At 48.4% G+C, this 71,075-nt stretch overlaps 4 protein-coding genes across 8 annotated transcripts; 2 read left to right on the forward strand and 2 right to left on the reverse strand.

Moving 5' to 3' along the window:
• Nucleotides 1-5,330: 5,330 nt before the first annotated feature.
• LOC100275131 (uncharacterized) lies at nt 5,331-6,293 on the forward strand. The gene is made up of 2 exons (NM_001176327.1): nt 5,331-5,824; nt 5,929-6,293. Exons 1-2 carry the CDS (start codon nt 5,387-5,389, stop codon nt 6,031-6,033), a joined length of 543 nt encoding a protein of 180 aa, NP_001169798.1. The 5' UTR covers nt 5,331-5,386; the 3' UTR covers nt 6,034-6,293.
• An 829-nt stretch (nt 6,294-7,122) lies between these two features.
• On the reverse strand, nt 7,123-13,401 carry LOC542148 (adenine phosphoribosyltransferase 1). Of its 5 annotated transcripts, none has more exons than XM_035965029.1 (7): nt 12,763-13,118; nt 12,482-12,592; nt 10,843-10,935; nt 10,196-10,345; nt 9,004-9,062; nt 7,755-7,825; nt 7,123-7,606 (listed from the first exon to the last, which is right to left on the reverse strand). In XM_035965029.1, exons 1-6 carry the CDS (start codon nt 12,935-12,937, stop codon nt 7,769-7,771), a joined length of 645 nt encoding a protein of 214 aa, XP_035820922.1. In that variant the 5' UTR covers nt 12,938-13,118; the 3' UTR covers nt 7,123-7,606; nt 7,755-7,768. The 5 variants fall into 5 exon arrangements, with proteins under 5 accessions (XP_035820922.1, NP_001338641.1, XP_023157336.2 ...); NM_001351712.1 differs by having other exon boundaries at nt 7,127-7,528; nt 12,763-13,181; XM_023301568.2 differs by having other exon boundaries at nt 7,143-7,528; nt 7,746-7,825; nt 12,763-13,401.
• Nucleotides 13,402-20,816: 7,415 nt separating this feature from the next.
• On the forward strand, nt 20,817-21,432 carry LOC103642059 (vicilin-like seed storage protein At2g18540). The gene is made up of 2 exons (XM_020549277.1): nt 20,817-20,971; nt 21,056-21,432. The coding sequence occupies exons 1-2, from the start codon at nt 20,843-20,845 to the stop codon at nt 21,350-21,352; spliced, it is 426 nt and encodes a 141-aa protein (XP_020404866.1). The 5' UTR covers nt 20,817-20,842; the 3' UTR covers nt 21,353-21,432.
• Nucleotides 21,433-22,720: 1,288 nt separating this feature from the next.
• Nucleotides 22,721-36,500, reverse strand: LOC109944147 (uncharacterized). The gene is made up of 10 exons (XM_023301772.2): nt 36,317-36,500; nt 34,921-36,223; nt 25,287-25,343; nt 25,131-25,203; nt 24,888-25,054; nt 24,310-24,816; nt 24,046-24,232; nt 23,756-23,964; nt 23,371-23,665; nt 22,721-23,301 (listed from the first exon to the last, which is right to left on the reverse strand). Exons 1-7 carry the CDS (start codon nt 36,498-36,500, stop codon nt 24,184-24,186), a joined length of 2,340 nt encoding a protein of 779 aa, XP_023157540.2. The 3' UTR covers nt 22,721-23,301; nt 23,371-23,665; nt 23,756-23,964; nt 24,046-24,183.
• Nucleotides 36,501-71,075: the final 34,575 nt, after the last annotated feature.

Here is a 71,075-nt window from a genome sequence, read left to right on the forward strand (position 1 = left end):
CCAGCCGGCTTCCAAGGGCGCCAGCCCAACCCGAGGCCTCGGCTGATCGACTTTGGCGTCGGCTCTGCTGACGGACAACACGACTAGGCTCCGGCCAATCAGGTTCCCATTCTCGAGCCAACTCCGCCTCTGTTCATACTGATATCGCTACCCCTGGCCTCGGCTCATCGAAGGGCGACCGAGGGGTCTCTTTAACTAAGCTAGAGGAGCCCCAGACAACAAGGCCGAACGGGCCGAGGGATTCCTACGCCTCCGGGATACGGATACCTCACTCGTCACCTTGACACGGGGCGACTCATGCTTGGCAAAGCGGTTCAGATAATCAACAGGCGAGACTTAGTGCTCGAAAATGAGGAAAAAACACGGCTCCGTGCCGAAATTACATACATGTTCAGGCCCCGACAGCCACAATGAACAAAAAACACTGGCATTCGAGATGCCATTACGAACGGAACTCCGGTTCCCCCTCCGCAGGTACGAACAACCCCACTCCGAGGGGGAAGGCCTGCGGAGCAACGGAAGGCCGACGAATGGCGCGCCGTCACCTGCTCCAGCAGCGGCGACGACGACGACTTCTGCTCCGAGGGGCCAAGCAGCGGCAATGCTGACCTCAGGCTAGATGCCGCCGCCAGGAGGCCCTCGCCCATGCCAAAACTCGTAAGGCAAGGACGGGCAGAAGGCCGTAGAGTTGGAGGTCAGTCCGTGGCCGGCCCCGGCTATCTCGCCGGCAGCAGAAACCTCTTCAAGCTGCCGTGGCGGATGCCGGCACCGCGAGCGGCCCCGAAGCCACTCGCGCCCGAAAGCCAGGCACGCTGCAGCTGCCAGCGCCACGGACGACGACCGCCCTTCCCTCCGATCACTGAGTGAAGGAGCGGGTCGCCGCCCACGCAGGGGCCGACCCCAACTCGGCACTCTCCCCTCCCCAGCCTTGGTGATGAAAATCCTTGAGGCTGAGTGAGGGGCAGAGGCCGCAGCCCGGCTCGCTTTCCCCCACCATCAAGCCGGAGGTCGCCATCTCGGGTGACCGCCGGTGGAGGGGTGCGACCGGGCTGCGTGATGAAAATCCTTGAAGCCGAACGATGGCTGAGAGGTACCAACTCCCATGGAGTTGCGTTCCTCCAATGAGGAGGCGCAAAGGCGGCGAATACCCCCCATCCGGGGGCTTGGAAGATGGAAAGACACGGCGCATAAGGGAGGAAGAAGACATGGTTGCCTTCTGAAAGGAGTCTCCCTCCTTTTAAAGGCAACTCTCCCTACGTGCGCCCCCAGACGCCGCGGGCTAAGTCTTCTCCAACACGCTCCAAGGCCCTCCCCTGCGACTCGGGGGCTGGGTCCCGCATGTCATGCAAACCGGCTCAGGGCAGAAGAAGCCAAACCGCCGCGCGTGGTGCGCACGACCGCCCAGCGGTTACAAGCGACCCCCCACTTTTGCCCAGACCAACGGGCGGAAGGGGCGGGCAGCCGTGCAGGCGGCATGCAACCGCGCCAGGTGGACGCGCTTCTCCGACTTCTGACACGCCAGCTTGGAAGCCCAGGCCCACGCGTCAAGCAATCGGCGCGCCAGTTGCTGCATGCAAGCAACCGCACCGCCACTCGTGCCACCGTCGCGCCTCTCGGTTGTGGAGCCTATGCCGCGACTCGAGGCGACCCAACAGCGCCAGCCTGGCGCGTCGGTCAAAGCGATCGGAAGTGGGCCGGCAGTAATGGCGGTGGCAGGCGGGCGGGCGCAGCAGTCACGTCGTCAGCCAGGCTCACGTCTCATCCTGGGACAACAAGAGAGCCTCCTCTCACGGCGTGAAGACGGTGCACCCGTGACCCGTTCCTCAAACGGATCGCGCACGCGCAACGGCCGCCCCGCCAACTACACGCCCCGTCGCATTAACTCCGCGGTGGGACACGCGGCGCCTCTGGCGGGAGAAGCGCGCGACGCTTCGCCTTCGCCGTAATAACCGCGTCAAAAAGAGGTACGCCACGTCATTCGATTTCGTATCCTTTTCCTTTTTCCTCTTTCTCCATCTCTTGCAACAGGGACCGGGAAAGGGGGATACCCCGAAAAGGACCCTTCTCCGCGAAGGAACCGGGCTCCGAGCCCCCCCTACTGATCAGGGGTTCGAAGGCTGGCCCTCCGAAGGGTTCAACAGTCGCCTCAGATCGCGTGGGCCCGACACCCACTACTGGTCAGGGGTTCGAAGGCCAGCCCCCCGAAGGGTTCCATGGCCGCCTCAGGCTACTCGGGCTCCGCGCCCATTACTGATCAGGGGTTCGAAGGCTGGCCCCCGAAGGGTTCACAGTCGCCTCAGACACCGAGCGAGGGATGACCAGGGGTACGTTCGATACATAACCGAGGCTCAGGCTGCGCTCCCGAGGTACCCTAGGACATTTCCGAGACCAGCGGGAACGATCTTGTAACGGAATCCCATCGGAGGGAGGCATCGAGCCCTCGGACCCCATCGCCAGGGGACCGGGTCCGGCAAATCACCCGCAGGTACTTTTGGGCGTGCCTCTAGGCCCCTAGCCAACCCCCAACGAACGGGGCACGGACGTCCACTCGGATTACCCGCTTGCAGCTCGCCGGAGACACCATGTTCGGTGCCCATCGAGGGTAACATGGCGCACTCCCCCCCTCCTCCTTGCGGAAAGGCGACGTAGGGGCGTATGTAAAAAGCCGAGTCTGTCCCTGATCGTCCTCTCGCCCTGTGCAGAGGCTCGGGGGCTGCTCTCGCAAAAACCGGCTCCGGCCGAACCGTTGACAGCGTCAACATACCAGCCCGAGAGCTTGGGCCCCGACCGTGCACCCGGGCTACGGCCAGTTCGCATGAGGGAACGACCAGACCAGCCGAAGCATTACGCAAGGTATTAAGACCTCGAAGGAGTGTAACCACTCCTCCGAGGCCTCGGGGGCTACACCCGGCGGGTGCGCTCGCGCGCACCCACCGGAACGAAATGCAACCGAGAAAGGCAGGTCCCCTTGCAAAAAAGTGCGACGAAAGCCTCCAAGCGAGTGCTAACACTCCCTTCGAGGCTCGGGGGCTACTGTCGGGGACCATAATTAGGGGTACCCTCAAGACGCCTAATTCTCAGCTCGTAACCCCCATCAGCATAAAGCTGCAAAGGCCTGATGGGTACGATTAAGTCAGGGATCGGTCCACACGAGTGACTCGATCACGCTTCACCCGAGCCTAGCCTCGGCCAAAGGCAGCCGACCTCGAGAGACTTCCGTCTCGCCCGAGGCCCCCCTTTTTACGGCGGACACATCACCGGCTCGCCCGAGGCCTTGGCTTCGCTCAGAAGCAACCCTGACTAAATCGCCACACCGACTGACCAAGTTGCAGGAGCATTTAACGCAAAGGTGGCCTGACACCTTTATCCTGACACGCGCCCCCCCCCCCGGCAGAGCCAAAGTGACCGCCGTCACTCCACCGCTCCTCTGACCGGTCTGACAGAAGGACAGTGCCGCCTGCGCCACTCCGACTGCGGTGCCACTCGACAGAGTGAGTCTGACAGGCAGTCAGGCCTTGCCAAAGGCGCTACGGCGAACTCCGCTCCGCCCGACCCCAGGGCTCGGACTCGGGCTAAGACCCGGAAGACGGCGAACTCCGCTCCGCCCGACCCCAGGGCTCGGACTCGGGCTAAGACTCGGAAGACGGCGAACTCCGCTCCGCCCGACCCCAGGGCTCGGACTCGGGCTAAGACCCGGAAGACGGCGAACTCCGCTCCGCCCGACCCCAGGGCTCGGACTCGGGCTAAGACCCGGAAGACGGCGAACTCCGCTCCGCCCGACCCCAGGGCTCGGACTCGGGCTAAGACCCGGAAGACGGCGAACTCCGCTCCGCCCGACCCCAGGGCTCGGACTCGGGCTAAGACCCGGAAGACGACGAAACTCTACCTCGCCCGACCCCCGGGCTCGGACTCCGCCCTGCCCTCGGCCGAACGACTTCCGCCTCGCCCGACCCCATGGCTCGGGCTCGGCCTCGGCAACAGAGGACAGTCTCAACCTCGGCTTCGGAGGAGCCCCCACGTCACCCTGCCTAGGGCACAGACCCGCCACGTCAACAGGAAGCGCCATCATCATCCTACCCCGAATCGACTCGGGTCACGGAGAACAAGACCGGCGTCCCATCCGGCCAACTCCGCCGGATGGGCAATGATGGCGCTCCACAAGCTCTGTGACGACGGCGGCCCCCAGCTCTCTTACGGAAGCAGGGCGACGTCAGCAAGGATTCGACCGCTCCAACAGCTGTCCCTCCGCCAGGCTCCGTCGCACCTCCGACAGCCACGACATCATGCCAGCAAGGTGCCAAGACCTCTCCGGCTGCCACATTGGCATGTACCTAGGGCGCTAGCTCTCTCTCCGCTAGACACGTAGCACTCTGCTACACCCCCCATTGTACACCTGGATCCTCTCCTTACGACTATAAAAGGAAGGACCAGGGCCTTCTTAGAGAAGGTTGGCCGCGCGGGACCGAGGACGGGACAGGCGCTCTCTTGGGGCCGCTCGCTTCCCTCACCCGCGTGGACGCTTGTAACCCCCCTACTGCAAGCACACCTGACCTGGGCGTGGGACGAACACGAAGGCCGCGGGACTTCCACCTCTCTCACGCTCGACTCCGGCCACCTCGCCTCTCCCCCCTTCGCGCTCGCCCACGCGCTCGACCCATCTGGGCTGGGGCACGCAGCACACTCACTCGTCGGCTTAGGGACCCCCCTGTCTCGAAACGCCGACAGATAGAAAATATGGAAAAACGAGAATAGCTAGCGACGAGCAAATAGATAGGAGATTTCACGTATTCTAAGAAACTGAGTGTATTACGTGTGGGACCAAGTATTAGTGGTGAGATAAATTATTATTTTTATTCTTCTCCCACCTCCACAGTCACTTTTCGCTGCTAGGCTTACACCAAATTCCTAGGACAGCTGTTGTTTAAGAAGAATAAAATCTTCCTTTTTCGAAAAGAAAATAGATGGTTGCTTTTTAGTCGTACCAACAAGCTTTTATGGGTGCAGGTTGACAAGCACGTGATTTCGTTTGTTTAAAAAAAATGGACAAGCACGTGCATGTTATATTGGCACGGTATACTTGCACGCGAGAAATTCATTTGCTGTACCTTGGACGCACATGGCCCTCCCCTCTTGCCGAGTTCAGAGGCCTGCTCCTCTCTGCGAAGAGACGACCCACTCGTCAGAGACACCCAGTGATCCATATGGCAACGGTCAAGTGCCCGCCATCCGCCAATGCCAAGCGACTCCAACGGATACTTTCGCAGCTAACAGCTTTTCTATTTTCCCCTTCCCAGTTCCGACACCCGCGCTCATAACCCTCTGTTCCCACGCCCCCTCTGCCCCACTCCCAAAATCTTGACGCCTGACGTCCCCACAAGTGATCGGCATGAGTAACACAGCTGAGGAAAACACTGGCGGCGGCGGCGGCGGCAGCACCCCGACGCGCGTTGTGGTAGTCGAGCGCGTGGTGACGGTGGAGTACCTGGAGCCGTCCATGTCGCGGGAGCTGCTGGGCAAGTTCCCGGACCCATCCGCCTTCGACTTCGACTACTCGCAGAGCGGAATCTGGTCGCCGCTCAACAAGGTCCCGCGCGGCGGCGCGTGCGAGCCCGAGACGGCCGACGCCACCAACTCCTCGACCGACTTCCTCATCGCCAACCCGAAGCGCAGGGCGAGGGCCGGCGGCCGGCCCAAGGACTCGGCCGGCGGCGGGAGGTCCAGGTGGAGGCGCAGACGGCTGCGGCGAGACGGGTCCTTCCTGGACCTCCACGAGACTGGCAGGGCCAGGCTCGACTTCTCGCCGCCGGCACCTTCCCCCGCGAAGGTAGTAGCCGCCCACTTGCCTTCATTAAGCTTTGCTGAAATAGTCGTGAGCAATTGAGCATCACGCGGGTTTCCACTGATTGGTTGGACTTGGGGGCGGTTCAGGAGGGGTGGAGGTGGGTGCTCAAGGCGGCCATCAGGAAGTTCAAGGCGCGGCAGCGGCGGTCCCGGCAGGCTCCCCTGCTCCAGATGGTCCTCCCCATGCTGTGATGATCGATCGATCGATCTCGCGCGCTCACACGAATTGTGCTTGCCTTTTGTTTCCACTTGTTCCATCACAGTTCTATTCATTGCATCCGGACGCTGGTCCATGCCTCGCCTGTATTATAGTTGAGTTCAGATTTGCTTCAAGTTGTATTGTAACCGTGTAATGCAGCTAATGCTCTTGCTGGAGAAATATATTGGTGTACATCTTTTCATTCGATTTCAATCCCTTCAGGCTCCAAGTGAGAGGAGGATATTCATGGAACAATGCAGGGATCACTGGATCAGGGTGCTAGGAACTTCTGTGACAGGCTTCCACCATTTCCACGTGTCGTTGATAAACATGCAAGTGTCAAAACTGATCTTAGCATAAGCATATGGTACATAAACATATAGCAAATGTACATAGGATCTTAAGCAAAATCTAACACATGATCACGACTCATACAGATACAGAAGAATTAAGTAGATGGGTGCCAGACCAACGTTAGACATCGCCATCAGTGGTTTTTGTGTCGCTCCCACCTGGCGCTTATCCAGCCGCCCGGAATTATAAAAAAAAAATGAGACAAGTGGGATCCAAACACAGGATGCAAGGATCTAAGCCCCACGCCTTAACCACTACAGCTCTTGCTACTTTGTGTTATATAAAAGGTAGATGATAATAATTTGAAAATTAAAAAATCGTGTTTGAATAAAGAAATAATTGGATCTATATCATTAAAAGATTACAACTTTATATATATATCATAGACTCCACCTATCATTGACTCATGGGAAATGTTTACAAATATGATATATAAAAACTATAGTAATGTATAATCAACTAATATATAGAAACCATAGTGTCATCTAACTATTAGTCGTAGACATAGTAGATAAGTGTGGTTCGACGGCATAGGGTTTGGGAACCATCTGCAAGTGCAGGGGCGACACTTTGTTAGGCTAGTCTGGTGTACAAGCACCAAGGTAGATGCAAATTTTATCAAAGAGTTGATTCTGGGAGCTTGAATATAGTAATATATTGGAAAAAAGACATGTCCTCCTTACGCTGGCATTACGTATGATTGCTCTTTCTTCATGATTGAACGGCCGTTTAGGCAAAACGAGCTTAGTAAAGTTTACCAAAGAGTTGATTCTGCAAAGGGGAAAAAAAGGAAGACGATTCTGGTAGAAAACTGAGCAGCAACATAAGATCCTTTTTCCTAGCTTCTCTGGCTAACACTGATGTTCCTGGCTGCAGGAAGCCGGGAATAAGCTACAAACTCTCTTCAGCCATGGCTACTAAGAAACACTAGACATGACGTGCTACAAAAGTACAGTGACTACGTTTCACCCAGTCCATCACCCTCTCCATGAAGATAGGAGTACATAGCATCATCTGGCCGTGGCCTCAACACAGATTACTGCGGAGTTTCTCGGTGCCCCCATACCACCTTGCTTGCGCGTGCAAATGAGTGAAGCTGTGAGCTTCTTTGGACGGGAAGCTAGAAAGCTTTTTCTGAAATGGTCACGAGGCAGAAATTAGTGTCAGTAGCCATGCATGCTTTAAGGCTGGACGCTACCGCTGCTACTGCTCCTGTTTCACCAGGAAATCAAATTTGACTCAATGTGCAAAGCTCGATTCTGCGAACATGCATAGCTTTGTAATTTCATGATATGTTCGAAATGAATGTTGAGAGAAGTTTCAAGTATAAAAGGAGCTTGAGAGCATTTACTTGTCTGACCATTTTACTGCGTCCTATTTGCGGGACTCCACCAGGATGTAAACCGGTTTCCCGTTGAGCTTATAGAAATCCTGCACATTGAAAAAAAAAATGGAACCTCAGTAGATATGAGGGAATAGTATATACACTCCTTGATATGCCTCTCTTTCATAAGAAAAGGTTGGATTAAAAAAAAATAGTCATCCTCGCATCTAAAATATCCTTACTGAATAGGCAGACTTGAGTGGACTATGGCACTAGCGTAGTTTCCCAACCCTCTCTCTATCATCATATCTGGAAATATCAAGTCCTGCTACATATGCTAGATTCCAAAGAGTTCAACCTAGCCATATCCCTTTTGTTGTGGCTAATGGTTATCAGCTATCTCATCCATAGGAAAAAATACATGGTCGCGTGGTATTTAAAGTTATAAATTAAGGTAGGCTATTCTTATCACCTACGTAAAAGGACATAACCAGTGCCAGACGCTTCCATATGTGTGATTTAGGAAAGAAAAAACCCAAATGACATTTGGAGAAGAAATAAACTGAGGCAAACCTTCATCCGCAAATGTGAAGAGGCTGCTTTGAACCCCACGTCCCGGTGAGCTCTCACCATTGCACACTAGGCATATAATTCTTATAACAAAAAATAATTTACCCTAACCACATGCACCTATCTGTCACTGAAGTTACATACAAAAGATATCCACAAGTTTTTTTACCTTAAGGAGGGTGTTAAGAAGCAAAATGTTTTTGGAGTTTTATTGTTTTAAGATAAAATCATGTTATTGGAGAATACAGTGGTTGTTTGCCTACTTGTAAAAAACTCTGAGCATGTATTTTTGAAGTATTTGAAACTTTGCTCCAACCCAAAGTTTTGGTGAATAACTAGCTTCTTGCACATGCATACCAATACCATGGTTTGAGATACTTTACCTCAAAACACCATGGTTTTTAAAATACTTTGTTTTCAAACACACGCTGAGGTTGCTCTCGGTTTTACTCGTAGGAGGAAAAGATATCGGCTAGATGATACCATTTCATTTATTAAAAATCTGCAGTCACATGTACAGGAATAGTTACAGGCAGACTAGTTTTTTTTTACACTGGCCTTGTTCTATTGCGTCTTTCCTCCCTCAGACCGAGATGGAATACTTCCTCAATTTCCTTTAGCTAACTGAAGTGCATGTAAGGAGCATATTGGTGCACCTTGAGAAAAAAGAAATATACATTTGGTAGCTTTTTTGAACGAACTTAGATTTTGGTACCTTAAACTTGGGAAGCCCAATGAGGCATGCACACTCAACCACGTTAGCTCCTGCGCGCTCTGGAAAAGCAAAGAATTTCAGCAGTCATGGAGCTAGTATGAAACTGGAAGCTCAATTGCATGCAACAGTCCACACAAAACAACATTTTTTTTAATTTGGTAAAAATAAGAGGAATGGAACATAGTTGAAAACTTCTAACATAGTGGTATCCCTTGTTTGCTTGTTATATGAGACATGAGTGCTCAGTTCCTATCAACAAACTTTTGGCTTGTAACATCAAATAAATGAGGTTGTGCATCCAGTCTCATTGAAATCATGCCAATAGTTATTAGCTACCCCATATAGGGCATATCATTCAGACAACACTTTGTCCTATGATGAATAAACAGCTTGTCCCGCTTAAGGACAAATTTCGTTTGTAGTCAAAAGAACATGATGCCCTCCACAAGATACACGTCACACCTTTTTTACGCAACAATCTCTGAACTACTACGCAAGTGTATAACCTTAATCAACCTTTTTACCTTATAAATCTGTACTCTTCATCATGACTTCTTTTTTTCCTTTAAGTTTCTCGTTCTAAGATCGAGAACACTGGTGAAAAGATATTGTTTCCTCGTAACAAGAAACCTGGAGTGATAGGTTTAAGTTTCATGTCGGAAAAAAAATGTTTCCCTTCTTTCGAGAGAGAACACATGCATTGTCACATGATCAAATTAGCAGCTGATGGTTGATTGAAGAGCACAGAGTGCTTGATTTCTGTGCACTAATGGTTTGTTCTAATACTCACTGATATACTCCACAGTGCACAAAGCCAAACCATAAACAAGTAAGAACAGCATCTACGTGTGAACAAGTGGGGAAAGTTCCTAAAGTACAGGGATTATGTCAGAAGAAATATAAGTGCAATAGCAGTATTTTTTTTAGGTCTCCCGTTATTAATAGTACTACCACTACCAGACAATAAACATCAACCAGGAATATAATATATGTGTCACACCTATCCGGGTTTTTATGCTGATTTTATTACATATTTAGAGCACGAATGCTAATAAACAACCATACAAAGTTGAAGGTTTGCATTCACATATATATCATATTCAAAACTAAACGAACGGTATATATGTATAGCTAGGGTCAGCTTCCAATAAATATATATCATACTAAACATGGCATGTAATAAGGTACTAACCGAGAAGTCTTATTGCAGCAGAAAGAGTTCCACCAGTTGCAACCAAATCATCGACAACCACTACGCGCTCCCCGGGTTCAATAGCTCCAACATGCATCTCCAAACAATCCATCCCATACTCAAGTACATAACTTTCAGAAAATACCTCACCTGTAATGTTATAAAAGCAACAGCTATTCACTACTATATGTTGAAACTGTAACGAAACTGCACACTAACAAATAGTCTCTAGCTAGTTTTTTTTAATTAAATGGGTCTAGCTAGCTAGTTACGGTTTTCTTTCGAAGAAATTACAGTAAATATGCATTTATATATTGATACTTCCACAAAGTAACAGTCCAATGGCATGCTTTTTACCATGTGGCATATATTGGTATCATTGGGTTTCACGGTGAAATTAAAAGCGACATATCCATATATATCGTAATTGCTTTCGCCAATGTGGTAGCTATATATGGCATGATAGTATGGTGTACAGTCTGTAGCATTTGTTGTCATGTTCATTTTCGGAGTTAAAAAGTTTACGGGCGCAAATACGACATTCAAGATACCGAAGCCCTCCACTTCCTCAGCACTGTCGAGACCAAAATTATGTGGGGTCTAATTTATAGATGTTTTGTTTGTATTTACTTCTCCACCCACATCACCTGGAAGCTTCTTAGGTTTACGTAGTGGTATGAACTTTGCTCCTATGGCTAGCGCAATGGCTGGCCCAAAGATGAATCCTCTAGCTTCAATGCCTAGCAAAATATGAAGAATTAATTAGTTACATGATGATGATTAAGTTTGAGAAGAGAATATGAAGTTACATTTGAGCATGCTCGGTAAAAAACACTCAGACGACGTTCCTCATGTGATCAAAAGGGTAACTTCTAAAGTACTCCCTCCGTTTCTTTTTATTTGTCGCTGGATAGTGCGACAAATAAAAAGAAACGGAGGGAGTAACGACAAGGCGAAAACGGTAATAATGACTGTAATAGAAGAGAAGTCAAAATTCAAAGGATGAAAATAGAGGTCGTCCTAGCCAGTTGTGTCCAAGAAGATGAAGTAAATCCTCCTAGCGAATCGCTACAGTCCACACTCCACACCACACAAACACAAGCGATGCTCTACTTTGGCAGCTGTCAAGGCCAACAGGAGGTCACTGTGCACATGCAGAGTCCCGCACGGGACCAGACCAGACCAGACCATGCGCAGCGCAGATCCCAGGACTAGCTAGGACTAGGAGTGGAGGACAAAAAAAATACAAGGAAAGCGTGACCACATCTCGGCGTCCGAGGACGGGGCCGAGCCGACACCGCATGTGCACGACCGCAGCCGTTCGAAGAGGATCGCGGCGGCGCCCGCCAGTCCGCCACCACCAGCGCCGCCGCGCCGGTCCCCGCCCCGCCCCGGCACACACGAGGCGTGTCGCATCACTCGCACAGTCGCTACTCATGAGATCGCGCCGAGCTGAAGTGGATCGACCGATCCCGGCCAATCAGCGGCCGTCGACATGCCCTCCGATCCTTGCATTGAATGCGCGGGATTCCGCTGGACCACCGAACCGCGGCAAACAAAAACCCAGGGACGCCGTGGCGCGGCGCGGCGCGGCCCAGCTCTGACGCGAGCGAGACCATTGCCATCAACCAACGCACACGCCCGCACGTACGTAGACGTAGTGACTAGTGAGCAGACGGTCCTCGACCTGTCCTCATGAAGTCACAGCTGAGCTCGGCGGCATTGGACCCCTGAATTTATGACCCAGGGCCCAGAACGTCAGATGGTGAGGCCGTACTGCTAGAATGGTATCAGCATATTTTAGGACTTGGTACTATCAACACTGAACTCGCCTAGTACCCAACTGCTGTGCAGAATATGCAGCTGCTGCAAGATTTATTTAAATTTTTTTTTACTTGCTGTAAAGAGCAAGAGCAGTAGACTGTAGTAGGCGAGAGACTAAAGAAACGCGTAGGTGGGGAGGTGGTAGTGGTGGTGGTGGTGAGTGATGACATGACCTGATCGGCTGATCACAACGAACGAACGACAAAGCGTGGGGGGACAAAAGGAGCACGGAAGATCTGCCCCAAAGATATTACGGAATCTCAGAACACCACCGCGCCGCGCCCGCCCCAGCCCCCAGTGCCCCCAGCGTCAGGCGGAATTGACGACAGCACCGAGCGGCGGCCGCAGGGTCATTAAGGGAAGGCGAAGGCAGTTAGGCAGGCAGGCGAGGCAGGCAGGCGGCGGCTCCGCCGCTTACCATGGTGAACCAATGATGGCTAGCGGTTCCCGATTCGGTCTTACCTGCGACGGCCGCGATGCCCATGCCGCGGTAGCGCTCGACGAACATGTCCACGGCGTCCCTGAACACGCCCGGCCGCAGCAGCAGCTCCGTGATGTCGTTGAACATGATCCCTGCATGCGCACGAGGCGCGGCCGCGAAAGAAGGGAATGAACTGTGTGCTCCCGCCGTGCGCGCGCCCGATCGAGGGCTCGAGTCGAGGCCCCCCGCGCCGCGCGTGCGGTTCGTCCGAGTCAACCGAATGATTGATTGTACGTTGGAGTTGGAGACGAGGGGGGCGGACCTGGCTTGGGGAAGTGGGGGACGACGCGGATGGCGTCGGAAATGGCCTGCAGGCGCGGGTCCGCGGCGCCGAGGCTCTTCCCCTTGTTCGCGGCCGCGCCCGCGCCCGCTTCGTCCACCGCCATGGCGTTGTCGTTGCCGCTGCCGCCGATCTTGTTGTTCTCCTGCTCCCCCATATCGCACGAGCGCTCAAACCGACGCTCCGGCCTCGCCTTCGACGCAAGAAGATCACTGCCGCCGGCTCCCCACGACCTGGCTCTGGCTGCTTGCTTGTTCCCTTCCCTCGATCCGCAGCTCAGTTCTTCTTCCTCCCTCCGATCTCCACCTGTCGCTTTGAGCGGCAGCTGGGCTGGGGGGTGCCTACATATATATATAAATAAACACGGCAAGCCAAGACCAGGTACAGCGCGCGGGGTGGCCGTAGCACCAAGGGGATGTGTCTGTGACAGTGAGAGAGAGAGGGGTGTTAATACTCCATCCTTGGATTGGAAACCGGCCGCCGGGACCACCATTTCGCAGTGTTAAAGAAGGCGAGCCCAGTTCAGCATCCTCGCTCACCCTCACTCACTCATCAGTCATCACTCTTTCTTGGTCAGTGCCCAGTGGCCAAACCTCCCCCGACGGACCCCTCTCGATTCTGTTCACGAGCCAGTAGTACCGTGCAAGCATTGCAGATTTGGCTACAGTTGCTACCTGGACTAGCCTGCCGTGGCGTGCTTGGCACTGTGTGTCCAAATCTTATGCCAGATTTTGCCTCAAGCTAGCGACCAAACGCGCGAACAGTGTCACAGGAGCACCTACACTACACTACACTGGCCGGCTGGAAGAACCCTGCGTACTAGCTCTTGCATGGCTGAATAGCCTGCATGGTTGAGGTGTCAAGACGTGAGTAGGCGAGCAAGCGATAGGATCCGATGCTCGCCTCTGGAGTCTGGCCCCATGAGGTCCTGCATCACCGCCGCATGACTTTTTCCTTGTACGGAATGACTCGTAAACCGTCTACGCACGCATCGCCCTGCCAAGGGGTAGTTGGTGCGTGCGGTGCACGGTGACGATTTTTTTAGCCATTTTCTTTTATCAAAATTTTACATTTATATCTTTGATGAGGCTAATACTACATTTGAATTCCAAGGATCGAGATGATGATATATGACGATGATGTCATATGGTTTGGTATCCTAGATTATAGCAACTTGTATTACACTTAAATAGTATAGATGTCATCGTGACCTTAACATGACAATACCTTGTTTCATAGCTCGTGGCATCGAGGCTGATGCTATAGATCCTAACGCCCAAGTCTCATTCATGTAGTTGTGGCGTGTTCTTTCGCTCTCTCTGCCCAAGCCCTAGCCTCTGCACCATCAGGCACGGGCCACTCCCCCACCCAGGCATCGATGTGTCTTTTTATACACTAAAAACTTAAAGTTGTTTAGTTATATTGCTAGTAAATGATCAGTAAGTTAGCTAGTTAGTAGTAGTTAATTACTTAGATAGTTATTAGTTAGAGCATCTCCAAGAGAAAACTTAAGCCGGATCCTATATTCAAATATAGGAGTTAAGATCTCAAAATAGCTTCCAACAAAGTTGCTATTTTATAAATTTCCATTAAATGAATATAGCACCCGAAGTCACAGTTGCTAAATATAGCACCCCAGTCAAGGGACCTATTCATGTGCGTCTAATCTCACAGAGTTAAACTACCATGTGGGTTTAGGAGTTGCTGTTGGAGTTGAGAAAAAAATGTTGATTCAAGTTAACTTAAATCAAGTCCAATTTAGCATTTGAGGCCCCAATTATAGAAGTTACTCTTGGAGATGCTCTTAGTTGGCTACCTAATTGCTAGTAATTGTTTACTTAGCTGGTTATTATTTAGTAACTTAGTTAATTAGTTACTTGTGTTGGAGTATATGTGCCATGCACATCAATGTTGTTATATCATTCACTTCTTACAAGCTTAGATTTTTGGTTCAAGGAAAGATAATGCGATGACATGATAGAGTGAGAATGAGAGATGAGAATATAAACCTCAAATGCATCTTAATAAGGATAAGGATAAGGCTAACACACATGAGGTCCACTCTTTTGGCCATGCCATAAGCAAGCACTACATTATAGAAAGAGGTGGTACAGTGTCCTATGGTGAAGTCTGGCCTTCAAGGAGCAATAAGGCAGTTGTTCTCGATTTCACATACACATACAAAAAAAACAAGGTGGCACCACTTTCCATGTGTCCCATAATGTCGCAACAACTCAGCATCATGACTTCGCCTACGAGAGCAAGGTACCCCGAGAGTTCAATGTTGGTAGCCCATGTTGTCGTGGTTTCGGAAACTGGATGACAATAAGATTTGTGTTCGATCGGGGATGCAAACACGAACTCATTCCAAATGGTGAATCACTAGGACTCGGTGAGAAGTCCGAAACACAGGGTTATATTGGTTCAAGCTGGGGCCCAGGTCCAGTGTAGTGTTGATCGTGGAATTGCAGTAGATTGTGTTATAGCTTATGAGCTTGTGTGTGTAAAAGAAAGGTTCTCCCTTTTATACTTCAAGGGATGAACATTACATCTCAAAGAGACATAGGGATATTTGGTTGCAATGGCGGCTCTTTGTGGCCCCCCTGTGCGGTCGTACTCTCGACGTGGCACCGCTCGCCATTCCTGTCCCTGGAGCAAGTTCACAGCTGACGCCTCGTGCGGTAGTGCGCGTCGGGTCCCCTGGGTCGATCTTGGGGCATCTTTGTACGTGGCATGGCTACCCCTATCGTCACGGACCTTGCGTCACTCCCCATCATGCTGCTGATCAGCTTTCGGTATGGGCGTTGTCCCATCCCTTTCGCTATACAGGCCATTATTCGGACTTTCTGATGCCATAGTGTTACCTTGACCAGGCTCGACTGTCCCCATAGGGCAGTGCGAGTATCCCTGCGACCATACATGAAGACGTGCGGTCATGCCTGATGGAGACTTCTCGACACGCCCTCGGTGTGACGTACGCACCTCCCGACGTGGCCTGAGTATGGCGCGCCTTATCGTCGCTGACATGGGGCAACGATGCGAGGGTTCGGGTCCACACCTCGCAGGCTTGCTCATCAGAGACTTGGTCGTTCGCTCCGCCTCATGGGCTTGCTCGGTGGAGAGTTGGTCGTCCGCCTCACCTCACAAACTTGCTCGGCGGGACTTGGTCGTCCGTGTCGCCTCACGGACTTGCTCGGTGGGGACTTGGTCGTTCGTATTGCCTCGTAGACTTACTCGGTGTGGACTTGGTCGTCCATCTTGACTCGTGGACTTGCTCGGCAAAATGGGCTGGAAAGAGGTTATGGGCCTTACCTTGAGTACCTTGTTCGTAGGTACCCAAAAGCAGTCCCCCGAGCCTTCGGAGTCGCACGAAGGCTTTATGCTCGATGCCCTATATGCTTAGGTGCGTGCAAACACATCTATTAGATGTAGCCCCAGGCCCCGAGTAATCCATGTGGATTGCTTGGGAATTTACTCAGTGATAATGCAGTGTAGGGACGAACCATTCCTGCAATTGACGCCACACGCTGGGCGCGGGTCCATTTCCCTTTGATGAGGGTGAAACGTTGTGGTGCACGCAAGCGCATCTACTAGATGTAGCCCTCGGTAATATATGTGGATTTCTTGGGGTTTACTTGGTGACAATATAGTTTAAGGGTGGACCCTTTCTGCGATTGATGTCACACGCTAGGCATTATATTTTCTAAATCAATATCGGCATTATATTTTCTAAATCAAAATCCTTCTGGTCATATTTTCTAGTAATATATTGAAAAATAGTCATTATATGCCACAAGTATAATTCGAGGTTTTCTTAGAAAGTACAACCAATCTTGTCCTAACCAATCATATGATAGCACAAAGCTCTAGAAGAACTATGTTGTAGTGGGCTTCAAGACCAGATTTGCATAATACCAAGAGGCTATGGCATACTCTTTCTCCTTTTGCTTTAGTTCTAGACAATGAGGCTTAGGTCCATAGACCCACTCACCGAAATGACATTTCCAATATCCTTGTTGCAAAGGATATCAATTTATTAATTCTAGGCAGACCAATACAAGGTTCAAGAGAAACAAAAATGCAATTAAATTAAAATGATTGCATGTGTAGAAGCAACATACAACTGCGTCTAAATGCCTCGATTGAAACGTGTGGACAGGCTTGCCACAGACACAATTAGGCACCGCTAGCTCAGGAGGGACATGTACATCCTTGCAAGACACGTCTGGTATAAATCTATCGTGTGAGCCCATGTTTGACACTTGTCATGTATCTATCAAAACAGAGAGTCCTAATAAAACAAATATATTGACCTTATAAGCAATCTAAACATTTCAAATTAATGTTGATATATAACCTACAGTAAATAACTAAATTGCAATTAAACCTAAATCCTAAATATTATAACTAACAAAATAAAACTATCGATAACAATTAAATTTAATCGATATTAACCAAAACATACTACATCTGTCCTAGTATATAAGGCGTGACTACCTCTGGTTCAAAAGACAAAAAAATGTATTTCATTTTCTCTACCAGCAATAGTAATGATGCATCGGTGTACGGGTGTTTAGAGAGAGCACATCTTATATTATGTGCAATAGCGATGTTAGAGTGAATCAGAGAAAGGTGCACACGCTTTGAGGATGCATAATATTAATTTATAGATATAGATGGTGTATATATGACGAAAATTTGGTCTAAATCATCGATTTTTGCAAATTTTCATTTGGAGGTACCGTTATATAATCTATACGCACCTCCACCCTGATTATAGGGCTAGAATAAAAGTGGTTAACTAACGTTATAATTTCGATCTATTTAAACGACTTTGTTTATACAGCAAAATTAAAATTAAAGAAAGTTGAAACAATTGGTAAGGGAAAAAAAAGGAGAGATGAGAAACACACGAGATCCGTCTCGACCAGACCAACGAAAGGACTGAGACCGTTAAAATAAAATTTTAAAAAAACAGTACACGGTGCACCGCGATGCCTACGCTGCTACTAGAACGCCCAATGGTGCCAAGAAAAGAAAAACAAGTGGCTATATATAAGGCATGTGTTGACAGACAAACGAAACGATCGAAGAGATCTCTACTGCCAGACGCTATTACAACATCTTGCAGAAAAAAAAAACGGTGGACTTTAGATTAGCTCCGAAGGCATCGGATTTTGGACGGTGTGAAATTGGTCGGAATCAGCCGGTGGCAGTACCACTGCATTGGCCGCTGTATGTGTGGCTACACCTACATACACTGCCTTGTGGGTCTAGGTGTCTAGCGGAGCAAATCTGCCCGCACGATCCCGTCCAACAGTGCCCGCACTGACGCCGCGGATTTGGCAGCTCCGGGCACCGCGTCTTTTCACCCGCTGAATCATCGCCGTGTGATTTCCGCGCCGCAGCAGGGCCGGCTGGATGTACCTCAGCACCCTGTAGTACTCCCACGCGCGAGCGCGAGGGCGCAGCGCAGTAGTGCCTGCTCCTACGCAGGCTGCATGCGCGCCCGCCCGCCCGGCCTACACGACCTCAGGCCTCAGGGCTCGCCCGGCCCATCACCGCAGAGGCCCCTCTGCCGCTGCCGCTGCAGCTGCGCCTTATCCACAGCGCCCCTAGCGCGCGCAGCTAGCCTGTGTGGACCGACCGCGCAGCGGAGGCCACGCACGGCCGCGACGGGATTGGCATCCGTGAGTCGCAATCGCAACGGCAACGGGAGGGGAAGCGCGACTGCGCGAGCGAGCGGCAACAGGGGAGGCCATGCGTGCCTGAGAGTCGGCGCAGATGATGGCAGGACAGCGGGAGCTTTCGACCCTACAGAGGATTTCTGGGTCAGCGAGCCGTCGAGCGTATCCCGCTGGCAGTGAGATCCGGGATATTGCCGTGGGCCCGTCCTGCGTCCTGCCCGCGCCGCATCCCCTGCGCCGTGCCGCTTAGAGATGGCAACGGGTACAAACCGGCTGGGTTTTACCGTTCCAAACCCGTACCCGTGAAAAATATCTATGCCCATTAAAAAACCCGTACCCATGACGGGTTTGAGATTTTGCCCAAACCCGTACCCATTGGGTTAACGGGTACCCATGGGTTACCCGCGGGTTTCATCTCCAATATACTTGTCCTTCTCATAATCAATAAGTATCGTAATGATTAATGATATCATGATCCAAAATCTATGTAATGAACAACGAGTTCATGATTTGGTATAAAAATTATTAGTAGAGAGAATGAATTACAAATAATAAGTTGTATAATTAAGTGATCTTGCACTAAGTTATCCATCCACCACATATATAACGCTAGTAAAAACTATAATATCAAGCAAGCAACACTCTCATCGACTACTGATACATTCACCAATTGATAAAAAATATGAAGTAAATAAAGAATAACAAGTTTGTTGTTCGTTTATAAAATAAAATGACAATATGCACTAGGTTTGGTCGGGTTTAAAAAACCCACGGGTTCACGGGTTTGGGTACTATAGGAACAAACCCGTACCCATAAACCCGCTGGGTACAGATTTATGCCCGTTAACAAACCCATGGGTATGAAAATTGACCCAAACTCGTACCCTAATGGGGTAAAAACCCATCGGGTTTCGGGTTTCGGGTACCCATTGCCATCTCTAGTGCCGCTGGGAGGTGCAGACGCTGTGGTTGGCCTGCCGCCCGCGCCCGCGCCCTAGCTTTGGACCCAAGCTCGGTCTATGCCGTACACGGAGACAGACAAGGCTACCGCTACCTCTGCCGCTACTGCTTATATGCAGTCCAATCGAATGCCCGTCACACTCACACCCTTGGCCGCCGGCCATAGCCGTCGACGTGAGCGCCCATATAAGTACTGTACAGAGGATCGGGAAAGAAAAGCGGCGATGACAGCCCTCCGCATGAACGTTTTTCATATTGCAATGTTACATATAGCTAACCAAGGACATGTTTGGTTCAGTTTTTTTCTGACCAGCTTTTCTGAAAATCTGGTTGTGGAGAGAATCTGACTTTAAGGAGAATCTAAGTATCATTACGATTACGTGTGAAGGAAGATAAGTTTGTTCATAGGGCTCAAGATCTAGAAAGTGATGGATTCCTACTATTACAACGACTCAACCGATTATGTGTTTATGTTGATTTTGGATGATTTTTACCCCAACGAATTTTATAGAAGCTGGCTGAAAAACTTAGCGTTTGGCAGTCCGCAGCAGCTTTTGGTGGCCAGAAGCTGCCAGAAGCCGAAACAAACAGGGCCTAAATGTCTAGTCATGTAACAACTATCTTATGTTACAAGCTACAAGCTGTACATTTAATATTTCGTATATTAATTTCTAACACAAGCTGTCTTAGAATCTACGAGCAGCCCATTTTAGCTAGCTCTACTAGCGAACAACTTGTTACTCTCTCTTTTCCTTCCATGCCACCATAAATCCGACGTGTCATCTCTTTCAACTCGCTTACATCGCCTTGTTATACTTCCTCTTAATCTGCAATTGTATTAATCGTCTCATACAAGTCTCAGGCACTTATGTGCCATTACAGAAGTTAGGCCACATAGCCTCGCACCAACTTTTTTGCAATTTGGCCCTTTTCGGGTTTTTTTCCCACAATTATACCCCTGGCAGTTTCATTTCAAAAAATGGACCCTATGCTCGGCGCCATCATCATTGGCGCCGAGCATGTGTGTGCCGGCGCCAATACTATTGGCGCCGATACGTCAGACGCCGGTGTGACCTGGATCTACGTGGCACGTACCTCGGCGCCATAGATCTTGGCGCCGAGGTAGGCGCCCGGTCAACGACGCCTACCTCGGCGCCAAGATCTATGGTGCCGAGGTACGTTCCTATAAATAGTACCCTACGTCTGGCTTGTTGCTGTGCTCATTTCAATTCTTCTAAACTAGAGATGTCTAGGCGTGGTAAATATGCTAAACCAAGGTAAGTTTTGGATCTGCCTCTTATTTTGTGAGTCTATTATATTTCTGATTGTTATAGAGTTTATGGAAATTTAGGAAGGGTCCTTTGACCGGAACTGCCTTTGACCCGCTGCCTTTGCCAAGTGGTGTTCCAGTGCCTATGTGTTTTTGTGGTGATCCTTGTAAGGTCGATAAGTCTGAAGATCATGACACCTATCGACAGAGGTATTGGATGTGTGCTAACTTTGCATTTGAGCCAACTATTGTTCAACGTCGGATGAATTTAATGGTGAGAATAGTCTTGTAATATGTTTACATTTGTGAATGTTTTTGTAAATGTTTTTTTGCGTACTAATAATTGCACATTTTGTAGACTCCTCCACCGCTATGTGATTTTGAGCAGTGGATTGACACAGAAATATCAGAGAAAGATAAGAAGTGGCTGGAGAATCTTCAAAAGTGGGATGCAGAGGACAAAGAGAGGATGAAAAAAAGACGAGAGGAGCTTGCTGCCGAGCAACAACGTGAAGACGAAGAGAAAATGAGGCGTGTTGCTGAATGCAGGGAAGATAAGGAGAAGAAGCTTGAGCGTGCACGTCGTGCAAAGGAAGCAATGGAGGAGAACCCTGATGCATTTCGCAAAGGCAAATGGCCCCGTTGTACTCAGTAGTATTGGTGTTTTATTTGAAGTTATGTAATAATGAACTTATTATTCGGTAATATGTATTGTCGAACAATGATATTTCGTAATGAATTACCTTCAAATTGATGAAAAATTACATAAATACATAATTGATGAAAAGTAGATTTAAAGCAATTCTTGAAGGCGACTTGAAGCAATTGAAATAGATAATCAACACGCTGAAAGCAATTGATACATAAGAGTTTTCTAGTAGTGCTCCCACATTCCAAATTGAGTTGACCCTTCCCCATAGTATCCTCCCATTGTTGGTGTCTGCTGTGGGTGCGGTGAAGACGACGGAGGACCAACATTCTTGTTGTGACAAGGGCAGCAACAATATGGATCTGGGCATACTTGCACCTGTGAAGCACCACCATTGTTTGTGTCTCTTTCTTCCTCATCATTTTTGTTGCTTACTTCTCTCTCTAGATCAAATATCCTATTCTGTAGGTAGGATATGTATTCCGCATGAGGAAAAATCGGACGAGGATCTACCCAACGAGTGAACCCACAATTCTCCTTGACCAATGAATGCTGCATAAATGTTTATAGTTAGTTTCACTGAACAACAAAAGTATTTAGAAAAAAGGACTAGAAATTAATTTGTACATATGCATAAGGACATATGAAGAAACGCCGGCCTCCATCAATTCCACCCTCAACGAACATCTGCACCAAGCAATCCTCGCCATGCATGCACTTCGGCCAATCTTCTCTCCTATTATCGTAGGACCTAAGTCTAACCTCTTTGTTAAAATCTTTTTTACTTTGAACTGGAAAGTTAAAAACCGCCTCTTCAAAAAAATCTGGACCAAGAGGGCCATCAAAACACATTGGAGTTAACTTCCCTCCATCCTTTCGTCTCTCATTTACCGCACCCTTGCCCCTAGAAGACCCTGAAGCCATTCTATTGCACAATGAAGCAAATGTACAAAGGATCGTGTATATATAGGCTAAAGGATAGATAGTGTAATAGATTATAAACATCAGATATGTACAAAAACTCTGAAAAGGCTATGTTCTTGTTCTGAAAAGGCTACATGTCCTACGCTATGTTCTTTTTCTGAAAAGGCTATATATACAATCCTGAAAAGGCTATTTTTACACTCTGAAAAGGCTATATAAACACTCATGAAAAGGCTACGAAATGGATCTGAAAAGTATAGATGCTAGTCCAAAAATTAATGCTTCTGAAAAGGCTATGTAATAGTTATGTAAAGGCTACATGACATAACCAACAATTTCACAAAATTTCGGCAGAGTTTTCTCTGTTTTTTGTCAATCCAAGATATACTCATAGATAAGCATAACATACAAGTGCATACAATTGTAAACATTTCCAAGCAAGCTCATAAAAGTCTAAACAAGTTCATTACAAGTCCATAGAATTCATACAAGTCCATTAAAATGTCATACAAGCCCGTAGAGGCCAAATGAGTCCATTACAAGTCTATATAATTCATACGTTACATAACAAGTCCATAGAGTCCAAACCAATTCAACGTCTCCTAGTCTTACCCTTGCCTAAAGCGTCGGTGCCTGGAGTGTAACGTTGTGGAGAGCGGTGTCACCTACGATCTTGTGGTTGTAATGGCTGTGTCGAAGGAGCCCCCTGAAGCTGTGAAGGTCCTATCTCGTCGTGATCGTAGTCGAAGCCAGCACCAAGACCTGTGGAGGGCGTTGCTGTGTCGGTACACGATGGTACATGGACGTCATGTGCAACAGTAGTCCTGCAGCCACAACGAGCAGCAGCTCCACGTAGGCGCCTAGATAAACGCTGCATGCCAAAGACATATTAGTTTACAACATATTCATAACACGCTAAAGGCTATAAACGATGCATGTGGGCTTACCTGCAAGAAGCTGCGCATGCTGCTGTCGCCCATAGTCAAAAGTTGGCGATCAATGTCCTCTACCGACCGTCGCAATGTGTTACCCTGTACAACACAATTTGCATCACACATACAATTTATACATGTCGAGTATTAAAATCGAGTAAAACTTACCACTCGATCTAATATGGGTGCCGCCTCCACTTGGGTTCCCAGTCTAGTGGACAGGTCATACTCCGTTTCTTCATCGTCAGAAGAATCAATGTCGGCGTAGTCTTCCGCTGTCCACTGCTGGCGAAGCTTACAACGAGTCGCACCCTGGTACCAAGCTTGGTACCGCCTGTAATCACTGTTGTTGTGCAACTCATCGTTGGAATATACATTCTCAGCACCCGATTCCCAATCATTTATAAATATCAGATGATGTTGACGAAAGTCCGTTATCTTCTTTTGCTTCCGCCGGTCAAATCTACACACAAATCATATCATATAAAGAACACAAAGTTAAGAATGATTGATGTTATAAATTGCAAACTGGATTTATAGATTGCGAACTTACTTGTGTAGCTCCTTTGAAGTAGGAACATCTTCAACCGGCCATAGCTGGTTCCTACCAAACTGTCTCTGAACCCTGTGAGGTAGGTGCCACTCAACACACCAGAAACAGACCAAAGGACATTGCATCATATAGAGTTCATCTTCACTGCTGCATACTACACTAAAGATCATCCCAGCATACTCAGGTGCGTTGTATGGCTGCCATGTGACCTAAAACAAAAATGAAGCAATCTATGTTAAGTATAATAAAACAAATTTCATAACGATAAGATATACATGTTGAGTACTTACGGTAGAGGCAGAAAGGGTGTCAAACTCGTTAACATACTCCATGTATGCCCTCTTAGCTCTCGCAAAAGGAGCTGCCACTTGGTCCCAAATATAAGCATACGTCGGTCGAAGACGTTCATTTCCATAAATCATCCATGGTCAGGGTCTAGGCTGGAAAACACGTGGTCGACCAACTGGTATGCGAAACCTGCAAAATGAAATTTATGTTAGTAAGTAATATAGCCTTATTAAATAAAATTTTGAAGACGTCGGTCCAAGACGTACCACATCCATATCTGCAGGAGGTAGACGCAACCGCCTATAGACGAAGAGGAGGACGTACGACGACAAGCTTCACAAAGCTGCCGGTACAAAAAAGAAAGCACAGCGGAGCCCCAACTGTACTGTCCAGCTGTATCCCAGTCGGTTAGACATGGGATGTACATCCAGGACGCGCAGTCTCCTGTGGCGTCTGGGAAGAGGACACAACCAAACATGTGCAAGATCCAAGCTCGACAATAGAACTGGACTGTAGCCTCATCAGCATCAGCAGGGCACACACCAAAAGACTGATGGAGCCATGTGATGCCTACTCCAGCAGTCCTTTCAACGCCCTCAGCAGGAAGCTCTCTACCAAGAAAGGCCTCAACTCTAGCCCTCCAACCGTCAGAGTCACATTGGCCTGTCACTGCTCTGCCACCAACATCGAGTCCAAGTATCTTCTGTGTATCCTCTAATGTGACTGTCATCTCACCAAAAGGAAGATGAAAACTATGTGTCTCAGGCCGCCACCTACATAATTAAAAAAATAGTGTAAACGAGCTCAATGATTCAAGAATATTTTTATAAAATCATAACAATACCTGTCCACAAGTGCAGTAATGGCCGCCGAATCAATAGTAGGCAACCCGCGTCGTAACTGGTAAGATATTACATCTAGACCTGCTCGTCTGAGGTAATTAGTGTACCTGTCGTCGAACACCATGTCTAGGAACCCATTGTGTGTCCTAGAACGAAGCGTTGCTAGGTCCTACAAGGAAAAATATTATATAAGCAACACCATTTGTACAACAACAAATCTACAAAAGATATTTACAATTAAATACCTGGCCTTCCGACAGAAGGCGCCCCCGGTGGCTCTCGTCGTAGAACGGGTCGAGGAGGTGGAACTGTGCCATCCTACAAAATGAAATTAATGTTAGTAAGTAATATAGCCTTATTAAATAAAATTAAGGTAGTATCATTAAACTAAAAATACAAACCTCGCTAATCTGCCAACGACAAGTGCGTGAATTATGACCAAGTCTACTGAAAGTCGCCTAGAGGGGGGGTGAATAGGCAAAGCCTGTAGATTAAAAGTTTATCCCCAACTAGATCCTTTGATTAGTGGTTAGAACAAGAAATATGATTATCGGAGTATAAAAACTAAGTCCTTGCTTATAAAGAGTATTGCTAAATAATGCGGAATTGATAAATCAATACTACTAATAAGACTATGAGAATAAAGCAAGAAAGCTTAGGTAAGAAGAGCAATAACACAAGTTCTCTCTTGCAATGAGTTGTTTCACTAAATGGGAAGTTAACTTAAAGCAACACCAAATAGAATTAGCAAAGAGTGGTGCAAGAGAAACTTAGAAAGGGAGAGGACAAACAAATCACAAGAATAAGCACACAAGACACGGGTGATTTGTTTTACCGAGGTTCGGCCCTCGAAGGCCTAGTCCCCGTTGAGGAGTCCACTTAAGGACGGGTCTTTTTCAACCCTTTCCCTCTCTCCACCAATCACACAAGGATCGGCGAGCTCTTCTTCTTCTCAAGGATCACTCTCGATCCCACAAGGACCACCACACTCTTTGGTGTCTCTTGCTAGCTTTTACAAGCCTCCAAAACTTTGGAGGAAGTTCGATGGGAGTCAATACTCCACGCACAAATGAACACAAAGATGAAGCACACACTATCTCTCGATGAATCTCACAAGGCACTAGTGCTAAACTCAAATGAGTAGCTCTCTTTTGCTTGCTCTCTCTTTTGTGGCACTTGTGTTGGTTGTAGTGGTCTAAATCTTGTGTATAGGATGGATCAATGAATATATGTGGTTGGGAGGGCTTTAGTATGTCAACTAGATGACTTGGAATGTTGCTTGGGCTCCCTCTCCTTGAAGTGGCCGGTTGGGGTGGTATTTATAGCCACCATCTAATTTTGTAGCCGTTGGAGAAGCTGCTGGCGATGGACGCACCGGACAGTCCGGTGCACACCGGACATGTCCGGTGCGCCAGCCACGTCATCCTATCCGTTGAGATTGGAGCTGGTCGACCGTTGGAGGCTTTGTCCTCATGTGGCACCGGACAGTCCGGTGCAGCACCGGACAGTCCGGTGCCCCTCTGACTTCTGCTCTGACACTCTGAATTCAACTGTACACTTTGCAGAGTCGACCGTTGCGCGTAGATGACCGTTGCTCCGCTGGCACACCGGACAGTCCGGTGAATTTTAGCGGAGCGACCTCCCACTTTCCCGAAGCTGGCCAGTTCAGAGCCGCTTCATTCTGGAGCACCGGACACTGTCCGGTGGTGCACCGGACAGTCCGGTGAATTATAGTGGGCTGCGCCTGAGAAACCCGAAGGCGAAGAGTTTGAAGGCAATCTTCCCTGGTGCACCGGACACTGTCCGGTGGTGCACCGGACAGTCCGGTGCGCCCGACCAGGGAGCACTTCGGTTTCTTTTTTGCTCCTTTCTTTTGACCCTTGTCTTGTTCTTTTTATTGGTTTTATGTTGAATCTTTGACACCTGTAGAATATATGATCTAGAGCAAACTAGTTAGTTCAATTAGTTGTGTTGGTCATTCAACCACCAAAATCATTTAGGAAAAGGTTTAAAGCCTATTTCCCTTTCAATCTCCCCCTTTTTGGTGATTGATGCCAACACAAACCAAAGCAAATATATAAGAGCATAATTGAACTAGTTTGCCTAAGGTAAGTGCAAAGATTACTTGGAATTAAACCAATATTGATTTCATAAGATATGCATGAATGGTTTTTCTTTCTTATTTAACATTTTGGACCACATTTGCACCACAAGTTTTGTTTTGCAAATGTTTTGGAAATTCTTTTCAAAATCTTTTGCAAATAGTCAAAAGTAAGTGAATAGGATTCTTGAGAAGCATTTACAAGATTTGAAATTTTCTCCCCTTGTTTCAAAATGCTTTTCCTTTGACTGAACAAAACTCCCCCTCAATAAAATCCTCCTCTTAGTGTTTAAGAGGGTTTTAAGATATTGATTTTGAAAATACTACTTTCACCCCCTTTTGAACATAATAAGATACCAATTGAAAAGTATTAGTTTTCTAAAACTAGGTGGTGGGCGGTGCGGTCCTTTTGCTTTGGGCTAATACTTTCTCCCCCTTTGGCATGAATCGCCAAAAACGGATACTTTGAGTGAAATATAAGCCCTTAACCAACTACTTTCTCCCCTTTGGCAAATAAAACATGAGTGAAGATTATACCAAAGACGGAGAGACGGCGGGATATCGGCAAAGAGTGGATAATACCAATGGAGTTGAGTGGAAGCGATGTCTTTGCCGAATACTCCATTTCCCTTTCAATCTAAGACTTAATACATGAGATGCTCATGAAAACATATTAGTCTTAGCCTTGGCACACAATGAAGATAAGAAATATGCAAATGTACCAAAGGAAAGAGACATGATTAAAAAGGATATGTCAATCAAGCTTAAACAATTCTATACAATATAGATTGCTCCCCCTAAATATGTGCATAGAGAGGAAAACAAATATTTGGTCTAAAATGCCAAGTGCATATAATTAGGTTAATGAGACCATGTCTATATCATAAAGAGTGTAAAGTGCATTGTGTCATAGTATAAGTGTGATGCTCATGACATTTTATGCACTTATGAAAGCATGTTATAAATATCTCAAGCATTTACCCTTAAGGATTTCAAGGAGACTTAAGGACCATCCACCTTTTGGAACAAAAGGCAGCTTATCCTCGTTACAAGGTTAAGCTTTAAGCTCCTTGACAATAAAATTACTTCACCCAGTTTAAACAAAGATGTAAAAATGAATGTTTGAGAAGTTAAACTAGGTATGAAGCAGGGTTAATGCATTAACATGCTTTCTCTTCCTTTTATACAAGATATGCAAGGAATGTAGGAAGATTTAGGTACATGTATGAATAAGATTGAATAGTTTTACCCTTTTGTACCTTCACATAGAGATGCTCTCTTCATTGTGCTTTGTCCTTAGTCTTAGTCGCTTAAGACCTATACTCAAGACAATGTATGAGAATATTTTGCACAAGAGAGAGTTCTACAACTTGTGATTCTTTTCTAAGTTATATTATTATATATCAAGAAGATCACAAATTGCATAAATATATCATGAATTCTCCTTTTAACTTAGTGCATATCAAGATAGATGTCGATTGAAATTACCAATTGAAATCAAATTGAAATTGCATGAAGCACTAAGAAGCATAAGTGATAATTGAAGTTATTCAATGATCAAACAACAGATGCGATCAAAAGAACAACATAGACATTAATTTTTTTTTTAAAACAAGCTCAAATATAGGAGAATCCAATAGACATGCTACTTTAATATTGAAAGCTACAATCCTTGATAAAGGAGACATTATTTTACCAAGATGGATTGAAATGTAGTAACATGCCTTATGAGAAACTTGTTCTCATACAAGAGACTATATGAGTTTACTAAGGTAGCGTGCTAGTCTCAATATAACAAAGATATAGAAATAGGCTCCTCCTAAAGATATGCATCAAGAATGAAAGAATTGGGTGGATGCACTCATTTTTAAAGGCAAATAGGGAGAAGCACTATTTATCTTTGATCAAGGCTTATAAAATTTGCAATAAATAACTTAAGCCTTGTATTCTCATAATGAAAGTATTTAGAATACTCACAACCACACCATTGATTGCTTTGTAGACCTTATTATCCAAGTAGGTGTTGTTGTTCTTGATGTCCTCCTCTTTCATTTGAGAGTCCTCCCTTTGTAGTTGTTTCCTTTTCCTTTCAAACTTATTGAAAATACTCAAGAGAGATGTTAATAGCGCAAGGGAGTATATGGTGAAAGATGATTACTTTAGATAATTAACATACATGATTCATCATCCACAAGTCACACAGACATGAAGTAAAAACCTTAACATTTGTGCTTATTACTAAAAAGGAATATGCACTATTTAACTATTTGATCAAACATAGGATTTTGCTTCTTCATATTGAATTTTATTAATTATTACTTAAAAGCAAGTCAATATGAGAACATTTATAGCAAAGGTATGAAATAGATTCTAATGGATAAGTGCATTTATGAGAATGTGATTGAATGCACATCAAGACAAATTTAGTACTCCAAAGAATCTATTCTTCAAGAATGATAATTTAGAGAGAATAACCATTGAAGGGAACTATATTAAAGAGATGAGTTCCCATACCTTTGCTTTTACCTTTCTTCCTTTTTGGTGAAGAGTACCCTTTGAGGCTTGTGGCTTTAACCTTGCACTTACTCTCTTGTAGAGTTTCATAAGTAGACTCAAGAGAAATGTTAAAAGCAGCACAAGCACTAGTTTCCCTTTTTGTAATCATTTTGATAAGGAATGAAAAGTGGATTACTAAAGCATGGAAACTTTATAATATGAACTAGATTATTCCAATAAGTATGCTAAGTTTTAACTCATAAAACAAGCATGGTTAAATTCTTGATACTATGGGAATAAATCTAATCCATAACATGGAGAGCGATAAATGAAGAAGAATCATATCCAATTTAAGCAATAAAACATACAACATAAATTATTGGATTGATTTTTCTTGACATGATAAATTACGCATCCTCAAAGAGAAATTTATTCCTATAAGTGAGACTACTTAAATTACTTAGATAAAAACATTAGTCTCACTTTTCTAGCTATAGAGAGAATTTTCCTTTTATAAGTGTCCTAAGCATTTGAATTCCTTACATGACACTTTATTCTTTTAAGAATATGAAATATCTCTCTATATCTAGAACAAGGCAATAATAGAATAATTAGTGTAAACCTTGCCATGGGAAATAGCAACAATTTTAAAGCATGTAGATGGTCATAATATAGAAATGAAGAATATGCAATCTACCATATGGGAGGAATTTCTTCAAAGAATGGTGACATAAAATTAAAAACATCTTAAGTGCTTCCTTTTTCTATGTGACTACACAAGACACATAAGAAATGATAATTTAAGATATTTGCACTTGAAAGCATAATTGTTACCATCCTTTGGCTTTCCTCCATGTTGTAGGTCTTGACTTTTCGGCATAGGATTATTTCTTTATTTCCTACAACATCAATCATCTTTCCGAGATGATATGAGTTTTAGACATAAGAATTTGAAATAACCTTGGGTCAATCTTGGATATGTAGATCATTGTAGATTGATAGCTTGAGTTAATAAGAATTGAATTGACTTTCTCAAGCACCCCAAGACTTCATACCATCTCCTATTCCTGCAAATCTTGTCAAGCATGTTTTGGTACCCATCGCTTGATGGGTCCATCATGATTAGTCAACAAAAATCTAGGAACCCAAGAGTCCTTTGTGTTAGCACTTGGTAAACTCATTACCTTTTTAACACAAGTTGCAATTTTGGGTTGCCTAGTTACATGAGAATCAATTGACAAGTTAGGAGTGGAATAGTTACCAATGGGACAATCCTTGCATTGATGTCCCTTCCTTCGGCATGTGTAGCATAGGCGTTTTTGAAGTTTTGAAGATTTCTTCTTTCCTTGTTTGTTGATTGCTACATGGTTAGTAAAAACTTTCTTTTCTAACCCTATGCCCTTTTGTTTTAAATGGAGACAGGATTTAATAAAGTGTCCCTTCTTTGAACATTTAAAACAAAGTTTATCATCCTTGTTAATAATCAAGCCATTTTTAATATAGGGACATGATCTAATCAAGTGCCCCTCTTCAAAGCATTCACTACACCTCTTATTTCTCTTAATGTGAAGTGTGGCTTGATCATTACCTTGGATGTTACCTTGTATGGAGGCATGGTTGAGGCTTTTGGAAGAGGTATTGATTTTCTTCTTTTGTTCGCTCCTCTTGGCAATCCTCAAGTCCTTGACATTTTCTTCAAGGGATTTAGTGCATGCCACTGTTGTTCCTGTCTCAAGCTTCTTCACCATGTGATCATGGTTATCTTGCGAAGGTTGGGCAATGCATTTCCCTTTTAGTTGTGTCAAGCTCATCTTTAGCCTCTCATTTTCTTCTTTGAGCTTTTGATATGTATCATCTTTTGTTCCTGCAAATTCTAGCTCAAAGGAAGGTTTGCTTGTCGACGGACAACAAGCATTAGCACATGGTAATATAGTCTCAATTTGAATACATGTGCATGTGTGAGGTTGTTGAGATTTTAAGTTTTCTATCACAACCTCATGAGTAATATCTAATATGATATGATTATCCATAAGATTTTCATGAGAGCACAAGAGCATATCATATTTTTCTTGAAAAGCTAGATTTTCAACTTTTAGCTTTTCTACTTGGTCTTTAAGCAAGGTATTCCTATTTACTAATTGAGCGATACAATGTAAAGCGTTATCTTGCTCAATTGAAATAGTTTCATACCTTTGGACCAAGTCAATATGAGAGCACTTTAGCTCCTCATGTTCTTTAGTCAACTCGTCAAAGTGTAGCATTTTTATGGAGAGAATATCTTCTAGCCTTTGACGAGCTTCGCTTTGCTCTCTAGCTCTTTCTAGAAGTTTGAGCATGACCGCCTTATCTTCTTGACTTAGGCGAGCGTAGAGTTGCAAGAAGCTTCTTTCTTCCTCCTCATCCTCATTGATGCTTTCTCTATCATTTTCATTAGCCACACAACATATGTGGGAATCGAAATGGGAAGGCAAACCTTTTGGAGAGGTGGATTCATCGTTTGGTCTCCATCGTTCATTCTCTTCCTTTTCCTTGCAAGGGTTAGTATCACAAATACCAAAGGAAGTAGAAGCATAAAATGAACTATCATGTTTGGACTCATCAAATTTGCTTTTAATTCTAGTCCAAATATCATGCACATCATGAATAGGTTCATCATATTTTGATATGAAGGCACGATAATCTTCATTGCTAAGAGAATTAGTTAAGATGTCAAAAGCTAGATAGTTTAAGCGATAACATCTTTGATCCTCCTCGGAACTAATTTTTCCATTGAAATTAGAGGGAAAAATACTCTTGTCTATAATTTGTTCTAATCGTGGATCTATGATTCTAAAAGCATTTATCACACTAGTAGACCATGAGTCATAATTAGAACAATCATCAAATAATATTTCAAGAGTTACCTCCTTTTGAGTTACGTTCGATGGAGGAGTCTTCTTGTTCTTTTGGGATCTTCTACGAGCCATCACTTCGAGTTGTTAGACTCAAGATGAAGTGCCTAGCTCTGATACCAATTGAAAGTCGCCTAGAGGGGGGGTGAATAGGCGAAGCCTGTAGATTAAAAGTTTATCCCCAACTAGATCCTTTGATTAGTGGTTAGAACAAGAAATATGATTATCGGAGTATAAAAACTAAGTCCTTGCTTATAAAGAGTATTGCTAAATAATGCGGAATTGATAAATCAATACTACTAATAAGACTATGAGAATAAAGCAAGAAAGCTTAGGTAAGAAGAGCAATAACACAAGTTCTCTCTTGCAATGAGTTGTTTCACTAAATGGGAAGTTAACTTAAAGCAACACCAAATAGAATTAGCAAAGAGTGGTGCAAGAGAAACTTAGAAAGGGAGAGGACAAACAAATCACAAGAATAAGCACACAAGACACGGGTGATTTGTTTTACCGAGGTTCGGCCCTCGAAGGCCTAGTCCCCGTTGAGGAGTCCACTTAAGGACGGGTCTTTTTCAACCCTTTCCCTCTCTCCACCAATCACACAAGGATCGGCGAGCTCTTCTTCTTCTCAAGGATCACTCTCGATCCCACAAGGACCACCACACTCTTTGGTGTCTCTTGCTAGCTTTTACAAGCCTCCAAAACTTTGGAGGAAGTTCGATGGGAGTCAATACTCCACGCACAAATGAACACAAAGATGAAGCACACACTATCTCTCGATGAATCTCACAAGGCACTAGTGCTAAACTCAAATGAGTAGCTCTCTTTTGCTTGCTCTCTCTTTTGTGGCACTTGTGTTGGTTGTAGTGGTCTAAATCTTGTGTATAGGATGGATCAATGAATATATGTGGTTGGGAGGGCTTTAGTATGTCAACTAGATGACTTGGAATGTTGCTTGGGCTCCCTCTCCTTGAAGTGGCCGGTTGGGGTGGTATTTATAGCCACCATCTAATTTTGTAGCCGTTGGAGAAGCTGCTGGCGATGGACGCACCGGACAGTCCGGTGCACACCGGACATGTCCGGTGCGCCAGCCACGTCATCCTATCCGTTGAGATTGGAGCTGGTCGACCGTTGGAGGCTTTGTCCTCATGTGGCACCGGACAGTCCGGTGCAGCACCGGACAGTCCGGTGCCCCTCTGACTTCTGCTCTGACACTCTGAATTCAACTGTACACTTTGCAGAGTCGACCGTTGCGCGTAGATGACCGTTGCTCCGCTGGCACACCGGACAGTCCGGTGTACACCGGACAGTCCGGTGAATTTTAGCGGAGCGACCTCCCACTTTCCCGAAGCTGGCCAGTTCAGAGCCGCTTCATTCTGGAGCACCGGACACTGTCCGGTGGTGCACCGGACAGTCCGGTGAATTATAGTGGGCTGCGCCTGAGAAACCCGAAGGCGAAGAGTTTGAAGGCAATCTTCCCTGGTGCACCGGACACTGTCCGGTGGTGCACCGGACATTGTCCGGTGGTGCACCGGACAGTCCGGTGCGCCCGACCAGGGATCACTTCGGTTTCTTTTTGCTCCTTTCTTTTGACCCTTGTCTTGTTCTTTTTATTGGTTTTATGTTGAATCTTTGACACCTGTAGAATATATGATCTAGAGCAAACTAGTTAGTTCAATTAGTTGTGTTGGTCATTCAACCACCAAAATCATTTAGGAAAAGGTTTAAAGCCTATTTCCCTTTCATCTACCGCACTTGCCACACTCATACTGCTCGGGGTCGGTAAGAAATGGTGTTCTCCTTCCCCTTCTACTCCTACCACCAACCTGATCCATAACCATCTTGTGCCTCGTCCTCTTCCTGGATCCATGCTTGGTCCAACGACTACTTGGATCAGCGACATACTTTGGGCCATCGTACGGAGGCCACTCACCCGCGTCACGATAAGGAATAAATCTTGGACTCCAAGTCAACACTAGTTTATCAATAGTAAACTCTTGAGGTATCCTCCTCTCTAAGTCAAAGTTACGAGCTCGAGCAGCTGCGATTAGATGAGAACATGGAAAATGGTATTGCCTGGGTGCGCCACAAGTACATGACAAGTCATTAAGGACAACCACATGCTTCCTCGACTCTTGTGACTCGCCGTCAGAAGTAGTACCAGCTTGAAGGAATACCTCATATGTCCCTGACTGTAAGTCAAAACAATCAATAGTGTGTGTGTTTGCCCTTTCCTTTGCCTTCTCTAGAAAGGTCTTAGGCTTTGGAGCCCATCTCTCTCCCTCATTCTGCAATCCAACTGCGTGGGTGTGTCTATCATTAAACCATGCCACAAGCTTGTAAAAGGTAAATGTCACTATAGCAGTGACCGGCATACCACGTATGCCCAACAATAATTTGTTGAATGACTCGACCATGTTACTACACTGGAACTCATATCTCCATCCACCTAAGTCGTGAGCTCTCGTCCACTTCTCCAAATCCGGCATCAATCCATTCAACCAATCTCTACCTTCGGCATTTGTTGCGACTTTGAGCTTTTCTAACTTTTCTCTAAAGAACTTGTCTTCCAGCTGTCGACATGTCTCCTGGAAAAGCTCAAAGTTATCCTTGACACCATCCTTACGCAGAAGATTCTCAGCAAGGTGTCGAGTACACCACCTGTGATGCAAAGGAGGGTACCCATTGATCTGCTCACGGACCGCGTTGAGTATTCCCTGGTGCCGATCTGATATTACACCAACTTCCCGTCCTGGGCCAACCACATGTATCCGGACCAGTCGCAGGAACCAGCCCCAACTGTCTTTGTTCTCTTTCTCAACCAGAGCAAATGCTAGGGGAACTAGCTTGTTGTTTGCATCAACGGATATGGCAATTAGAAGAGTGCCCTGGTACTTGCCAAGAAGAAACGTGCCGTCAATTGAAAAGACAGGACGACAATGCCGGAAGGCATCCACACACTGGGGAAAGCACCAGAACGCACGGAAGAATATTTGTCTCCCATCAATCCATGCATTTGGTTTAGGGATGTACTCATAATGCATGCCTGGATTGACCGCCTTCATTGCATTTAAAAGAACAGGTAGCTGCTCGTACCCAGACTCCCAGTCCCCATATATCATCTTCCACACACATTGCTTAGCCCTCCAAGCTTTACCATATGTTATCTTGTACCCATCAAACACATTCTCCACGATCCTCATGATTGTCCTAACCTTCATATTTGGTTCCGACTGCAGTATTCCCATAAGTCGCTTCCCAATGAGGGTTGATGTCAATTGGCGATGTTTCATCGTTAACTCATGTTCAGCACATGTGTGTGGCCCCACTACTTTTGTTATCTTCCACTTTGCGGTGATCTTTTGTATCCTAGCACAAACCCTCCATGAACAGTTATCCTTGTCGCATACAACCGTGTAACGACGTTTCTCGTAAGAATGAAGTACTCTATACAGCCTCTTACGTAAGACTGCGTAATGCTGCAACCACCTCTTCAAGGAAGTTAGGTCCTTGAAGACCCTACCCTTTTCAATCATCATGCTAGGACCGGCCTCAGGAGCGTCAAGCAGCTCATCATCCCTTCCCTCTGCATTTGCCTGATGAGAAAGACTAAGATCGCTGAACTCATGCACTCTAGGATCCCGACCGTCTGGAAAAACATGTTGCAACATCTCAATGTCACTCTCTGTGAGTTCACCAACCGGGCGATCATCATCTGAATCGGCAGCCATAGCAAAGGCATATGGCTCCTCTTCATTCCTAAACTCAGGACCGTTGGAGGCAATAAAACCATCACCGAAGCAGCCACGTGCCTCGGTATGAGGATCAACCCCAAGAGTAGGAGTCTCTCCTGCAACATGTACAAGATGATCAGTCCCACGTCAAATGGAATGAGCAAAGTGCTCATGGTCCAAAATGAAGATGTAATGCCAATAAGACTTACTGCAATTGGTTTGTGCCAAAGGGATACACGCAGCTAAATCTTTCTGCAGACCATCTCCTGGCTGACTTAATGGGATCAAATTAGGGCCAGATTGAGCATCAGGAACAGTTGGCACGTCATCGATAGCACGATCAAAGTCTTCATGGGGACGGTTTACGACAACCGGACGCACCACAACCTCCATGAGTTGCAAATGGGTCTTCATAGCCGAAGTAACATAATTATCCCAATCCAGTTGACAATCAATTGGAATGACTCGTCTTATGACATTTGGTGGATGACCAATATTAAGCACTCCGTCAACCGCAATGTCATCATCTTCATGGTAACCGAGCTTTTGTTTAGCCTTTGTAAACAAATCACTCAAGGAGGGTCTACCATCGAATAGTACCGGCACGTGTCGCATGTCAATGAACTTGGCATTTCCATACGGATCTTGTTCCACATTGCCTCCATGATATAAGCTCAAAAAATTGTCCATCTATTTGAAACACCAATTAAACATTTAATATAAAATGTGGATGGTTATTACCTAACCACAACCCACTAATTACTAGCTACATAACTATAAATATAACCACAACCCACTAATATACTAACCACCTTATAAATTACTCCTATATAATAATTGAAAATTTTGACAGCACCTCACCTACACGGGGAGGATAAAAAACATTCACATTTGACTCACTTTCATAATATTCAATAAAATTAGCATTTATCACAATAACTAACATTCATCACATTCAAAAAAGAACAATTTATAGCAAAACAATCTAACATATTTAACACAAAATGCTTAAACAATAAAAAAAATATAAAATTTACCTACACGGTCGGGGTCGGCGATGGACGACGACGACGCGGGCGAGGAGCGGGGCGGCGTGTCGATGGCCGGTGGCGAGCCGCTGCCGCCGGGAGGGGACGGGGTTAGGCGGGGTTGGCCGAACGGGGCGCGGCCGTGGGAAGGGCGATGCCGGGAGTGGGCGGCGGCGCTTTTGAGGACGGCCGGGGCGCGGGCTCCGGCGGCTTGGTGTGGGCGGGGCGGGGCGGGCTCCGTCGACGCGGTGTGAGGCCGGCCGTGGGCGGGGCGGCGCGGGCTCCGGCTGCGCGGAGTGAGGCCGCCCGGGGTGCGGCGATTCCGGCCGGGGGCGGGGCGGCGAGGCCGGCCGTGGGCGGGGCGGCGCGGGCTACGGCCGCGCGGAGTGAGGCTGGCCGGGGTGCGGCGATGCCGGCCGGGGGCGGGGCGGCGCGGGCTCCGGCCGCGCGGAGTGAGGCCGGCCGGGGTGCGGCGATGCCGCGCGGAGTGAGGGCGGCGCGGGGGAGGCCGGCGTGGGCTCCGGTGGCGCGGGGGAGGCCGGCGTGGGCTCTGGTGGCGACGTAGAGGGCGGCGCGGGGGAGGCCGGCGTGGGCTCCGGCTCCGGCGGCGCGGACGGGCGGCGCAGGCAAACTGGTGGCGTGCGGTTTTGGCAAACAGAGAGCGTGGGCGCGTGCTCGGGTCAAAATCAGGGGGTCGGCGCCAAGATCCATGGCGCCGACCCCTGACATGTGGACTGCCGCGGCCAGGGGGGTCGGCGCCAAGATCTATTGCGCCGACCCCCTGACACGTCACGGCCAGCCGGGCATCCACGTCATGGAGACAGGCGCTAAAACTGTTGGCGCCAGCACACCTTAGCTAGGCGCCAATGATGATGGCGCCGAGCATAGGGTCCATTTTTTGAAATGAAACTGCCAGGGGCATACTTGTGCAAAAAAAAAAACACGAAAAAGGCTAATTTGCAAAAAAGTTGGTAGCCTCGCATGTCAGACGCAACACACGAATGGAACGCACATACAGCTATTACGCGACCCGCTACTGCCTTTACTTGTATGTGTCGTTGATGAGCTCCACCATCCAAGATTAAGCTTGAGGGACAGGAAATCGCTTCTTGAGCACATTGTAGTCTGCGGTGTTTCCCTTCTTCACAAGTCGTCTATCAATGATTGTCTTTTGTGTTGTGGAAGCAACATATGGATCGATGGTGACCCGCTGAGATGTATAGTGAGTGTAGTTTGCAACAAATGTTGTGGCCCTAGCAGCTCTAACGAGAACCATGGTATACTAGAGAAGCAACTCATCTGCCAAGTTTGCTCCAAGAAAAACATACGACTGTTGAGTGTTGGCACATGTTTGATAAAAAAATATCCCACATCAAATACTTGTTGCCTATGCCATAGGTTCTTATTAGAGGATCCAAATTGATACATGTATAATGTATTCTTGACTTATTGTGTTTGAATATATGTTTATGTTCGATTGTTTAGACCAGGATCTTATAACAGCTTTTTTAGTAGCTCACATTTTTAGAATCATGTTTTCAGAAATATAGAGCTGAACAAATTAGACCTTGTTACATTAGAACATATTCGAACCGTATTAGATCACCGTGAACGATGCTTTAGTGTGTGTTTGGTTGAAGAGCGGAGGGGAATGGAACGACTCCATTCTTATTTTTTTTTTATGTTTGGTTACCATGGAGGAGAGCGGAGCGGCTCCTGAAGTCTATAAATAGCAAATATTTGGGATGCTCTCGCTCCACAAAAACGACCGGATGTGAGCGCTCTCGCGGACGCGAGCGCTCTCATCCCTCTCCTCCACGCAACAGTCATATGACTCTCCAACCAAACAATAAACGGAGCGGATCCGCTCTATTCTACTCTTTAACTAAACAAAAAATGGAGCGGTTCCGTTCTGCTTGCCAAATACAGAATAAAATGGCTTTAATTCTTAGAAACTGGAATGGAGCAGCTCCATCCTAGTTGGCTCCCCAACCAAACGCACCCATAATACTTGGATGCGTATCTGCAATGGTCTGTACGCCCATTCGTGATTAGATGCAGACCCTTAGTAAAACAAGCAACTGGTGGTCTAGCTAGCTTTTTCGTGTGTTGTACTCGGATACAAAAAGATCTCTCTCTCTTTCTTGCCGCTGCTAGGAGAACTGTCTGTTAGTTAAGCGACGATCCTGATACCGGACAACGGATCGCTATGTGAGAAAGTGGAGAGAAAAGGCACAAGGAAAGCTATCTGTTTGAGATTCAGAAGGGACAGGGCATACGCATTGCACACAGGCTCGAGGCTTGACCGGGCACGCCACGAGGCCAAGGAGGTGGAATCTTTCCCTTCCCGACCCGAACTACTACCCAACAGGGACGAGAGCATAGCATAGCAGCCGGTCCCTTTAATTTTTCAGCACCACCCGAGAGCCGAGATGCGTCGAGGTCGAAACTCAGGCGTGCCGCGAAGGAAACCCGAAACCGTCCGTGGATCAACACCAACCGCGCGGCCTGGAGGAGGACGGATGCACGTCAGAGTTCCGCAGTCAATCTATCTGGACGGCGCACTCGATCACCTCAGCGGCCGCGCTACTCGCGTCCACCACGGCAGCCGAAAGGGACCTCGGCGTGCCCCGGCTGCGTGCGTCACGCCGCGTGAAAGTGAGACGACAGCGTCGTCGCGCGCGCCAGATCGGCCGCTATATATTTTTCCTGTTGTCCCGGCTGCTATGGCTAGCGGGAAAAACGGCGCGGCGACACCCAGATCAGGGAGGAAAGGAACGGGCCGGCCTTTTCGCGGTGTCTTGTTCGTGCCTGCTCTCTCTTATCACATCGTCGTGCGCGTTACGCAGCGTTTGATTGATTAGCCTGGAGCTGGAGAGGAGAAGAAGCTAGTGGTACAGTTTGGTTTGGTTCCGATCGGTTCGAGAGCATTGCTTGGATTGTTGGAGCCATGCATCATCACTAGCTATCGCGTCTGGAATGGAAGCACTGCACAGGCACGGCAGCAAGGACACAAGTGCGTGCGTGTGCCTCAACTGTCCACTCCATTTCTATCTTCCCACCACTAAACTCCGCAGTCTGCACCTGCACTACCACCACTGCCGTCTTATCAAGCACTAGCTCCGTTTCGTTTGCGTAAAGCCGGCCGTGCGTCTGTCTGTCGTCCAGGTCCAACTTTTAGTCTAGAGGCCTCAGCCCTCAGGTCGCGACGGCGCATGCCAATTGCCAAGGACCGGCCTCACAAGTCTAGAGGCCTTTTGAACCGCCCTACACCGCCGACGAGCAAGCTAGCCTGAACTAGCGCGCCCCCCACTTTCGTTTTCCCAACAAGGATCTGTCTGGTAAAGGGACGGTAAGATCTGCCGCGTACACGGTCCGCGCATCCACCATCCGTCAAAAAAGGCCCATCCTTGAATCCTTGATCCAGCCAGCGTAGTCCAGGGATCGTCACTCTCCAGCTTTACCCGATGGTAATAATGAGTGCGCTCCAGTAATGACGACCTCTTGACTCCTGTTCACTGCACTGTGGCCTGTGGGAGCGAGCAGCCGGCCGGTCCGGCAGAGTGCCAGACGTGCATGCAGTCGAGACGACCGCACGCGGAGCAGTTGCCAGTTGGAGCGGAGCCGGGCCGGCCATGTGCCTGCCCTCTGCGGCCGGAGCCGCAGGCAGAAACGGCCGGCGGTAAGCCGTACGTGTTCCCCCGGCCGGCGCCCTCACAAGAACACGGAGTATATTTTTTTTTTCAAATTCGATGTGCTAATCTGGTCGTCCGTCTCTCGATAGTGCCTGTACTCGTCGTGCAAGATACCAGGATCTCGTGAAAGCGAGAGACAGGAACCGGAACTGACGCCGTGACGCCACTCGCCACCACCACGGCCGAGCAAGCTTGCCCACTCAGTCAAACGCTTACAGCTTAATTACTTATCATTGGAGGCCGAGTTCTGGAGTTTAGCCGAATCAGGAGGAGGCCTAATCCAACCGCGGTGGCGTGAATCCCACGGGATCTGGGTCGGCAACGCCATCCGTCGGTCCGTCCGCACCTCACATGATTGGCCTATGGCGGCCGCCTAGGCACTATACTATAGGCTTGTCGTCAGAAGGGAACAGTTTGGTGATGACTCATGACTGGCAGTGGCCAGTCAGGGATCAGCTGCGAAAAAATGGGCGCTTCCATTCGTCGGCTTCGCTCGGCACGGATCTCCCCACAGATCCTCTGTTGAATTCGCTGCTGCGTGTTCACTGGTGGTGGTGTCGCACCCTCGCTCGTCGCGCCGCGCTGTTTGACGTGAACCGGCCACTGTTTGGCCTGCACAAGCACCACCACAGACAGACAGCGAGCCGATGGTTGGCAGCCAAACAGCCACTAGTGTACTCCGTACATTGTTAAGGTGCATTTGCACGACAGCCCATGCACGCCTCATTGTTATGATTGCCTTTTCTTTTTTCTTTTTGGTTTTGCACCGTATCGAATGTCTTTGTTTTGACCTATTCAAGGTGCTGTTGTCCCAGCTTCGAGTTTGTGTCATAAAAGGTAGTACCAAAAGCGCGCGCACACACGGCGGCCAGTGGTGTATTTCCCCCTCTTCCTTTTTTTGACGTTGGCAGTGGCGTGTTGACTCAGTTGAAGTTGGCACGAACTCACAGTTAGGCCTTTGTATGGATGGATTTAGGTCACTCCTTGGCAACCCATTTATGAATTAGCTTAGCCCTTGTTCAATCATTTCTATCTCATGTGGATTGGATGAGATTAAAAAAATTATGAAATATTTTGACATGTTGGGTATTGAAACTTACTCAATCTCACACAATCCATATGGATTGAGAGCAAAAACGAACAAGCCCTTAGACGGGTTTGATAGGATTGGATTGGGTGGGTTAGTTGGTTCTGTGGGTTGCAAACAACGGTGTATTCAATGAAACTGGAGTACTGTAATGGATACTGATTTGCGCATACACTGCCCAACGGATAGTGCATATGATTTACAGAGTAGAGTTTGAAATATGATGTGTGATAGAGGATTGAATATGAGAGTTGCTAGACATAACCTCATCACCACAACCCGCAACACACGATGGACACCTCGCGCTACTGCAATTCACACTATGTTGTTGTTGTCGAACAACACCATATGTACACATTAGGTCTGTTTGGTTCAGTTTTTTCTAATGAGCTTTTATGAGAACATGTATTTTCTGAAAAATCTAGCTGTGTGGATAATCTAAATAATGTGTGCCTTACATGCAGTCGAAAATGAAGGAGTCCATAAAGTTTAGAATCTAGAAAGTGACATATTCCTCACATCACGACGACTCGACATATTCTTTGTTCATGTTGATATACATGATTTTCATAAAAGTGTTTCTCACAGAAGCATGCAGAGAAGCGAAGCGTTTAGCTGCCAGAAACTGATTGTGATAGTTAGAATTGGATCTTACGCTGAAACAAACACCCCAATTATTTAAGATTGTGAGGCACACATTATGTCACACCTAATCTTCATTATCGATTTAAAAATATCCTAACTTTTAAAAGAAAAACAATAGTAGCATGATAGGAGCAAATAGTAAAGAGATTTTCTAAAAGACCCAAAATCAAGCAAAAAAATAGAAAGACCCTAGCAACTAACCACATGCAACCAAAAGTAAAATCACATGAGCAACAAGCTCCTATGTTATGTTTGGTTCAGCTTTCTGAACTAGATTCAGTATAAAAAATTTAGAATCTCAACCACACAGGTACAATAGCAAAATAGATTATTGAAAATACATAGATTCCTCTAGTTCAATTTAGAATCACATTCTACCCCAGATTTTTTTAGATTTATGTCATCCATGTTACAAATTGTCATGCTCTTATAGAATCTATAATTGACAGTTATTTTAGGGCCTGCTTGAGAGAGCTTTACTTCAAAAACTTCAGCTTTGGTTTCCCAGCTTTACCATAAAACAACTCCAGCAATTTGTTAAGGTGGGTTCTAGGAGCATTTGGCTTGCATATGGACTCTAGCATCTATAGTACAGTTGATCTGTGTAAGTTTCATTGATTACCCTTGATGGTTAGTGAGCTGTCGCGAGAGAGAACAAAAGTTGTATGTTGCGTAACTAGTGGTATGGTAGGTAAATTTTGTTTTTGAAGCACCCTCTAAGGAGCTTCATAAATTTCATAAAAACTGGCCTATAGTTTCGATTTTTTTTAAAAGCTAGAGCTCGTGGAGATGAACCTGTTTAGGTGGTAGAAGTCAGAACGAAGTTGAATTCTTGAAGCGAAGCTCTCCGGAACAGGGACTTAGTCAGACAAGTTTTAGTTTTTTTTCACAATTATCAGGTCACATCAGTTTTCACACAGTTCACAGTTAGAATTAGATTTTTAGAAATCTATAGCTGAACTAAACAAACCCTTAGTGGCGTGCTCAAACTCCACGAGTTCACTCCCTAACAACTACACTCATAAGGCACTTATGTTTATTTGGTAATTTGTTCTAGTTATTTTATCTCCATCTAATTTTAAATTAAGTATTTAGAATTATAAACTGAAAGGGAATTAGGCTTACACCTATTTCTTAATTGATTTTGGTGATTGAATTGCCCAACACAAATAATTGGACTAACTAGATTGCTCTAGTGTATAAGTTATACAGGTGCCAAAGGTTCACACTTAGCCAATAAAAAGACCAAGAAATGGGTTCAACAAAGAGAGCAAGTGATAACCGAAGGCTGCCCTGGTCTTTCGCACCGGACTGTCCGGTGCACCAGGGAACTCCAAGCCAAACTCTTCACCTTCGGGAAAACTCAGAGGCGCTTCGCTATAATTCACCGGACTGTCCGGTGTACCATCGGACAGTGTCCGGTGCTCCAGGGGAGAGCGACTCTGAACTCGCCAGCTTCGGGAATCCGCTCCGCTATAATTCACCGGACATGTCCGGTGCACACCGGACTGTCCGGTGAGCCAGCGGAGCAACGTCTACTTCGCGCCAACGGTCACCTGCAGAAGCAATTAATGCGCACCAGAGCGCGCAGAAGGCAGACACGCCCGAAGTGGCACACCGGACACTCTACAGTACATGTCCGGTGTGCCACCAGACATCCAGGCGGGCCCAGCAGTCAGAGCTCCAACGATCGGAACCCAACGGCATGGTGACGTGGCTGGCGCACCGGACACTGTCCGGTGCACCATGCGACAGACAGCCTCCACCAAACGGCTAGTTTGGTGGTTGGGGCTATAAATACCCCCAACCACCCCACATTCATATTGTCGGGGACCATAATTAGGGGTACCCTCAAGACTCCTAATTCTCAGCTGGTAACCCCCATCAGCACAAAGCTGCAAAGGCCTGATGGGTGCGACTAAGTCAGGGATCGGTCCATTCAAGGGACTCGATCACGCCTCGCCCGAGCCCAGCCTCGGGCAAGGGCAGCCGACCCCGGAGGATCTCCGTCTCGCCCGAGGCCCCCTCCAGCGACGAACATACTTCCGGCTCGCCCAAGGCCCAGTCTTCGCCAAGAAGCAACCCTGGCCAAATCGCCACGCAGGAGCATTTAATGCAAAGGTGGCCTGACACCTTTATCCTGACGCACGTCCCCCGGTCGACAGAGCTGAAGTGACCGCAGTCATTTCGTCGCTCCACTGACCGGCCTGACAGAAGGACAGCGCCGCCTGCGCCGCTCCGACTGTTGTGCCACTCGACAGAGTGAGGCGGACAGGCAGCCAGGCCCGGCCTTAGGCGCCATAGGAAACTCCATTTCGCTCGACCTAGGGCTCGGACTCGGGCTCAGCCCCGGAAGACGGCGAACTCCGCTCCGCCCGACCCAGGGCTCGGACTCGGGCTAAGCCCTGGAAGACGGCGAACTCCGCTCCGCCCGACCTAGGGCTCGGACTCGGGCTCAGCCCCGGAAGACGGCGAACTCCGCTCCGCCCGACCCAAGGCTCGGACTCGGGCTAAGCCCCGGAAGACGACGAACTCCGCTCCGCCCGACCCAGGGCTCGGACTCGGGCTAAGCCCCGGAAGACGGCGAACTCCGCTCCGCCCGACCCAGGGCTCGGACTTGGGCTCAGCCCCTGAAGACGACGAACTCCGCTTCGCCCGACCCCAGGGCCCGGACTCAGCCCTGGCCTCAGCCGACGGTCTCCGCCTCGCCCGACCCAGGGGCTCGGACTCGACCTCGACCTCGGAAGACAGACTCGACCTCGACCTCGGAGGAGCCTCCACATCGCCCAACCTAGGGCGCGGACCGACCACGTCAACAGGAGGCGCCATCATTACCCTACCCCAAGCTGACTCAGGCTACGGGGAACAAGACCGGCGTCCCATCTGGCTCGCTCCGCCAGACAAGTAATGATGACGCCCCGCACGCTCTATGACGATGGCGGCTCTCAGCCCCCTTACGGAAGCAAGAGGACGTCAGCAAGGACTCGACAACCCCGACAGCTGTCCTTCCGCCAGGCTCTAGCGCTCCTCCGACGGCCACGACACCACACGAACCGGGTGCCAAAACCTCTCCGGCTGCCACGATGGCATGTACTTAGGGCACTAGCTCTCCTCCGCTAGACACGTTAGCACTCTGCTACACCCTCATTGTACACCTGGATCCTCTCCTTGCGCCTATAAAAGGAAGGACCAGGGCCCTCTTACAGAGGGTTGGCCGCGCGGGAGGACGGGGCGACGCGTAAAGTCTCTCGCTCTCTCCTACGCGGACGCTTGTAACCCCCTACTGCAAGCGCACCCGACCTGGGCGTAGGACAACACGAAGGCCGCGGGTTTCCCCTTTTGCCTGTCTCCCTCCTTTGTTCCCCCCTTCGTGCTCCGTCTCGCGCCGACCCATCTGGGCTGGGGCACGCGGCGACATTTTACTCGTCGGTCCAGGGACCCCCGGTCTCGAAACGCCGACAGTTGGCGCGCCAGGTAGGGGTCTGCTGCGTGTTGACGAACAGCTTCCCGTCAAGCTCTAGATGGGCAGTCTCCAGCAACCTTTCCAGCCCGGGACGGTGCTCCATTTCGGGAGTCTTGAGTTCATGTCCCTCGACGGCAGCTACGACATGATACTCCTTCCCCCGCCGTGCGACAACGACAATGGCGGCCGACAGCCTGCCCGCCGGCGGCGGAATTGACGATGTCTTCCCCGCGTGGTGGAAGAACCACATTCGAGCTCACCCCGCCCTCTCCCCCACCGACGGAGGAGGAGGCGGGGCAACCAAGGCCAAGCAGGAGGCGGCACCTCGTCGGCTGTCGAGCAAGTCGACGGCGCCGGCGCCCCAACGGGGGGCGCGTCGGGCATCGACCTCGCGTTTGAGACGAAGACGAGCGTCGTCTCCCCACAACACGCCAATTCCAAGCAAACGGACGACGCCAGCACGCTCGCGAAAGGCTTGCTGGGCGTCACCCTCGTACCTGAGACGACGGTGCAGTCAGTCCCTGACGTGACTTCATCACCGCCCGTCGACCAAGAGGTACCGACCGATTCCCATCTCACGCCTCTTGGATTCAGCCTCGACCCGCCAAGCGGCTTCGCTTTGGCGGACGCTCTCGTAGAGGCGAGTCTGAACCCTCTGGGGTATCGTATGCGGTCACCCTGGGACCGACTGACGGACGTCTCGACCTACGGGCCCTCAGGGTCTGAGGAAGATGACGAGCCCGACTTCTGTTGGGACTTCTCCGGACATGGTAACCCTAGTGCCATGCGGGACTTCATGACCGCATGCGACTACTGCCTTTCCGACTGTTCCGACGGTAGCCGCAGCCTCGGCGACGAGGACTGCGGCCCAAGTCGTGAATGTTTCCACGTCGATCTAGGGGGTCCCTCTGAAGGCAACCATCTTGGTATGCCGGAGAACGGTGATCTCCCTAGGTCTGTGCCTCGCGTTGACATCCTACGGGAGCTAGTTGTGGTCCCCGTTCCGGCGTGGGGTCATGACCCACAGCTCGAGCAAATCCGCGGGGTGCCGGCCAGGCTCGACGAGGGAGCAGGAGCACTTGAGCCGATCCGCCGGGACGTCGGGCAGGAATGGGCAGGCCAACCTCCAGCCGGAGAAATGCGTCATCTACCCCAGGGCTTCCAGCACCGCATCGCCGACGATGTCAGGGTAAGGCCGCCACCCGCTTCCAGTGGGGTCGGCCAGAACCTGGCTGCAGCGGCAATGCTTCTCCACGCGATGCCGGAGCCATCAACCACCGAGGGGCGGTGAATCCAGGGAGAGCTCAAGAATCTCCTGGGGGGCGCCGCAGTCCGGCGGGCCGAAAGCTCCGCCTCTCGAAGGCAGGGGTACCCCTCGGAACATCGCGCCGCGACTTCCCGATTCATGCGGGAAGCCTCGGTCCACACCGGGCGCACGCGCAACACAGCGCCTGCGGCCCCGGGTCGCTTCGGCAACGAGCACCATCACCACGACCGTCGGGCCCACCTCGACGAGAGGGTGCGCCGAGGCTACCACCCCAGGCGTGGGGGACGCTACGACAGTGGGTAGGATCGGAGTCCCTCGCCCGAACCACCCGGTCCGCAGGCTTTCAGCCGCGCCATACGACGGGCGCCGTTCCCGACCCGGTTCCGACCCCCGACTACTATCGCAAAGTACTCGGGGGAGACGAGACCGGAACTGTGGCTTGCGGACTACCGGCTGGCCTGCCAACTGGGTGGAACGGACGATGACAACCTCATCATCCGCAACCTCCCCCTGTTCCTCTCCGACACCGCTCGCGCCTGGTTGGAGCACCTGCCTCCGGGGCAGATCTCCAACTGGGACGACCTGGTCCAAGCCTTCGCCAGCAATTTCCAGGGCACGTACGTGCGCCCTGGAAACTTCTGGGACCTCCGAAGCTGCCGACAGCAGCCGGGAGAGTCTCTCTGGGACTACATCCGGCGATTCTCGAAGCAGCGCACCGAGCTGCCCAACATCACCGATTCGGATGTCATCGGCGCGTTCCTCGCCGGCACCACCTGCAGCGACCTGGTCAGCAAGCTGGGTCGAAAGACCCCCACCAGGGCGAGCGAGCTGATGGACATCGCCACCAAGTTCGCCTCTGGCCAGGAGGCGGTTGAGGCTATCTTCCGGAAGGACAAGCAGCCCCAGGGCCGCCCACCGGAAGATGCCCCCGAGGCGTCAACTCAGCGCGACGCCAAGAAGAAGGGAAAGAAGAAGTCGCAAGCGAAACGCGCCGCCACCGACGCGGACCTTGTCGCCGCCGCCGAGTACAAGAACCCTCGGAAACCTCCCGGAGGTGCCAACCTCTTCGACAAGATGCTCAAGGAGCCGTGCCCCTATCATCAGGGGCCCGTCAAGCACACCCTTGAGGAGTGCGCCATGCTTCGGCGCCACTTCCACAGGGCCGGGCCACCCGCGGAGGGTGGCAGGGCTCGCGACGACGACAAGAAGGAAGATCACCAGGCAGGAGAGTTCCCCGAGGTCCGCGACTGCTTCATGATCTACGGTGGGCAAGCGGCAAACGCCTCGGCTCGACACCGCAAGCAAGAGCGTCGGGAGGTCTGTTCGGTGAAGGTGGCGGCGCCAGTCTACCTAGACTGGTCCGACAAGCCCATCACCTTCGACCAAGCCGACCACCCCGACCACGTGCCGAGCCCGGGGAAATACCCGCTCGTTGTCGACCCCATCATCGGCAACGTCAGGCTCACCAAGGTCCTCATGGACGGAGGCAGCAGCCTCAACATCATCTACGCCGAGACCCTCGGGCTCCTGCGTGTTGATCTGTCCTCGGTCCGGGCACGCGCCGCGCCTTTCCACGGGATCATCCCCGGGAAGCGCGTCCAGCCCCTCGGACAACTCGACCTTCCCGTCTGCTTCGGAGCACCCTCCAACTTCCGAAGGGAGACCCTCACGTTCGAGGCGGTCGGGTTCCGAGGAACCTACCACGCAGTTTTGGGGAGGCCATGCTACACGAAGTTCATGGCCGTCCCCAACTACACCTACCTCAAGCTCAAGATGTCGGGCCCCAACGGGGTCATCACCGTCGGCCCCACGTACCGACACGCATTCGAATGTGACGTCGAGTGCGTGGAGTACGCCGAGGCCCTCGCCGAATCCGAGGCCCTCATCGCCGACCTAGAGAGCCTCTCGAAGGAGGTGCCAGACGTGAAGCGCCACGCCGGCAACTTCGAGCCAGCGGAGACGGTTAAGTCCGTCCCCTTCGACCCCAGCAACGACGCCTCCAAGCAGATCCGGATCGGCTCCGAGCTCAACCCCAAATAGGAAGCAGTGCTCGTCGACTTTCTCCGCGCAAACGCCGATGTTTTCGCGTGGAGTCCCTCGGACATGCTCGGCATACCAAGGGATGTCGCCGAGCACTCGTTGGATATCCGAGCCGGAGCCCGACCCGTCAAGCAGCCTCTGCGCCGATTCGACGAAGAAAAGCGCAGAGCCATAGGCGAGGAGATCCACAAGCTAATGGCAGCAGGGTTCATCAAAGAGGTATTCCATCCCGAATGGCTTGCCAACCCTGTGCTTGTGAGAAAGAAAGGAGGGAAATGGCGGATGTGTGTAGACTACACTGGTCTAAACAAAGCATGTCCGAAGGTTCCCTACCCTCTGCCTCGCATCGATCAAATCGTGGATTCCACTGCTGGGTGCGAAACCCTGTCTTTCCTCGATGCCTACTCAGGGTATCACCAAATCAGGATGAAGGAGTCCGACCAGCTTGGGACTTCTTTCATCACGCCCTTCGGCATGTACTGCTATGTCACCATGTCGTTTGGCTTGAGGAATGCGGGTGCGACGTACCAGCGGTGCATGAACCATGTGTTCGGCGAACACATTGGCCGGACGGTCGAGGCCTACGTCGATGACATCGTAGTCAAGACGAGGAAAGCCTCCGACCTCCTTTCCGACCTTGAATTGACATTCCAATGTCTCAAGGCGAAAGGCGTGAAGCTCAATCCCGAAAAGTGTGTCTTCAGGGTACCCCGAGGCATGCTCTTGGGGTTCATCGTCTCCGAGCGGGGCATCGAAGCCAACCCGGAGAAGATCGCAGCCATCACCAGCATGGGGCCCATCAAGGACTTGAAAGGCGTACAGAGAGTCATGGGATGTCTTGCGGCTCTGAGCTGCTTCATCTCACGCCTCGGCGAAAGAGGCCTGCCTCTGTACCGCCTCTTAAGGAAGGCCGAGTGCTTCACTTGGACCCCTGAGGCCGAGGAAGCCCTCGGGAACCTGAAGGCGCTCCTCACGAATGCGCCCATCTTGGTGCCCCCCGCTGCCGGAGAAGCCCTCTTGATCTACGTCGCCGCGACCACTCAGGTGGTTAGCGCCGCGATTGTGGTTGAGAGACGAGAAGAGGGGCACACATTGCCCGTCCAGAGGCCAGTCTACTTCATCAGCGAGGTACTGTCCGAGACCAAAATCCGCTACCCACAAATTCAGAAGCTGCTCTACACGGTGATCCTGACGCGGCGGAAGTTGCGACACTACTTCGAGTCTCATCCGGTAACTGTGGTGTCATCCTTCCCCCTGGGGGAGTTCATCCAGTGCCGAGAGGCCTCGGGTAGAATCGCAAAGTGGGCGGTGGAAATCATTTTTCGAAACGATCTCGTTCGCCCCTCGGAAGGCCATCAAGTCCCAGGTCTTGGCGGACTTCGTGGCTGAATGGGTGGACACCCAGCTTCCAACAGTTCTGATCCAGCCGGAACTCTGGACCATGTTCTTCGACGGGTCGCTGATGAAGACAGAAGCAGGCGCAGGCCTGCTCTTCATCTCGCCCCTCAAGAAGCACCTACGCTACGTGCTACGCCTCCACTTCCCGGCGTCCAACAATGTGGCTGAGTACGAGGCTCTGGTCAACGGGTTGCGCATCACCATCGAGCTAGGAGTCCGACGCCTCGATGCTCGCGGCGACTCGCAGCTCGTCATCGACCAAGTCATGAAGAACTCCCACTGCCACGACCCGAAGATGGAGGCCTACTGCGATGAGGTTCGGCGCCTGGAAGACAAGTTCTATGGGCTCGAGCTCAACCACATCGCCCGGCGCTACAACGAGACTGCGAACGAGCTAGCTAAAATAGCCTCGGGGCGAAAACCGGTTCCCCCGGACGTCTTCTCCCGAGACCTGCATCAACCCTCCGTCAAGATCGACGACACGCCCGAGCCCGAGGCACCCTCGGCTCAGTCCGAGGCACCCTCGGCTCAGTCCGAGGCACCCTCAGCTCGGCCCGAGGCACCCTCGGTTCAGCCCGAGGTACCCTCGGCCCCCGAGGGTGAGGCACTGCGCGTCGTGGAGGAGCGAAGCGGGGTCACACCTAATCGAAACTGGCAGACCTCGTACCTGCAATATCTCCACCGAGGAGAGCTACCCCTCGACCGAGCCGAAGCTCGGCGGTTGGCGCGACGCGCCAAGTCGTTCGTCTTGCTGGGGGATGGGAAGGAGCTCTACCACCGCAGCCCCTCAGGCATCCTCCAGCGATGCATTTCCATCGCCGAAGGTCAGGAGCTCCTACGAGAGATACACTCGGGGGCTTGCGGCCATCACGCAGCACCTCGAGCCCTTGTTGGAAACGCCTTCCGACAAGGTTTCTACTGGCCGACGGCGGTGGCCGACGCCACTAGAATTGTCCGCACCTGCGAAGGGTGTCAATTCTACGCGAGGTAGACCCACCTGCTCGCTCAGGCTCTACAGACGATACCCATCACCTGGCCTTTTACTGTGTGGGGTCTGGACCTCGTCGGCCCCTTGCAGAAGGCACCCGGGGGCTACACGCACCTGTTGGTCGCCATCGACAAATTCTCCAAGTGGATCGAGGTCCGACCCCTAAACAGCATCAGGTCCGAACAGGCGGTGGCGTTCTTCACCAACATCATCCATCGTTTTGGGGTCCCGAACTCCATCATCACCGGCAGAAAGTTCCTGGACTTCTGCGAGGACCACCATATCCGGGTGGACTGGGCCGCCGTGGCTCACCCCATGACGAATGGGCAAGTAGAGCGTGCCAACAGCATGATTCTACAAGGACTCAAGCCTCGGATCTACAACGACCTCAACAAGTTCGGCAAGCGATGGATGAAGGAACTCCCCTAGGTGGTTTGGAGTCTGAGGACAACACCGAGCCGAGCCACGGGCTTCACGCCGTTCTTTCTAGTCTATGGGGCTGAGGCCATCTTGCCCATAGACTTAGAATACGGTTCCCCGAGGACGAGGGCCTACACCGACCAAAGCAACCAAGCTAATCGAGAAGACTCGCTGGACCAGCTGGAAGAGGCTCGGGACATGGCCTTACTACACTCGGCACGGTACCAGCAGTCCCTGCGACGCTACCACGCCCGAGGGGTCCGGTCCTGAAAGTTGCCTAGAGGGGGGGTGAATAGGCAAGTTAAAACTTTTTCAACAAAAACTAGAAGCGAACTGGGTAAAACTGAATTGATCTCGAAATTCACTCAGTTAACTTTGGAAATGAGATGTTCTAAATGATCCACAGGGTTCAATGTAGTAGATCTGAGAAGGGCACTTCTCAAAATCCACACACCAAAAAGATATAAACAATCTTCCACGGAATGGTGAGAGAACGAAGAACATGAACAAACACAATGAGCAAGAACACAAGAGACACAAGATTTATCCCGAGGTTCGGTCACACCACAAAAGGTGCCCTACTTCCTCGTTGAGGCGCCCACAAAGAGCCAGGTCTCTTTCAACCCTAATCCTCCCTTTGCCGACCACAAAGGTCAAGCCCACACAATAATCTTTGCTCAAACGAGCGAGTAATACAAACTTTCTTGTGGTCTTCCACAAGATTTGGAGACTCACAAGAGACACCTAGTCGTCTAGGAGCTAGAAGCTCCAAGAGTTATGAATCCACAAAGAACTCGATGTAGTACCAAAGCTCGAATGAAGAAGAAGAGCAAGAGAGATTTAGAGATGAAGCACAAAACCGCAGCTCTCAAGCTCACTCAAAGATTTCTCTCCAAAGATTTGAAATGGGAGAGGCAAGAGATGTGTGTGAGAGAGAGGGAGGTGTTTCTTGGGTTAGAAATGGAGTTCAAATCGTGCTCCCTGCTATGGGGTGAGAGGTAGGAGTGAGTATATATAGTTGGAGCTCAAAACTAGCCGTTGGGGCCGATTTTTCTGTTTGAGGGCGGTTGAACCTCCCCCTAGGGCGGTTGAACCTCCCCTGGCAGGCCTGGCAGCCAGTCTGCCAGTCTGACTGGCAGACTGACGCGCAGACTGACCGCAGACTGGTCAAAGTTGACCAAAACCAGTTGAACCGCCCAGGGGGGCGGTTGAACCGCCCCTGACAGCTCCTGGCGACCTGTTTGCCAGTCTGACTGGCAGACTGCAGATCAGAGGTCAGAGGGGTCAGAGACCAGCTGAACTGCCCCTCAGGACCAGTTCAACCGGTCTTGACCAGAGAGTTTAGGAGAGAAAACCCCAGCTCAACTGCCCAGAGACAAGTTCAGCTGGTGTATGGTCAAAGAGGTTCACAGCTGAAGTTGAGTTCAGCTGAAGTTCAGCCCAGCTGAAAAGCTCAGCTGCAGCTGAAGAAGCTCAACTCAGCTGAAGTTCAGCTCAGCTGAAAAGCTCAGCTGTAGCTGAAGAAGCTCAGCTCAGCTGAAGTCCAGCTCAGCTGTAGCTGAAGAAGCTCAGCTCAGCTGAAGTCCAGCTCAGCTGAAAAGCTCAGCTGCAGCTGAAGGAGCTCAGCTCAGCTGAAGTCCAGCTCAGCTGAAAAGCTCAGCTGCAGCTGAACAAGTTCAGCTGCTTTTCAGCAAGAACACTCTAGGTTTCTCAAACCTAACCATGGTCAACCATAGAACGATAAAGAGATTTTTGCTTTTCATAAATAGCTTTTGAATAGAGAGGTTTGAGCTTTGGCAAACACCAACCTTCTTTTTGGATCCCCCTTTATAGTACGACGATTCCTATACTCAAGTTAAATAAAATAAAATGAAGTAAACTCCTTGAGTCATTGGTGTCTCATGTGTGATTTCTCCATGGCATTGCTTCATAAGGATCACAAACATCTTTGTCTCACCTTTTGAAGCAAACTCAAATCAAACCCTGTGACTTGTACCATATCACCTTATATGAGTTCAAATCATGGCTTCAAGTCACCTTACTGATGCATCAACATGTTGTAACTCTTCATAGCTGATTAGTTCATCGACTTAGTGCAAGTACTCTCTTCTTCACCTTAGCCATGGTACCTTGGTCTACAAGCCGTCGCTTGGCCTTCACCTTCGCTTAGTTCCTCGAAGCCCTTTCCTTGCTATCTTCACCCTATCAAGCCATTCTTGAGTCACATCCTATTGAGCATCCATTAAGAGAATCATTTCTTCAATATTGTGAACCTTGCTTGAATGTCTTCTAGATATAACTATTAAGATTAATCAAGCTTTAGTTTGATTCTCATATATTCATATATGGACTAATAGTAATATGGTCAAGCCAATTCACGATTCCTCATATCTTATTCACTTTGGCTTGACCAATCCTCTTAATCACTTCAACCTCTATTATGATCATATTTATGCATAGTGATTTCTCAGGACTTGTCCATATATTCAAACCAATATAGAGACCATATTATATCCATTTGCATTGTCTCACTGGTTATTTCACCTTGTGTTGAACCTTGTTCACTGATCATTATACACTATTCAAGTATGTTCATCATACTGAATTTCCTGTTCAACACTTAGCAAACTTGTTAGACCTTTAAATGTGTTGTTATCCAAATCACCAAAACTCACAAAAGGGATGAATGCACTTTCAATCTCCCCCTTTTTGGTGATTGATGACAACACATTTAAAGCTTACATAAGATTTGATAAATAAGATTTTGAATCCTATGATATAGTTTCCTCCCCCTAAACATGTGCATTTCAGAAAATAACACTTTTGTACTCAAATGCCAAAAGCACATATTTAGGTCAAAGTATAGACAACTTATATCATACTATTCATAGGGTGCAGTGTGTCATAAAATAAACGTGATGCTCATGACATGGAATGCACTTATCAACTTTCTTCATCTTATGTTTTTCTTATGATTCCCCCTTTTGTTAATTATTTCTCCCTTTTCTAAAATAAAGATAAGCTTTAATGCAAAATTTCTCCCCCTTTGTCATAAATCTCCAAAAAGGATACAAAGAATATAAAGGGTAGAAATTATGATTTAAGCAAGATGTGAACACACTATCATGAAAAAGATCCTTAGATGACAAAAAAGTAATGTAGAAGTGACATGAAGTGATGTACCTTTGCGTTTTACCTTTTCAAGGGGGTGTTCCAAACTTGTGTTGGATTTAGAATTCATTTGCAAGCTCTTGTTGGCATAATTTTGACATAGGTCCAAGATATCAAATGAAGATTGGCATACTAACTGAAAGATAAATCTTGATACCTGGAGTCTAGATGTCACCTAGCATTTTCTTATCACAACAAGAGGCAACATGATAATTGCACAAGTATGGATTATGCAACTAGTGATCATGTATGAAAAATATCAATTGAAAAACACCAATTGATACAATTTGATAGATAAATAGATCACTAATAGCATATTACACTAAGTTCTCCTCAAGTTTTAGTGCACACATATATATATGAATTCAATTGATATCTGTTGAGAGTACTTATTTGCAACTTAAAGTACCATTAGCATAAAAGGAGTATCAATTGAACATAATCATACAACATAAGAAACATGTGCACTATTTAATCAATTAAGTTCTAGACAGGAGAATCTATAAGTTATGCTACTTCAGATATTTGTAATCAAAAAAGATGTGATACATATTTACCAATTTTAGATGACGTTGGAGTAGCATATACAGGAGAAACTCATTCTCTTATGAAATGTATAGAAGATACATTTATTGGAGCAAAGAATCTTTGATACCCATCAAAATTTGCAGTGGAAGCGATTGTCTTTGCCCGAAGATTCCTTTCTAATTCGAGACTACACACATAATAGACTTGGAAATGAAGTTAGTCTCAAAGATTCAAATTATAGACTATTCTCCCCCTAAATGTGTGCATACAAGTGATGAATACTTGTTTAGCTTATGCACTTGGACTTGTGAGGCCAGGGGATTAAGTTCTACAATTTGAACCTTGGTACAAATAAAGTATGAAAATATGAAATTGCACCAATTTAAGGAGTTACTCATAATCAAACGGTATACTAATAGACATGATATGCAATATTTTAAGCCAAGATTCTTGAGAAGTTAGCATGTTTGACTCATACCTCACTAAGATGACTTAAGACAAACTTATGACATCACCACAAGAGGTATTAATCAAATATCTAGAGATTCTTTAATCGTCACCACAAGTGCAACCTTATGATGTGACTTAAGATATTGCATATACATGCATACACTAACTTGTAAGAGCCTAAATACACAAATGTAATACAGTAGTTCATGGAGTGACACACCTTTGTTCCATGCCATATGGTCTTCATTATAATCATGAATTTCTATCTTAGCTTTTGATAGGCTTGACATTTCAAAGAGAAACTTATCCTCTTTAAACGATCAAGAGAAACTCATTCTCTTCAAAGAACTACACAAATTCACTAAAAGAAAATGTTAGTCTTTAAGGACACAAGATATAGAATGAGCTCCCCCTAAATGTATGCATCAAGTACTCGAATTACTTGTAACATGCACTTGATTCAATTAAGATTCTTAGAGGAGTTCATCATATATCTTGGTCAAGGCATAATATATATGAAACAATTGAATTTATGCTAGAGAACACATATCATTCCCCAATAGAACTAATCCATGGGGTGACATGTGGTAAATATTTGATCATTTCCTTGGAACCACTCATCCTCATTTGATGTTCTCCAAGGTGTGAGACTACAAAACATGAACTTGAAGAAATCATTAGCCTCACAAGATATAGGCTAAACTCTCCCTCAATTTGTGCAAGCAAGAGTACACAAAGTACACTTATGCACATTAACAATGTGAGGTTAAAGGAGATGTTTGTACTATATCTTAGCTTAACATAACATGCTTTATATAGATGATGAAAATTAAACCAATTGAAGATTTAAGAACTAAAAGTATATCAATTGAAATCCTAAAAGGTAAAGCATGCTGATATAAACCTCAAACCTCATAATGAAGGATATCATATAAATATGTCACTACATCTTCATTATTTGGTTGACAAAAAAATAACTCCCTTCTTGAATCACTGTGATCTCTTTTCTCTTTACGATTTCATCCAACCAAGTGATCTTGAACTTCTTTCATCTTTTCTTGATTCGATCATACTTGATATGAGATCAATTGAAACTCAATGATTGAAACAACCAAGACTCTTATATCCGTAGATTTTAAATCCATCTTGAAAACACTTGGAAGGACCTTATTGAAACACTTAGAAAAGAGAGCATTAGAAAAACAAGGGAGGGTTTCACAAATGATAATCCTTATATGTGGATGGAGAATGAATCATCATTCTTGAAACCCAAAAGGATAGATTAAATTCCTTTAAACTAGTGCACACATATAGTTGATCTCAAAGTTATATGCACTGTTGAACATTTTATATTGCAAGGAAATTAACCTATACTATGGTACATCCCACTAAGGATAGAATACTAAAACAACTGAAGGAGAGGAAGTTTTCATACCTTGGCCTCTTATCAACTTCATCTTACTTTAGTTGAATAATATCCTTTAAGCTTGTGATTTATCCAATTTAAAACAAGCACCATCTCTTAACATAGATTTTCTATGGATAAACTCAACACAAGAGATGGAATTAGTAGCACAAGCACTAGTTTCCTATTTAGCAACCCTTTATATGTGGAAGGCAAGCGAGTTGCTAAAATAGAGAAACCTCATAATATGGACTAAATTTCCTTGAACCCTCATGCACAATATATTTTGAATGACATGGATAATATGCATGGTTGTTCAATGAAGTCTAAAAGGGCTGACTTAATCCATATTATGGTAAGTGTCTAATAAAGAAGAATCAAATCCAAATTAACTAGATAGAAAATACGTCACATAATTTTGGATTGTTCACCATATGATAATATTCATTCATCTTCCAATTAGACCTTTATTTCATAATCAACAACTGATGTATATCCTCAAGTGCTTCTTTTCCCTTAGTGGCTACACAAGTCACAAAAGAGATAAGATTTGAAAATAATTTGCACTTGAGATTCAGTTGTTACCACCCTTGCTACTATCTCCAAATATGATTTATACATCCATTATCGAACACCTAGCTTGATCCATTTAAGGAGTGATCCTGCAAAACAAATTTAAGCTTCGTATTTTGGTACCCAATTTGAATTGGGTCCTTTGAGATTAGTAGTAAGAGCCTTGGGTACCCACACATTTCTTATTGTGGCCTTTCTCTTTGTGTAGGCACCCACATATACTTGACAACCATCTCACATGGTTTCAAGTCAATATTTAATCACATAGATAAAAGCTAGAGTTGAGAATAGGAGCCTTTTCTCCTTTTCTTGATACATCATTGTGTTGCCTTCTTGATGATGAACCTAGCTTGACCTTGGGTGCACCTAGCTTATCATGGTTAGTCGCACAAGCATTCATATCATGAAGACAAGTTATGCATGGAATTTACAACTTAGTGATCCAATTCAATGTGAAGCATATGGATACCGATTGAAGTAGATTTCTAAGATATCAAAATATGGGTTTCCAAAATTTAAAGAGTATGGATCACTAATTGTACCTTTTAAAGTTTAAAAATCATATCCATGTTAGTGCATAAGTATGAGATGAATATCAACAAAAAGGTTCTTATGCATTTTTAGATTTAACTATAAGGGAATTTTAAACTGCATCAAGAGTAGCTATTTAGAAAACAAAGATTACAATCCATATGAATGAGATACAAATTTACCATTTTGGATTGTCTTAGTATAGCTTACTCAAGTAAAACTTATTCTCTATGACACAAGATATATAATGTTCTCCCACTAGATATGTGCATCAAGTATTTGAATGACTTGCCACATGCACTTTCAATTTAGTTAAGAGTCTCATGAGGAGTTTATTACATATCATGGTCAAGGCATGACAAATTTGCAATGAATTAACTTATGCCTAAGAGTACTTACCACCAAATAGAATGTACCATTTTTTTATACCAATTTGACAGATCTTACTATCTGTGGTGGTGTCACCTTAGTATTCTTCTTTTCATCATTTGTGGAGACTTCCTTCTTTGTTATCTCTTTTCTTTTTAAAACTAGTCGATAAAAACACTTTGAAAAGAGGTATTAGTAGTACAAGGAAGTATTTAATGAATGATGATAACTATATATGAATGGCAAACAAATCATCATTTATGAGGCATAAAGGCATAAATTAAATTCCTTTTAAATTAATGCACATGGATGAGTGAATTAATAATATGCACCAATTTACAAATTTAAGCCAAAAGGAATTTAACCTTCATATTGGCATTTCTTTCCATAAAATAGATTATTACCAATTGAAAGGATGCCACTTGAAAGGAACTATTATTGGTCACATACCAAATGAAACAACTAGTTCCATACCTTTGCCTTGAGCATTCCTAATCTTTCTTTGTTTGAAGATTAACCTTTAATGCTTGTGATTTTACCAAATGAAAGAGCACAATCTCTACTTATGAATTTCCATGAAATGGCTTAAAAGAGATTGCATTAGAAACACAAACAATAGTTTCCTATTTAGAAACCTCTAGTATATGAATGACAAGAAGGTTACTAAAATAAGGAAACTTCATGATATGAACTAAATTGCCCTTACATGCATCATGCATAACACCAAAATTAAACAAGGTAAAAAAACATGATTATTTAATTAAGTTTACATGGCAAGTTTAATTCATAGCATGGTGAGTGATCAATGTAGAAGACTCAAAACCAATTTAAATGAGAATGAATACATCACATAGTATTGGTTAGATCTTCTTTGAACGTTGAATGTCACACTCCATTTGGGAAACACATTCTCATGTTGTGAAACTACATAAATCACTTAGATAAAAACATTAGTCTCACAACTCTAGTCATATAGAGAATTTCCCTTTTGGTAAGTGCTTTAAGAATTTGAATTTCTTACTTAGCACTCTATTCATTTAAGAACATGGGATAATCCTCTTTATGTCTAGGTCATGGCAATAATACGATAATCAATTTGAAATATGCCACAAGATACATACAACCAATTTAAAGCATGTAGATTGTCATAATATAAAAATATGAACTTGCAATCTACCATATAATTAGATCCTTTCCAAAGCAAGGTAAAATCTTTTAAGTTCATTCTCAAGTGCTTCATTTTTCCTATGTGGCTACAAAAGACACAAAGGAATATACTAATTAAAAGCAATGTGCACTTAAGAATTAATTGTTACCATCCTTTGGATATCACTTGGTTGTAGGCCTTTTGCTTGATTCCCACAAAGGTTAATCCTTATTCCCTACAACACAAGTTCTTGGTAGAGATGAATATGAAGTTAGTGATATAACAACTCAATTCATCTTTGGGTCAATCTTAAAGGATATACAATGTAAGATTGATAGCTTGAGATAAGAATTGAGTTAAACCGCTCAAGCACCCCAAAGCTTCATATCATCTGTGGGTACCTGCAAAACTTATCAAGTACATTTTGGTACCCATCTTTGGATGGGTCCATCAAGGTTAGCCAATAAGGACTTAGGCACCCAAATAGCCTTGGTCCTAGAATGTGGTGAACTCATCACCATTCTAGCACAAGAGTCAAATTTGGGTCTCCTAAGCATATTTGAATGTATTGACAAGTTAGGCTTAGGAGTTTTACCCTTTGGACAAACCTTGAATAGATGACCTTTTTCACGGCAATTGTAGCAAATGCGATGCTTGTCCTTGCAATGCATTTGCCTTTTGCTTTCATCCTTTTTGATGGTCATCTTTCTTGATCGTGCAAGGTCTTGATTCTTCATGTGGGGGCATGAATCAATTTCATGGCCCTTCTCCTTGCATCCATAGCACCTCCTATCGCTTCTCTTTGATCTTTCTTTGTTGAAGCACATAGGTACATTGTTAGAGCAAATCATATGAGCATTAATTTTCTCACCATAGATTTTTCTCATGCCCTTCTTGGAAAGCTTGGTTTTCTTTTGAAGGGGTTTTGTGCATGCTACGGTTGTCCCCTTCTCAAGCTTTTTCACCATATTATCACGGTTATCTTGAGAAGGTTGAGCATGACACTTTCCCTTCAAACGAGTTAAGCTCCTTCTTAGCATTCCAACTTCTTCCTTGAGCTCTTTATTTTCTTGTGTGATAGAAATATCACTAATTCCTGAAATTTCTAGCTCAATGGAAGATTGGCTTTCTTGAGAGCAACATTTGTTAGCACATGATAATATAGTTTCTACTTGAGTATATGTGCATATGTGAGGTTGGTATGATTTCAAATTAGTTAACACAACCTCATGAGCCATTTCTAACATGATATGTGAATCCATAAATTTATTATGAGAGCACACAAGCATATCATGTTTTTCTTGCAAAGCTAGATTTTCAATATTTAGCCTTTCTATCGTGTTCTTGAGCATGGTATTTTCTTTTTCTAATTGAGCAACGCAAGATAAAGCATTTGAAGTACTAGTTTGCTCAATTGAAATCTTTTCATACCTTTGGACCAAATCATCATGAGAGCACTTTAGCTTCTCATGCTCTTTGGTCAACTTCTCCAAGTCTTTGATTTTTTCGATGAGGATATCTTCTTGCTTATGAAGCATTTCCTTTTGTTCTTCCGCTCTTTTCATAAGTTTGAGCAAGCTCATCCGGTTCTTCTTACTTAGTTGAGCGAAGAATTTTTGAAGATCATCCTCATCTTCACTATCACTTTCGTGCTCCTCCTCATCCTCACTTTCGCTTTCACTGTCACTCTCATTAGCAACAAAGCACATATGAGAAGTGGATTTGAAAGACGAACCTTGTGAAGAGGTGGATTCATCGTTTGGTCTCCATCGATCATTTTCTTCTTCTTCAATAATGTTCTTCGCCTCATCTTCCTTCATTTTGAGGAACATCCTTTCGGCGATTCTCATGGCAAGATCTATTGCCCTAGGATCAACATCTGCACCAAAAGATAAAGTCGAGGCAACCTCAACTTTTTCAAGCTTAGAAGCACTTTCGTTTCTTAGTCCCCCCGACATGATCTTTCCTCACGCGGTTAAGCGTTAGAACGAGGATTAGGCTTTGATACCAATTGAAAGTTGCCTAGAGGGGGGGTGAATAGGCAAGTTAAAACTTTTTCAACAAAAACTAGAAGCGAACTGGGTAAAACTGAATTGATCTCGAAATTCACTCAGTTAACTTTGGAAATGAGATGTTCTAAATGATCCACAGGGTTCAATGTAGTAGATCTGAGAAGGGCACTTCTCAAAATCCACACACCAAAAAGATATAAACAATCTTCCACGGAATGGTGAGAGAACGAAGAACATGAACAAACACAATGAGCAAGAACACAAGAGACACAAGATTTATCCCGAGGTTCGGTCACACCACAAAAGGTGCCCTACTTCCTCGTTGAGGCGCCCACAAAGAGCCGGGTCTCTTTCAACCCTAATCCTCCCTTTGCCGACCACAAAGGTCAAGCCCACACAATAATCTTTGCTCAAACGAGCGAGTAATACAAACTTTCTTGTGGTCTTCCACAAGATTTGGAGACTCACAAGAGACACCTAGTCGTCTAGGAGCTAGAAGCTCCAAGAGTTATGAATCCACAAAGAACTCGATGTAGTACCAAAGCTCGAATGAAGAAGAAGAGCAAGAGAGATTTAGAGATGAAGCACAAAACCACAGCTCTCAAGCTCACTCAAAGATTTCTCTCCAAAGATTTGAAATGGGAGAGGCAAGAGATGTGTGTGAGAGAGAGGGAGGTGTTTCTTGGGTTAGAAATGGAGTTCAAATCGTGCTCCCTGCTATGGGGTGAGAGGTAGGAGTGAGTATATATAGTTGGAGCTCAAAACTAGCCGTTGGGGCCGATTTTTCTGTTTGAGGGCGGTTGAACCTCCCCCTAGGGCGGTTGAACCTCCCCTGGCAGGCCTGGCAGCCTGTCTGCCAGTCTGACTGGCAGACTGACGCGCAGACTGACCGCAGACTGGTCAAAGTTGACCAAAACCAGTTGAACCGCCCAGGGGGCGGTTGAACCGCCCCTGACAGCTCCTGGCGACCTGTTTGCCAGTCTGACTGGCAGACTGCAGATCAGAGGTCAGAGGGGTCAGAGACCAGCTGAACTGCCCCTCAGGACCAGTTCAACCGGTCTTGACCAGAGAGTTTAGGAGAGAAAACCCCAGCTCAACTGCCCAGAGACAAGTTCAGCTGGTGTATGGTCAAAGAGGTTCACAGCTGAAGTTGAGTTCAGCTGAAGTTCAGCCCAGCTGAAAAGCTCAGCTGCAGCTGAAGAAGCTCAACTCAGCTGAAGTTCAGCTCAGCTGAAAAGCTCAGCTGTAGCTGAAGAAGCTCAGCTCAGCTGAAGTCCAGCTCAGCTGTAGCTGAAGAAGCTCAGCTCAGCTGAAGTCCAGCTCAGCTGAAAAGCTCAGCTGCAGCTGAAGGAGCTCAGCTCAGCTGAAGTCCAGCTCAGCTGAAAAGCTCAGCTGCAGCTGAACAAGTTCAGCTGCTTTTCAGCAAGAACACTCTAGGTTTCTCAAACCTAACCATGGTCAACCATAGAACGATAAAGAGATTTTTGCTTTTCATAAATAGCTTTTGAATAGAGAGGTTTGAGCTTTGGCAAACACCAACCTTCTTTTTGGATCCCCCTTTATAGTACGACGATTCCTATACTCAAGTTAAATAAAATAAAATGAAGTAAACTCCTTGAGTCATTGGTGTCTCATGTGTGATTTCTCCATGGCATTGCTTCATAAGGATCACAAACATCTTTGTCTCACCTTTTGAAGCAAACTCAAATCAAACCCTGTGACTTGTACCATATCACCTTATATGAGTTCAAATCATGGCTTCAAGTCACCTTACTGATGCATCAACATGTTGTAACTCTTCATAGCTGATTAGTTCATCGACTTAGTGCAAGTACTCTCTTCTTCACCTTAGCCATGGTACCTTGGTCTACAAGCCGTCGCTTGGCCTTCACCTTCGCTTAGTTCCTCGAAGCCCTTTCCTTGCTATCTTCACCCTATCAAGCCATTCTTGAGTCACATCCTATTGAGCATCCATTAAGAGAATCATTTCTTCAATATTGTGAACCTTGCTTGAATGTCTTCTAGATATAACTATTAAGATTAATCAAGCTTTAGTTTGATTCTCATATATTCATATATGGACTAATAGTAATATGGTCAAGCCAATTCACGATTCCTCATATCTTATTCACTTTGGCTTGACCAATCCTCTTAATCACTTCAACCTCTATTATGATCATATTTATGCATAGTGATTTCTCAGGACTTGTCCATATATTCAAACCAATATAGAGACCATATTATATCCATTTGCATTGTCTCACTGGTTATTTCACCTTGTGTTGAACCTTGTTCACTGATCATTATACACTATTCAAGTATGTTCATCATACTGAATTTCCTGTTCAACACTTAGCAAACTTGTTAGACCTTTAAATGTGTTGTTATCCAAATCACCAAAACTCACAAAAGGGATGAATGCACTTTCAGGTCCCGAGACCTCCAGGTGGGCGACCTGGTGCTTCGGCTGCGGCAGGACGCCCGAGGGTGGCACAAGCTCACGCCTCCCTGGGAAGGGCCGTTCGTCATCGCCAAAGTTCTGAAGCCCGGAACGTACAAGCTGGCCAACAGTCAAGGCGAGGTCTACATCAACGCTTGGAACATCCAACAGCTACGTCGCTTCTACCCTAAAGATGCTTTCAAGTTGTTCATATACCTCGCTCCCACACAAAGTTTAGTCATCAAGGAAGGGTCAGCTTTGCCTCGGCAAAGCCCGACCCTCCCTCGGGGGCTAAAAGGGGGGAACCCCCTCTGCGTCGAAATTTTTCCTCGAAAAAAGATCTTTTCTGCCAGAATGTCTTTCGTGCTTTTCGACTACTTCGAAAGTGGATCCTGAAAACGATGGAGTACACGTAAGCAGCCAAGGCTGACCGAGCCGAGGGACTCCTACGCCTCCGGGATACGGATACCTCACTCATCACCTTCTGCGATAAGTAACTCGCGTTCGGATAAGTGATTCCACGGACCGAACAAGTCTTCACGCTCGAAAGCTCCTCTGTCGAAGCGATTCTTCGGGCCTTCTCGACTGCGTCGGTGACAGAACCCTATGGACGGGCAAGAGTGCGCGTAAGCAGCAAGGCCGACCGAGCCAAGGGATTCCTACGCCTCCGGGATACGGATACCTCACTCATCACCTTCCGTGAAAAGCAATTCTCGCTCGCACAGACAATTCTGTTACCGACAAAAAAGTCCAGATACTCGAAACAAGAGGAAAAGGAGCGCAGCTTTACAACACGGCGAGGGTGTGTTTGGGCCTCGGCGGCCACAGAAAACACACACTACAAGATAATCCGATCCTGCAGGCTCGGATCATGGCGGCTGAAGGGAGCAGCAGCACCCTCGGCGTCGACTACACCTTCGGCGAGGTCCGACCTAGCCTCGGACGGCAACGCGGTCCGAGGATCTCCACTCTGAAGGACGACATCATCATCACGCCCGGGCCATCGCCGTCAGGATCTTCTCCGAGAATCCGGCTCGAGCAGGCGGCTCGGCTGGTCACCCCGAGGCCTTGGCCAGCTGTCCCCCGAAGGCATCAGCCCGGCCCGAGGCCTCGGCAGGTCAACTCCGGCGTCGGTCCCGCTAACGGACGACCCGGCCAGGCTCCGGCCGACCAAGTCTTCTTTTCGAGCCAACTCTGCCTCTGTCCGTGCTGACACCGCTACCTCTGGCTTCGGCTCATCGAAGAGCAGCCGAGGGGTTCCTTTAACTAAGCAAGAGAAGCCTCGAGCAGCAAGGCCGACCGAGCCGAGGGACTCCTACGCCTCCGGGATACGGATCCCTCACTCGTCACCTTTGTACGGGGCGACTCACGCTTGGTGAAGCAGTTCAGACAACCAACAGGCGAGTCTTAGTGCTCGAAAATGAGGAAAAAACACGGCTCCGCGCCAAAAATACATACACGTTCAGGCCCCGACAGCCACAATGAACAAAAGACTGGCATTCAAGGTGCCATTACAAACAGAACTCCGGTTCCACCTCCGCAGGTACGAACAACCCCACTCGATCGGGGGGCCTGCGGAGCAACAGAAGACCGACGGGTGGCTCGCCGTCGCCCGTTCCGGCAGCAGCGACAACGACCTCTGCTCCGGGTGGCCGAACTGCAGCAGCGATGGCCTCGGGGCAGACGCTGCTGCAACCTTGCCCTCGCCCACGCCGACGCTCGAGGGGAGAGGACAAGTACAAAGAGCCGGAGGCCCGAAGCGCGGATGGTGGCGGTGATCCCATCGGCGACGGGGACTTCTCGAGCCGCCCCCACCTCGGCACCGATGACAGGGGCCGTCAGCCCACCGGCAGATCCCCACTCGGATCCTCCCGGACGAGCGGAGCACCGACCTCCGCGCGGAGGCATTGTACCGGTGCAAAGGCAGGGCCGCCCCAGAACACGAACGCCGCCCTGGCAGCGCGCGACGTCTTGGGCGGTCCTCCCGTGCGCACGGCGCGACAACCGCCCTTGCGGCAGGAGGGGGCGCCGGGAGCCAAGCCGGCGAGCCCAACGCGCTGAAGCTGACGACGCCCGCCGTCAACCAGCCCCGCGTTGTCGAAGTCCGCCCCTCTCGCAGGGCCAGTGAGCGCCCTCTCCCTCGAACGCTAAGGGAGAGGCTGACCCACGAACCCGCGCGGGAGGTAGAGCTCCGGCTCAGCCCGGCCTCCACCCCAGCGAGGATGATGAACATCCTTGAAGCTGAGGGTGGGACCAAGATCGCAGCCCGGCTTGCTTCTCCCCACCCAGGGGTTGGTGGTCACCGTCTTGGGTGACCACCGGCGAGGGGATGCAGCCGGGCTGACTGATGAAAATCCTTGAAGCCGAACGATGGCTGAAAGGTACCAACTCCCACGGAGTTGCGTTCCTCCAACGACAAGGCGGAAGGATTGCGGGTGTCCCCCATCCGGGGGCTCGGAAGGTGGAAAGACACGATGCATAAGGGAGCGCGAAGACATGGTCGCCTTTCAAGGGAGTCACCCTCCTTTTAAAGGCGACTCTCCCTACTTGCGTCCCTAGCCGTCGTGGGCTGAGTCTTCTCCAACACGCTCCAAGGTCCTCCCCCAACGGCGCGGGGGCTGGGTCCCACGCGTCATGCAAGCTGGCCCAGGGCAGAAGAAGCCAAACCGCCGCGCGCGGTGCATGCGACCGCCCAGCGGTTACAAGCGCCCCTCCACTTTCGCCCAGACCAGCGGATGAAAGGGCGGGCAGCCATGCAGGCGGCATGCAACCACGCCAAGTGGGCGCACCTCTCCGACTTCCAACACGCCCAGCATGGGGGCCCACGCCCACGCGTCATGCAACCGGCGCGCCGGTCGCTACGTGCAAGCAACTGCACCGCCACTCGCACCACTGCCGCGCCTCCTTGACTGCGGGACCAGTACCGCGACTCGAGGCGACCCAGCGCACGACCCAGCAGCGCCAGCCTGGCGCGACGGTCAATACGACCAAAAATGGGCCGGCAGTAATGGCGGTGGTAGGCGGGCAGTAGCAGCGGTCACGTCGTCAGCCAAGCTTACGTCCCATCCGGGGGCAGCGAGAGAACCCTCTCTCACGGCGTGAAGACGGCGCGCCCGTGTTCCGTTCCCCGAACGGCTCACGCACGCGCAACAGCCACCTCGCGAACCGCCCGCTCCGTCGCATTAACTCCAAGGCGCGACAGGCGGCGCCTCTGGCAGGAGAAGCGAGCGACGCTTCGCCTTCGCCATAATGACCGCGTCCAAAGAGGTACGCCACGTCATTCGATTTCGTATCCTTTTCCTTTTTCCTCTTTCTCTCTCTTACAACAGGGACCGAGAAAGGGGGATACCCCGAAAAGGATCCTTCTCTGTGAAGGAAACAGGCTCCGAGCCTCCCTACTGATCAGAGGTTCGAAGGCTGGCCCCTTGGAGGGGTTTAACAGCCGCCTCAGAGCGCGTGGGCTCCACACCCACTACTGGTCAGAGGTTCGAAGGCCGACCCCTCAGAAGGGTTCAACGGCCGCCTCAGGCCACTCGGGCTCCGCGCCCACTACTGATCAGGGGTTCGAAGGCTGGCCCTTGAAGGGTTCACAGCCGCCTCAGACATAGAGCGAGGGATGACCATGGGTACGTTCGATACATAACCAAGGCTCGGGCTATGCTCCCGAGGTACCCTAGGACATTTCCGAGACCAGCGGGAACAATCTTGTAATGGAATCCCATCAGAGGAAGGCATCGAGCCCTCGGACCCCGTCGACAGGGGACCGGGTCCGGCAGATCACCCGTAGGTACTTTTGGGCGCGCCTCTGGGCCTCTAGCCGACCCCTAACAAATGGGGCACGGACGTCCGCTCGGATTACCCGCCAGCAGCTCACTGGAGACACCATGTTCGGCGCCCTCCGAGGGCAACATGGCGCTTTCCCCCCCTCCTCCTTGCGAAAAGGCGACACAGGGGCGTATGTAAAAAAGTCGAGTCTGTCCCTGACCGTCCTCTCGCCCTGTGCAGAGGCTCGGGGGCTGCTCTCGCAAACCCGGCTCCGGCCAAACCGTTGACAGCGTCAACATACCAGCCCGAGAACTTGGGACCCGACCGTGCACCCGGGCTACGGCCGGCTCGCATGAGGGAACGACCAGACCAGCCGAAGCATTGCGCGAGGTATTAAGACCTCGGAGGAGTCAAACCACTCCTCCGAGGCCTCGGGGGTTACACCCGGTGGGTGCGCTCGCGCGCACCCAATGGAACAAAACGCAACCGAGAAAGGCTGGTCCCTTGCAAAAAAGTGCGACAAAAGCCTCCAAGCGAGTGTTGACACTCGCTTCGAGGCTCGGGGGCTACTGTCGGGGACCATAATTAGGGGTACCCTCAAGACTCCTAATTCTCAGCTGGTAACCCCCCATCAGCACAAAGCTGCAAAGGCCTGATGGGTGCGACTAAGTCAGGGATCAGTCCATTCGAGGGACTCGATCACGCCTCGCCCGAGCCTAGCCTCGGGCAAGGACAGCCGACCCCGGAGGATCTCCGTCTCGCCCGAGGCCCCCCTCCAGCGACGAACATACTTCCGGCTCACCCAAGGCCCAGTCTTCGCCAAGAAGCAACCCTGGCCAAATTACCACACCAACCGACCAAAGCGCAGGAGCATTTAATGCAAAGGTGGCCTGACACCTTTATCCTGACGCACGTCCCCCGGTCGACAGAGCCAAAGTGACCGCAGTCATTTCGCCGCTCCACTGACCGGCCTGACAGAAGGACAGCGCCGCCTGCGCCGCTTCGACTGCTGTGTCACTCGACAGAGTGAGGCGGACAGGCAGCCAGGCCCAGCCTCAGGCGCCATAGGAAACTCCGCTTCGCCCGACCCAGGGCTCGGACTCGGGCTCAGCCCCGGAAGACGACGAACTCCGCTCCGCCCGACCTAGGGCTCGGACTCGGGCTAAGCCCCGGAAGACGGCGAACTCCGCTCCGCCCGACCCAGGGCTCGGACTCGGGCTCAGCCCCGGAAGATGGCGAACTCCGCTCCGCCCGACCCAGGGCTCAGACTCGGGCTAAGCCCCGGAAGACGACGAACTCCGCTCCGCCCGACCCAGGGCTCGGACTCGGGCTAAGCCCCGGAAGACGGCGAACTCCGCTCCGCCCGACCCAGGGCTCGGACTCGGGCTCAGCCCCTGAAGACGACGAACTCCGCTTCGCCCGACCCCAGGGCCCGGACTCAGCCCTGGCCTCAGCCGATGGTCTCCGCCTCGCCCGACCCAGGGGCTCGGACTCGACCTCGGCCTCGGAAGACAGACTCGACCTCGACCTCAGAGGAGCCTCCACATCGCCCAACCTAGGGCGTGGACCGACCACGTCAATAGGAGGCACCATCATTACCCTACCCCAAGCTGACTCAGGCTACGGGGAACAAGACCGGCGTCCCATCTGGCTCGCTCTGCCAGACAAGTAATGATGACGCCCTGCACGCTCTATGACGATGGCGGCTCTCAGCCCCCTTACGGAAGCAAGAGGACGTCAGCAAGGACTCGACAGCCCCGACAGCTGTCCTTCCGCCAGGCTCCAGCGCTCCTCCGACGGCCACGACACCACACGAACTGGGTGCCAAAACCTCTTCGGCTGCCACGATGGCATGTACTTAGGGCGCTAGCTCTCCTCCGCTAGACACGTTAGCACTTTGCTACACCCCCATTGTACACCTAGATCCTCTCCTTGTGCCTATAAAAGGAAGGACCAGGGCCCTCTTACAGAGGGTTGGCCGCGCGGGAGGACGGGGCGACGCGTAAAGTCCCTCGCTCTCTCCTACGCGGACGCTTGTAACCCCCTACTGCAAGCGCACCCGACCTGGGCGTAGGACAACACGAAGGCCGCAGGTTTCCCCTTTTGCCTGTCTCCCTCCTTTGTTCCCCCCTTCGTGCTCCGTCTCGCGCCGACGCATCTGGGCTGGGGCACGCAGCGACATTTTACTTGTCGGTCCAGGGACCCCCCGGTCTCGAAACGCCGACACATATCATCCAAGTTTTCCACCTTCCAACTACTTACAAGAGCTAGGCATTCAATACAAGACACACCCAAGTGATCAAATCCTCTCCCAATTCCACAAAAGCTTTAGTGTTAAGTGAGAGTGATTTGGTGTGTTCTTTTGAGCTCTTGCGCTTGGATTGCTTTCTTCTTTCTCATTCTTTCTTGAGATCAATACTCACTTGTAACCGAGGCAAGAGACACCAATTGTGTGGTGGTCCTTGCGGGGAAGTTTTGTTCCCGGTTAATTTGAGAAGAGAAAGCTCACTCGGTCCGTGGGACCGTTTGAGAGAGGGAAGGGGTTG

Source organism: Zea mays, chromosome 2, assembly GCF_902167145.1.
Source record: "Zea mays cultivar B73 chromosome 2, Zm-B73-REFERENCE-NAM-5.0, whole genome shotgun sequence".
In the NCBI taxonomy this organism is placed as follows: Eukaryota; Viridiplantae; Streptophyta; class Magnoliopsida; order Poales; family Poaceae; genus Zea; species Zea mays.

Bases quoted from the DNA above. Each gene is read 5' to 3' on its own strand.
- LOC100275131 (NM_001176327.1), top strand. From the start codon at position 5,387: ATGAGTAACACAGCTGAGGAAAACACTGGCGGCGGCGGCGGCGGCAGC. The intron at 5,825-5,928 runs GTAGTAGCCGCC...GGGGCGGTTCAG, and splicing joins CGGCACCTTCCCCCGCGAAG to GAGGGGTGGAGGTGGGTGCT.
- LOC542148 (XM_023301568.2), bottom strand. From the start codon at position 13,273: ATGGTGGTCCCGGCGGCCGGTTTCCAATCCAAGGATGGAGTATTAACA. The intron at 12,593-12,762 runs GTCCGCCCCCCT...GTGCGCATGCAG, and splicing joins CCCCCACTTCCCCAAGCCAG to GGATCATGTTCAACGACATC. The intron at 10,346-10,842 runs GTGATGTGGGTG...ATAACATTACAG, and splicing joins TAAACCTAAGAAGCTTCCAG to GTGAGGTATTTTCTGAAAGT.
- LOC109944147 (XM_023301772.2), bottom strand. From the start codon at position 36,500: ATGGAGGTTGTGGTGCGTCCGGTTGTCGTAAACCGTCCCCATGAAGAC. The intron at 36,224-36,316 runs GTAAGTCTTATT...TACATGTTGCAG, and splicing joins TTTGGCACAAACCAATTGCA to GAGAGACTCCTACTCTTGGG. The intron at 25,204-25,286 runs GTTTGTATTTTT...TTCATTTTGTAG, and splicing joins GTCGTTGGCAGATTAGCGAG to GATGGCACAGTTCCACCTCC.
- LOC103642059 (XM_020549277.1), top strand. From the start codon at position 20,843: ATGTGTTTTTGTGGTGATCCTTGTAAGGTCGATAAGTCTGAAGATCAT. The intron at 20,972-21,055 runs GTGAGAATAGTC...CACATTTTGTAG, and splicing joins AACGTCGGATGAATTTAATG to ACTCCTCCACCGCTATGTGA.